This window comes from Anopheles cruzii, chromosome 2, assembly GCF_943734635.1.
Source record: "Anopheles cruzii chromosome 2, idAnoCruzAS_RS32_06, whole genome shotgun sequence".
Lineage (NCBI taxonomy): Eukaryota > Metazoa > Arthropoda > Insecta > Diptera > Culicidae > Anopheles > Anopheles cruzii.
The window spans coordinates 12,854,098-12,926,186 of NC_069144.1; the positions used below are offsets into that span (position 1 = coordinate 12,854,098).

Consider the following 72,089-nt stretch of genomic DNA (forward strand, 5'->3'; position numbering starts at 1 on the left):
ATTATACTCACATTTGTGGCTTTTGCGGGGGCCAGCCCCGTGGCAACCAGTTCAGGAAACCACGCCAACGGACACGATGTTTTAAGCGGATTGCAAACGACTGTCCGATGCGGCGGCGGTTCCCGGCATCCGGAGTGACCCCGTGGCCATGCTGCATAAAATCTTGCTAAGTGCTAATGGCCGATGGCCGAGTATGGCCACGCGCTCCGAGCGAGTGCACTCCGAGTAGGTGGTGGTCAGTGTTAGGGTTGGCCGGCCACAAACATGCATATCTGCATAAAAGAACTTCGGTTGCGGTTCCTCGGGTGAAGATGCTCGGGTTTCGGTTGGTGGTTACGAATATTTGGATGTTGCCACATATTTGTGTTTGAGTGCGTGCATCTCGGAACACGCGGTGCGGTGTTTAACGGATTGATTGATGGCTACCAGCAGCTGTCGGGTGCAACCATAATTGGACTGTGGTTGGGTCTGCCGAATCGGGTTGGGAGCCCTTACTAATTGGAAAATTTAATCTCTTTTGTCGGAATTAATCTATTATACTTTTATATTGTTTCATTTCGAATGCCATTAAGTGTTTAAGCCCGATGATACTCAAACATGCTCAACTTGCCCAGATTCAAACGTATTCTTTAACTTCCGGTGGCTGGTTTGCATTCGACAGCCGGCCCATATCGAATACGGGTTTCCTAAACGAAAAACGCTGAGATGATGCATATACCTTTCGATCCCTGTAAGATTCATCATTTCCCTTTTCCACGCAGCCAAACCCGACACCTGGACTCCTCATATGGCATCTAGCGGCAGTGTCGGTGTATTTCCGCAGCCCACGGAATGATGGGTTTCACTTCATGGGTTGTAATGCTAGATACGTTTGAGGTGCGTTTTGAAGATAGAGCCACTCACAAGAGGCTCGAACGGTGAGCGCTATTTCAAATCTTCTAGGAGCCACGCAACGGGATCGTTTGGTAAGTGGATTAAAATTGTTCCCAATTCTGCCTATGCCTTCTTCCCGTACACTTTTCGTCTCGCGTACGCGGGTTTTCTATCCGGCCCACAAAGGTCGGATCTTATTTCAGACGCGACATGTGACACGGTGCCACAAAAGATGAATGTTTGCTTTGAGCATGATGGCCGATAGCAACCGCCGTGAAAACGCCATGAAACATATATATCGAGTGCTCAAGCAAGCCACAGGGATGGTATCGGGGGCTGTCGAAAATTAGCGGGATCTAGAGAGATATATTGTAATTTTGAATGAAGAGTCAACAAATCGACAATTCTGCCACTAATGGATGGTAGGAGTCCCTTTTGCAGGCCATCACCGTTCGGCGATTATAGTTGGCGGACAATATTAACGTAGTGCTGGTACAATATTCGATTTATTTTGTAGCGGCAAACCCTACATCTTCTAGGTTTGATCTAGTTTTGTGGATTCAAGTCAAAAAATAGTTTTATCACTTGGAAACGGATCCTATCATCCGATCTCCCGGTGTAGCCCGGAATCAAATTCCACCCGGCTTAGCTCGCTCTATTTGCGGTTTGTCCTAATCGCCCGGCCAATTTCGATCACATTCCACCCTCTCAATCTCCCGCGTTTCCGTGGGGCTCTCCGGTTCCAGGTCTGCCGGAATGTCTTTGTATTAAACCATTTTAATTACCAGACTTGTGTCGATTACCGGTTCCGTTTTGGTCGCGAATCGCCCCCGGACCCTCCTTACAAACCAGGATGGCAACATAATGAACTGAGACAGAAAGAAGGAAAAATCCCAATCACAAACGTAGAACAATCCCCACAATGAGTTTTCGGTGCGGTTAGGTTTCCCGGTCTACTTTTTTGCTAATCTGTACCCGTGGTCCGAGAAGAAAACGATATCTTAAGCGCAGATAAACAGTTTTCTATAACGTCGCGTTTTCCGGAATGACAAAGAACGAAAGTCCTGGGTGAAGAAATTCCAGCGAATTGACCCAGGTAATGAGTTCTGGTGTTTTTTGGATTTTTTCCGCCCCGATTCGCTACCAATCGCACACTGGAGATCGTTTTCCATTATAATGAAACGATTTATGTGCGACGATGGCCCAGTGGAAGGTGTTTAACGTCACACGGATCGGTCGGTTCGGAAATAGATTTCAAAGTTCAATTTGAGAAAACAGATGGCGCACTGGGCAGAGGATGGAATCCCAATAATAATGATAGATAAATTGACCGTAAATGGTGGGAACTGTTAGTCGCTGTCGGGAGCTGGGTTTGAAGGACGGCGAATTATCGCTACCACACATGATTGTGGGCTTTTATTTTATCAAACACTTTTTGGGGTCAGCGTTTAATTACAACCGCACCGATCCGAACCGATCCGACGAACCGCACTGTCACCAAAAACATTTGAACTTGTGCAACGAACTGTAGCCTACTAATGATGGAAAGCAATTTTTTCTAACACTTGTTTGTGACATTCTAGATGATTTTTGGTACAACGGTGCAGCAGTCATTTGTGAGCAACAGTAGGCTACGCCTCCTTCCCGTTGTATGAAATAGTGTAAAATTTAACATTGAAGTGATTACCAAAATTGAGAAATGTTCGAAATCAGTTGAGAGAGACATTCTTCTGTTAGTTGTGGAAATCAAGGCACGTAATTATGCGCTAACGCTGTGAAGCTTAAACTCTACGAGCTGGATCCAGAAGGGCTTCTTCAGACCCATTACTTCCGCCCTGGTTGCAATCCAGCTTCCGCTACTTTTCTTTTTCGACTCAAACGGTTGCTATCGTCTGAAACATCCGAGTGGAGTCCTCCTGTAAGTAGAATGGCTCAGCAGGTGCCGCATCGCGTCACTTGTGGCTTATGTTGACTCTGTGTCTATTTTTCGTTTTCGACTCATAATACGGCGCTAATTATAAAACTTACCGCATCACAGCTAAAGAACGCTAGCACCCGGTGCACCTTGGAAGGAAGCTTCCATGTAACGAAACAATAAAACACAGCGCAACACATCACCACACAGTCGCGCGTCGCACGGAAGCATTTCGTACGAACTAACTACCATTTTCAGCCTCATTTTCTGCTTATCATCATCACCACCATCAACCGTCTGGCCCATATCGTGCAGGCAGGCCACACAAAAAAGGCGGAAGATAACAGAAAGAAAAAGGGGAAACCCGTCCGTGTGAGTGGGTTGACGCTTTTCAGCTCATTTTCTTTCTGCTCGGAGGTCCTTTTATGTCACACAGCTGCGGTATTGAAAGGAATGCAACAAAATAAGTTCGCGCCGCCAGAGCCAGAGTAGCTGCACGCCGGAAGTCGGCAAAGTTCATCCACACACAGGGGACATCGTGCCTGGGAGTACTTCATCGCGCTTCTCGGAGCTGTAAAGCTAATATGTGTGGCGTGCAGCGCGTGCACGTTCTTGCACCCCTAAACCACCCATGCTGCGGTAGGTCTTCTGAAGGATCTTTTCAGTACACCAATAACACAGGGTTCCACAGGGAGGGTTTATGTTCAGGTTCAAATGCGCAAAAAAAATGAAGAAGCGACCCATGCGCCTGCCAGATCAAATGGCAGCACGGACGGCACTAGCGGCCGCACGTTTCGCCAGTGGTAAGATCCTTTTCACGCTCTTTTTTTTTCCAACAGACACCAGAACCCTTTTTGGAACTTTCTTTTGCGGCTTCCACCAGATCGTGTGTCGCTAAAAGGGAGACGGTATCCGTTAAAATGCAATATAAAACATCACTTCCCACGATGACTCGGATTGGACGGGTTTAGTGTCTGTCTGCAGTAACTAAGAAAGGGCTGACTTTACGCGGGCCCGTGGGACGTGTCACGCAGGGTGACCGTCAGAAGGGCATCCTTTAAAGGGGGCACTTTTGCCATTTTTACCAAAACGGTAGTAGAGTTACCTGGCAACGTATCGCGGGATGCAACAGGCGTTGAACATAGTGTAACCCTTGTTTTTTTCTTCCCATAATTTTTTGTTCACCCTGTTGCACCGTAGAGGACAGCAAGAGATTAAAACTCCACCAAGAGTTCATCTCAAGTTCCCGTCTTCGTCCGTGATCCAGTTGGGTCCGCCTGGAGAGTGCTCTACATTTCGTGGCTAACACCTCGTTTCTCGAGTGTGTGATGAACACCGACCAGCGACACCAAGCTTCGTTTCTTACCAGCACCCCCCACTTTCGGGGGTTGGACTCTGACACGTCCTGCCGGAGGACGATATTAGCCCCAGCGCTCGACCCGACGATGGCGAGCATTCCACAGACTCGTAAGGCGCGCGTTCGTGCAAGATATATTAAATTCCTTCCGTTTCCAGATGACATCAGTATTTTACGGGCTTGTTTGCGCCGGGCGCTGGGAGTGTCATTCGTGTGCTTTAAAGCACGTAAAGTGTGCAAAATGTGCGCGAAGCCGTTTAGTTTTTGCTTCGCGAGAACATGGCCAGTGTCGAAACCTCCCGCTAATGGCCGACTCTGGAGCGAGGGGCCAAATTACCCCAAAAAAGGCCCGGAGTAAGTGGTGCTTCTGCAATCAAGCTTGAAGAAGAGCGCGCCTTCGTGTCGCGCCGTTAAAGCGAGCAGGCTAAATATCTTACGTATATTAAAATACTTCCAAGGAACCCACGAAAAACGGGGGCAGCGTTTATCCGTGGGAGCTTATAAAACACGCTTCGTCTCGTGGGCTACCAGGCGCCTCCATCAATCGGGAAAATGTGGGAACCAGGATTCGTAATTTGAAAATTTGTTTCACTTTGTTTCGGCAGCGCCTCTATAAATAGCGCCAGCTTGGTGAGAGCTGTCCACCGGGGTCCATCGTGGAGCAGTTATTTTTGGTCGGAATAATCATGTCTTAGCACCTTCCTCGGAGAGGAACGACGTGCGCCAAACTTGTGCAATCGGCTCCCGCTGCAGGTCGGTAACTTTGTTCGTCAAAAGCGAGGCGCTCGAAAGGGATTACATAAACTTGCCCGTCCGCCGGAGGGCGTCGGGTTCGGCGGTGCGTGGTGGTGAGCTGTTTACAACGAAATTTATCGTACGTACAACTTTAAGCGGATTATTATAATTTTGCTGCACAATTTCGGAGCGGATTAATAATTTTGCACTCACTCAGCAGTGCGGGAGCAGTGCCGCGCGCGTGGTTCTAATGCTGCGATGCGTCCGTCCATCCATGAAGGGGTTTTGCGGTCGCTGGGAAATGTGGCAGTTTTTCCGTGTCTGTCGATCGCGTTGCCGGCAACCACCGGCCAAATTAATAATCCGATTTCGGTGCCACCGTAGCGCCGGGGAATATTGACCACCAACCATGACGGGGGTTGGATGGCGTCAAACGTATTTTACTCGTTTCGTTTGTGGTGCAGATTTTGGCAATGAAATGTTGTCAGTATTTTGGTGGGTGTTTTGTTAGACAAAAAAGACTCAGCAAGAAATACGATTTTTGGTACGTCCATTTGCCAATCACCCATCGAGTTAGTTTATTTAACCGTGCAATGAAACCGATGCTGGAAGTTATTGTTTCGACATCCTTTCTGCATTAATTTGAGTAAAGTCGTTGATGCATCCGATCTAAACCACCGACCAGCGCTTCACTAATCGAAATTGATTGACGGAGTTTCGCTCCGCCGTGGAAACTAGTGCTCCGGCCTGACTTAGGTTGAAGAAAACTTTCTGTTCGCCTTGCGAATGATTGAATTCCTCGCAATCGGCTTGCGGCTAAAGTAATTTCATCCCCGATCCGATCCGCAGCGAAACGCGTGTGGACTCGGAAGTTCGGAATTGCTTTCGACAAGCTGCGTCATGAGCGACGAACGAGATCTAATTCGATTTGTGTGTCCGGACGCGTGTTCACCGGTGCCGAAGCTGAAGCCGTTGCGATATTGCAAAAGTTTTTCGACTTCGAACCGAATGACTGTTTAGGATACGCGAGGTTGCGGATGTAAGTTGCGCTCATACTGTATTCGTATTCGCTGATTTGTGATTCGTTTACGTTTGATAAAGCTAAACAGGCGCCAAATAGTTTTCGACGTGCCAGTGGAAATGTTGATTACGTGACGAGTTAATTGGTTTACCTTATAACTTCAGCCCTAGCCAAAGCTATGTGTTTATGAGAGGGGAATATTGCTTTCTTCGTTCTCCATATCGTGCTAGGAATTTGTCTCAAAATTTAGAAAACAACAAAAGGAAGGCTCGCCTTTGCCGTGAAATTTGTCATTCCTTTTCCATGATCATGCCATCCAAACTTATAATTCTGGTTTTATTTCGATCTTGTGCACTCATTAATACGCACAACTTACACCACTGTTTATCTCTGAACTGTTCTATAGTGTGAAAATGGAATGGACTATTCCATCATAATAGATAGGCCTCGGTGCCACCGAAGCGTGGAACTGTCTATCTTCTGGCCCTCCGGTCTGTACCCCGTGGGAAGGACCAGAAAGCTTCGATCATAAATTCACACACACAGTGTGCCACAATAAATCACCACACCGAGCCCAAACCGCCCGACGCTAGCCCGGCACTGAATCAGCGCAAATTTTAATTGGGAAATATGAAACAGCATCCCGGGCCGGCATCACCATCATCAGCATCGCCCAGAAGTTAACGAAGGCCGTGGCGCCCATTTCGCTGCCGGCCGTTGGAGGGATTACGGGCGGAAATGGCGATACAAAGTGGTGGCGGGTGCCTTCGGAGGCTGCACATAGAAACATAACGAACCATGGTGGCGCCGGTGCCGGCGGCCACTATCGAATGCTAATGAATGCGTTGGCTGGCTGGCTGGCAGGCTGAAAGAGGCCGCCGGCGACGGAGGCTTTAGCAAATGAGTCAATCCCAAGGCAGAAGGTCCCCACCGTTGGGGCAATAATGGTGAAATAATGTCCGATCGCCTCCACCACCGGTATGCAAATGTATCGATGTGTAAGCTCTATAATTGAATTTTACGACGCACTGACTGATAATGATTACAGCCTGGGGGCGGCGAATAAAACGGTCCGAAAAAACAAAACGACAGAGAATCGAATATGTGTGCCCATCCATCGATGCTCCGCTGCGCCGTTTCACAATTGTTTTCCGATTTCCAATTGATTGAAGCGGGAACGCTTTAAAAGAGTGGTTTCCTGGGTTAAGCCCACATCGGCTTTTTAACCGCAGGCACCCGTCGGGCTTAGTCGGGTAGTGACAATTTATTCAAACCGCTTTTGTGTGAGTTCTTAATTGAAAGGTGGCTTTCAGAAGCGCATAACTAATCGGCAAGGGAGTGGAGGATAGAGGATGGCTGTATTTTAGTCGAATTTCTCGTTTCGGGCCAGAGCTTTGATCCAGCCCGGTACACTTGTAACACTAATTGCGGTTTTATGTGGTTTGTCCTTCGTGTTCACCTTTCACCGGTGTCGGTCGTAAAGCTTAATCTCGCCCCGCAATGGATGTTTAATTTTCTTCAACAGTTTCTTGAACCGCTCGGTGCTCGGTTGGTGGTTCTGCCCTGGACACCGGAGATAAAACGGCCTCACCGTTTAAAGGTCGCATTCGGCTACGCAGGACGCGTCCGCAGCCTGGTGAATACAGTTGTAAAAATTAAAGTAACTACCTGAAACAGATTTTATGGCACCGTTTCGGGAAATTTATGTGTCTTGTTAATATAAACAACTTTATCATAAAGTGAAAACAACCCAATGTCCCCGTGCGGCGTCCCGTTACGTGAGGGCTCTCCTAGTCGTGCGTGCGGCAGCATCTTCGTCTTCGGGTCACGGGCCAAGGGTAGAGCAGAGTTTTATAACGGTGATCTCGGTGCGTGAACCCGAGAAGGGCTGACCTTTGGGAGTATGGAGGACGGATTTGGAGCAGCGAAACTTCATTCACAAGATTCACCCGCCTAGGCCCCAACCTGGAGAGCTGCCGTATACTGCTTTAAGGATGGTTGGCTGATGGCCGTGGATCACTCAAAGTCCTCAAGGTTCCCGGGATGGGTCAGTGTCTGATGGTCGTCTGTGTTACACAACTTTTAGGTAGGATAATGTGGGCGGTTATTTATTGCTACCTTGATGGCTTCCTTTTTTCTGGCTATTCCGGGTTTCCTTCGTGACCCAAGCGCCACCCAACGCCCATCCTTGGATGGACTTCTAGTGGTTTCTAGCTGCTAATACTACCTAAAACAATATTTCCCATGTCGTTTCTGTTTATTTTGAATAGAAAACCGAATTACTCTGTTATTAAGGTACGCCAACGTCCCACTTCATTGAAACACCGCCAGGTGCCCGGTGGCTCGTTACCGGTAACCCCCAAAATTACCCTCCAATTGATTGTTTCGGGCGATGTGTTTTCGTCCCCAAAACCGGCAAACAGTGGAAGAACACGTAATTTGCGTGCCAATCACCGACGTGTGAAATGGTTTTCCCCTTTTTGAAGAAGCTGCCTGCTCAAGACACTTCCAATGCTGCTTTCCAGCTGGTCCGCCGGCGCCCGAAGACCCTGAGCGTCGCGGTGCACGTGACGCGAATACGAGTTTCGCGCTCGAAATTGTCTCGGAAGCCCTCCGGAACCGACCGAAACAGGCACACTATGCAGCGCACCACAAGTGCTTAAAGCTCGGAGCAGCGCCCCGGCGAGGCCAGATAGTTGCGTCGGTGCCAGAAAAGCATATTCTTCTTGATCAAAGCACTTCCCGTTGATTGCTCTGGGAGGTGCTGGGGTGGATCGCTCGTTCGGGTAAGTCCCCGCAGGGGAGGACCCCAAACTGCTGCCCGGGGCCAAAGGGTGGGTGTTTGGTTTTTATTTCCCGCCATTCATCAACCGTGCTGGGCCGCCAATGGCCGGCGAGCCTTTGCTGTTGCTGCTGCTGCTGATTGCTTTCGAAGCGGCGGCTCGAAGACGAAGGCCCCCAATAAACGCATAACGTTCCTATCAACGCGGGGTGGGGCTGGAGGCTGCAAGGGCGAGTCCATATGTGTGTGCGTGTGTTCGGGGAGTGATGTTCTATCATCCCGTTTCGGTTTCGAAAGCCAACCCCGGCCATGGCATTATTTGCACGCCCGCCATCGGTAATGGGGCATCGTAATTCTTCGTTGATGTTGTTTGCATAATTTGATGCGTCGTTATTTTGGGGAGTAATTTTTCTCGGCCCGAACCCTTGGTGCCCACGGCCCCTCCGTTTCGTTCGCCTTTCTTCACGTGTCGGACTCCGTGTCGGTATTAATGGCACACTTCTAGTTTTATTGGGTGCTAATGATGCAGGCGAAGAAGACGATGTAACATTATTGCCGCACCGATGGCCGCGCCATGTCTTCTGGACCAGCGGCTTCTTACGTGACGGATGAGGAAACTGTACCATTTTTAGAACCAATATGGCCTTAAAAGTGATAAAGAAGTTCTATATAGTATGATTATTTTGTTAGAGAACTACATCAATATTTACAATTTCAAAGGTCAACAATATCTTACGGTCTTCGTTTGAGACGTTTTGGCTGTTTCTTGAATGGTTAACTTATTTTAACTTCAATACTGAACTCATCTGGGAGATTGTATCTTTTGCTAAACATTGATCCGGTATCCAAAAACCGATGAGCCAGTTTGAAGCAAAATTTACTGCCGTGAAAGCTGCCAGCTGGATGTGAAAATTCGAGCCAAACTGCAACCTGTCCTCGGACGAAACAGAATTAATGCCACGTTTCTCACGTTTCCTGGGGCGAGATGCCCGTCCCCATCGGGCACGCCTGATGGCCATGCGGCCAGTGCTGCCAATCACAATGGTTGCAAGCTTCGGTAGAAACGAGCAGCGCATTAGCAGTTTATCAGCCATTCACATCATGTCGCATTACATTCAACAACATTTCACTTCTGGCACTGCACCGCCATTAGTCCCGGGGAAGCGCAGAAGTATCATTTCAATTGGATAATTTGTATAATCACCCCAATCAGGGCAGGCAGCCGGGCGATGGCGGTTGCGGGCGGCCCGGGGGGTCGAAGACGGCCGCTGCTGTTTTTGTCACTTCTGAATGTAGGACCCTTAATGAACTGACAGCACAGCCCCTGACAGAGCACCGAGGTGGTGGTGATGCACCGGGGATGGCCTTTCCGGCGAAGTGCCAGACCAGATTTGCATGCTGCAGTGGAGTGGAGTGCACTTCCCGGGGGTTCCTCATTTTCTCCAAACCGCTACCAGAAGAGCGATTGCCCCCGGGAGCGTCTGCTGGTGTAATCTGAGAGGCGCCCGCCGAGAAGACGAGGTCCTCGGCACGGGCACGGATGACAGTTTTGCATTCGTTATCCATAATGATAACTTGCACAACTAATTAGGCCTTAGCATACGGGAACGATGACGAGGCCACCCGGCAGCCGACAGTCACCCCGTTCGATGGGCCCTTCGGATCGTCGGACCGACACTCTGTCAAGGTACGTGAAGTTGATGTTGACAGCGATAGGTATCAGCGATGGTCTTGTCGTGTGATAAGTAGATTTTGGCGTATCATTGATGATTTATGCGTCTTAGGCATGTAGCCTCGCGAACCGGTGATATAGGGTGATTGGCACATTCTTGAAATGAAGTGGGGCATTTGAAAATAGATTATGCCCAAGAAGATTTTAAGGTCAAGAAGAGCCATAAGGTCTTTTTAGCACTTGGAAGCTTACATTCGTGAAGAGTAGTAAACTTACAGTTTCTGATTTTACAGAAAATACACTTCTTTTGTGACACAAAGAACGACCATTCGGACCACTTCTGACACCGCAAGGAGGTTACACACCGAAGCATTTTGTTTTCAAGTTTTCTCTCTCTTTATTTATACCTATCATTTACACCTGTTTGTCGGTTCAATTCCTCAGTCTGCGGAGACGGGCCGCCACATGCTCGAGGGCCTGCTTCTTGATGGCCTCCTTGTGTGCCGCGTCCATTTTCGAGCTGTCGATCTTGGTGTTGAACGCTGCCATGGCTTTGTTGTACTCGGCTAGCCGTTCCTTGGTGAGCCCGGGGCCACTTTCCTTCCTCTCCGAGTCCACCGCTACCCTTGGAGATGCCACTGCGGCCACCGGGGCCACCGGGGCTGCTACGGGTGGTTGCTTTGGTACCAGGTCCGCCGAACGCCCCTGGCAGTGGCAAACCATGGCGGCCACGAGCAGTGTCAGCAGGGCGAGAGTCTTCATGGCTTCGGTTGTTTCACGTTACACGAGTTACGAACAGTTGGAGTTGAATGTTTGCGCTTCCCTTCTGTTTACCGTGGATGCCCCATGAGTATGGGGCTTTTTATATCTAAACCTACCATTTGGCAGGTTTAGCTCGGCCAGACGCGTCTTATCTTATCGTCTGCATATGCGTAAGCAATAAATCCACCAAAACCGAACGCTGGTCATCGGACACAATTTTTGGGGAAGTAAGATACGGTGCGATAACGTAGCGATTATTGCGCTACATACGCCACGTCATGCGTTTATTTGCTTCCGGCTTTCAAAGCGCCTTATCCGGAACCGTTTTGGGTAGAGTTTATTGGTCAAATACTGCAGAGGAAGTGAATTGCGAAACTAAACTTAAACTTGCAGCGATAATAGGTTCAATAGCAGATAGCTTTACAATCGAAAGACTTTTTCCCAAGCATCGGGTGTCCATCGGCATGGACCATTGAAATCTACAGGTGAGGTCATAGGTCTTATCGTGTGACCGGAATCTGTTCCCAAACGATGAATCCAACCCACGTGCTCGGTTGGACACCGCACACACGACCACGACAATAATAGGGGTGGCAATTTCGAACGGTTGGTGTTACAATTTGAGGACAATCATAAAACATGGATTACACATGTTACGACAACCTTGTGCTCGCCGCCCCGATAACGGTTTCTATCCCGGGGCAGTGGTCGAACATTCTGCCGTCCGGTGGTGTGTAACAGTTTAGAACCGGGAACCGATTCTCTCTGGTGCTCGTGCACGGGGCCGATTTTGGGCCGAATGCAGATGCCAAGTAGGTGGCACCATAGCAGGCAAAAAGTCACCTTGGAACCTTGGCTTCATTTCAGGTATCTTTCGAGGAGCTTCCCAAACTGTTGGATAAATGACAGAAAAATTGAATCGCTCTTGAAGGACCCTGGTTGAGTCAGGATGACCCGTGTCTTGTTGGTTAATCCTGTCGTCACACCGTCATACATATCCGGTTCGGTCAGCCTTAAGTCAACGTTTGACAAGTTCATTCTGAGTTGGACACCGGTTCCAAAGCTGTCAGAGCCTGCCATTCAGCCACAATACCTGACCGAGTCCTGGGCGTTCTACGGCTGGCTTCGGGCGTAATTCGGACGAGTTCAGACAACCGCCATGACAGCGAGATAGAACGACTGCGGTCGCCGAATCCTTTAAACTCACGCAAACCTCAAAATGCTAATTGGCGGGTGTTTTTTGTTGGCAGCTTTCGGAGTTGCTGCTCGTTTTTTCTAGTTGTGTGACTCAACTTCGCTTCATCCAACCCTTTTCGGTGAGCCTTGGGCCTCTCGATTGGACTCGTTTCTCGGGTACGGATTAAATTTGGTCAACTCATGGCACCAGCATTCGGCTGACGGATGTACGACCTTAGCCGGCGGAAGTCGGGTTGTGCGTTTTTTGCTCCACTTTTTGATGGGCAGACAGTTGAAGGTTCGTTCTTTTGGCTGTCATGCAGATGATACTCACCGAGCTGACTTGGTAAGGGGCCCGTGCGTGGCATGGAGATTGGCCACAGAATTTCGACTGCAATCTTTAAAGTTTGTTCAATCAATCAGCGACTAGAGGGCCGTGGACTTCGTATCCTGTGTGGAAAAGAATTGGCCTTTAAATTTAAGAATGGGTTTTTTTTAACAAGCCACCTTCTGACCTTTATGGCTTTGGTTACTTAGAGGACCTAAAGCGCAAACTCAAACACTCAAACAAGAACGAAGGTCAAGGACTCAAACAAGAACGAAACCAACGCTAATGCCGTTGCCTCAAGAGCATCCTTAGTAGTTGTGGATTTTGCGGCACAATAATTCAAGCTGAAGTACTCTCGTGGGGCTAGTTTTTGGTTCTGGATTGGCACCGGTACCGCCCCAAAAACGGATCGCTTTAAACGCGTTTTATACAAGTGGTTTGATGTGTATCGGGCAAACCTCCCAATCAAGCTCCCATTTGGCCCATTTGCATCAATTTCAATTGCCGGAAATACGCACACACACACACAGTGGGGAACCCATCGGCAATCATTTTAGCATAATTAGTATCGAGGGTCTATTGATCTGTGAATGATTTCTGGGAATTTTTTTCCACGCCAATTGTCATCGATAGCTCTGGTGATTACTGATTCAATTATTGTGTTCACGATTGATTCCGAAGTGGGATTTATCGAATCGAAAAGGCAATCCATTCCCACAAGTGGACACTGGATTTACTTTTCAAGTTTGCTCCGTTTTGTGCTCGAGCTTCGCTTGTTTATTCGCAGCCGGAATGTTACCCCGTGTAAGTTTTGTAATTAAACATCTTTTATTTATTTCTCCCGCTGTTCTGGTGTGCTTCAAGTGTAACTTTTCGACTTCCTGCTTTCCTGTCAAAATCGGATAAACTTTTCATCCCAAGGTTAGTTCCTGGGTTCGCCTGGAACCGGGGCCTCCAGCCCATCAGCAGACGGGTTGACGGGGGATTCTGGGTCATGGCAAAGTTTCGCAGTGACGAAAGTGTAGAAACACTAAATCTTACCGTTTGTGCCGGGCGACAGATGGCATGCAGACGGTCGGAATCACACGCGGGCAACAAATTACAGCTCAAGTTTTTCCGGGACCCCAAGAGCGTCCTCCGAAAGGTGTGCCGCCTTGCGGGTAATCCGTTCGGTCGTCGTCGAACTTTCTGTGACAAGGACCGGTGGCGAGGATGCTCTCGGGAAGAAGTTGTTTACCCCTTCGTTTTGGTGAAGTCGGTGAAGATAACGAGAGCGTTTCATGGGAAGAAACAGTGACAGGACGTGTTAAAAGTTGGCAACACGGCAAGTAGGTGGCCCCCGGTCGATGGTCGACTGAATACCGGTCGCCGGGGAAGGCTCAACTAAAATTTAAAATGAAATAAAACTTCTCCGGAAAACTGTTGAGCAAATCAATCAGCTTGAGTGACACTTACTAGCGGCAGCTCGTAAACCCGAGTTTATAGACCCTCAATCCCGGAGGAGAACCATTTTGTTTTTGAGTTTGTTGGGTTTTGTGTAAAGTTTGCGTTTGGTTCGCGTACCTTCACACTAAAGCAAGTTGAACCATAAACTCTGGCGATTATATCAAAATGGTCACGTTTTGCACTCCGAAACATCGTCTATTTTATTCCCGGGAACCCCAAGAAAGTAAACGACTTATCGCATCGAAGCGACTTTACCCTATCTCGTGAAGCCCTGAGGGCCTTCTCTAGGACCTGGCGCCTCTAGGACCATTCAACCGGAGGCGTCACGTACGCTATCGTGTTTTAATTGAGCACGTTTTTTCGAGCCGGAACTGCAACTTCTCGGAACGTGCAGCAGTTTCTTCGCCAACGGTCCTCGGACCACAAGGATGCTCGAGGGCTGCGAGTCTGTGATTAACGATCCGCACAGAAAGGCATCTTACGCAAATTAGGTGGCTGTACAGGACCGGAGGGATGAGGTTTATGAGCCCCGGGCCACCAGGCAATTACCTCTCGATTAATATTATTATTATGTGGACATTTTAAAATCTGCAGCACAATGCAAAAAGAGTTGTGTGAAGTGATCCATCCCAGAGGACCCACTTGGGTGTAATGGTGGCAAATCCAAAGCTTGATACATTTTTATGACACTACCCAACCGCCTCTAACCGTTATTTAGCTTTAACTTTGGAGGCATTATATTCAGCAGTGCCCGGTGCCCAGTGGCACTTTCTGCAAATGCAGAGCGCAGTAGATTACGATGGCCAAATGGGATCGGGCCGGAACCGAATTTTGCGTCGCTTCGTAAAATAAACACAGCAATAAAGATAATGGTGGGCTTAATCCGATTAAATTCTATTTACTTCCTTACAAGATAAACCCAATGTTCCGCGGATGTGCGCCCAGGTGCGTCCCAACTAACCTATTCGGTCTTTCCATCCCCCGGGGGTGGGCGGCAAACACAAAGATCCTATTCGACGGGGTCCTATTCGGCTAAAGAGGAAGACAGTCGCTTCGCTTCGGACAATGGCACCATAATTTGGAAACGAAATGGCAACCGTAAATATTCATTCCTCTGGCATGTGGGGCCCAGTTTAATCGTAGATTAATGCAATTTATAGCACCTGCACCGAGCGAGCCAGCCGCCAGGGGAAAGCTATTCTGTTTTCCCTTCGCCACGGAGAAGTGTGGTACGAACGGATAAGATTGGAGTGGAGAACTCGAGTTTTCAATTCCGCCGGCATTCGAGTCGAGTGGCATCGATTGATTTTTCTCAGAAGCTCTCAATTTGTAGCCCGATTGTTTGCACTCGTGGGGCAGGTTCTGTGGGGCCTCTGGGTTGCCAAAAAACATAATAAGTTCACTGACAAATTGCTTTAAATTACTAATGAAGGCGCGCCAGAACATAATTCATCCACGGAAATCCATCTCTCCGAGGTTGACCTTCCACTTTTTACGGCGCCTATCTCAATTACTCAATCGGTGGCCGGCCTCCAATCATGGCTGCATAAAGATGTGCCTACTGCCCACAGACTTTCCGTTCCGCGTTGGCAAAAACGTGACCGAACCGGCCACGAAATGAAAAAAAAAACATTGTTCGGTGAGCTAACCATAACGGCTCGTAAGATGCTCCTAATTTCGGTATGATAAATTATGGTAATATTTCACTGCAGGGGCGATCCGTCGGCGATACTCGCCTCGGGGCATAATGAGGCATCTTCGCGGTGAGGTCTTGAGTTATTATGGTTTCTCGGAAACCTGGCGGAAAGCGCGAAGCACTTGAAGCACTACCGACCGTGGGCAATGTCAGGCTCCCCCGAGAGTTGTTTGGCAGGTAATTGATTTTCGAAACAACTTAAGGATTCGTGATTTTGATTACTTTTTCGATTTGTCATTCCTCGGAAAGCCTCGGAAAAGGTGTGCTTCGCTTCTAATAGGTGTATAATTAATTTGTTAACGTAAGATAGTTAAAATCTGTTCAAACGACGACTGTTTGTAACGACGTTCAGCGATTTGGTAAACAAAAACAACTCCTTCAAAAATGCTTAAAAGTTCTTAACCGAACCAGAAAACAGTGAAACAAACCGGTAAGAGGATCGACACACTCAGCACACAAATCTCCAGAGGAAAGGCCTTACTTCACACATTTTCCTATCGCTTGTTGTCGTAGCAACTCCTGGCCTACCTTTTCGGTGGCCCTGATCTCAATTGCCGTTCTACACACACACACGCATAGCACGGCACATTCTGTTGAGCGTCGGCACTTGTAGGATTTGCGGTTGTAACCGCATCCACTTGCGATGCTTGCCCTGGCAGTTCTGAGGATTCTTTCCTTGAAGCGTTCTTGCAGTGCTTGCTGTTGAAGTGTTTTTTTGGTTTCGACTCCCATCACGACTAGATGGGAGGATCGACTGCATTCGTGAGCAAATGGAGAATGGAGTTTTGGCATTGGTATTGTTTTGAAAATAATACCAGAAGGCTGAAAGCTAGCCTTTTGCGTGCTTTCCATTCGATATTTACTGAGTGGAAAACAAAAATGGCAATTTTGTGAAAGTCAACAGGAGAGCATAGTCAACAAGTACCTGCCGACAGATGTTGACGAATGATTTGAAATTTCAAATTGTTCGTTGCGTATATTTGTCAGAGCCAAAAGTTTTCATAAAGTTTTAAACATTAAATTGGAAATCATGTAATGATTTCAGTTTTTTTTGGTTTATTTGGTTAACTCGTTTGTAATCGCTAAATCATAGCATTAAGATACCGTCGAGTATCCGTTCCGAAAGTTCGATCCTTTGGCCGCAAACCGCGGCCTTTGTAGCTGTTTCGGGGGAGGTGTTTGGTTAGCTAAAACCTAGCTACGGGCACCGGTGCAATTATTTGCTGATCAACGTTCGGTCCCGAGTGGAAGAATTTCTACGGAAAAGATCAAACGACTAAGCCAGACGTCTCCTATCGAGACTCGTCTCGTGCGGCAATGTGTGTCTTTCACCGATACCTAGCCGAAGTGTAATTTGTTACTACACGGTCGTTGAATGCAATCGAGATGGGTAGGAATTTCAACGGAAAACCGGTGAAGAACCAAAACGAAATCTGAATGCCGCTGCCAATGATTAAGTAAACATCCAGCGTCGGTATCAATGATTGCATAAACCGTTGCCAGGGTGGAGCGAGCTTTTCGATGAGGCCTTCTTCCTGTCAAGATGAGGGCTATAGTCAAGATAAGCAATGGCACTTTTGGTATCTAAAGCAGGAAAATATGGATTATGTTCGTTACATTGTGCCACATTGTCATATGGCAATTTGTTTCTCCAAAAAACTCGATCTCATCGAACCCATCAGTTTCATCGGTCCTGGACGTGTGGTCCAGCTTTAGCGTGTTCCTGTGTCGGCGGACTCCCCGAGATCCCCCGATACCCCCGGCCGGCGAAGAATTGTTATTTATTCCTGTGCCAGAAGTGTCAGATATCATTGAGACAAAGCTTCCGACACGACGACCGACCGAGCGCAGTGGGCCGTGGATGGACCAGGACCTCTTGGTGCCGGTGCCGGTGTGTCTCTGCATTGTCTCAAGTCTCCCGGAGGCGAATCCCGGGCAATGGCGTTTCGTCGTTGAAAAGGAGTAATTTAGAACGGTGACCGACCCGGGGCGGCCGGACCATGTCTGCGCCGTTGCAGAGTGTTCCACTCGAAGGCACACTGTGTGTTTGACTATCATTTATTTATTTAACCATTTTAGCTTTCAAGCTACAAGCGCAACGGAGTTCACACGAGAACCACCGACTTTAACTCTCATGCATAGGCTTACAGGACACACGGAGGTAGCTTTCGCCTAACACACCTCGTCTTCCTATTGTTTGCTGTTTGCTGGCTCATGTCGAGGGTCGGTGTTTCGCAGTGTGCGTGTGCACTTTCGGTCCATTGTGTGCACCGTGGCGGCGATGCTCAATTGCACCAGTGCATCGCGTGCCAAGTCACAGTGCAGCCTGCCGTCGCTAATGCGAACTGAATGATGCAAGCTGCGAGCCACTACGGCGCGGGTCTGTCGCGTCAAGCTGTTGCAACAAAGCGGAAATGGGACACATTTCTTGTTTGGGCTTTACATGGTACAAAAAAAGATAAATAAAAACCCGTGGCGGCCGGATTTTTTCCCTCGGCGCGCCCCAAAGTCGAAACCAAATGGTGCCGTGCTATTGAGCAGTGACAACGGCTGTTAGTTTCCCCGTGGACCGATGGTTTGTTTTGCCAACCGAAGCAAAATGTTGACATTGCAACATAAAAAAGGGACCAATTTTTTTATAATATTCTAACCATGTTACCATAAAACATGTTCCACATCGATCAATTTCAAAACTGAAGCTCCTTTATTGTAACCGACCGAAAAGGGACGGTGACCCACAGAACTAACCCCAGCGAATTGGTGAGCCCCCGATTGTGCCCAAATTTATGCATTCTACCGTCTGTGAGGTTTCGGTCTAATGTGAGAACTTTTCGGTTCGATCATTAACGCTCGTTCGGGTTCGCCCTCAAGTGTTGTGCTGCTCTTGCTGTTGGTTTGCCGATAACGGTTCGACGGATTAATTTCGGGGTTTCGCCAACTTTTAGCCGTCCCACGGGTCCCTGGGTGGGATCGGGTCGGATCGGTTTGATTCCCACCCCACCCTGCTCAGTAATTAGGAAGAAAACTTTCCGGTTCTAAGCGCTTCAGATAAATGTATACTTGCCGGGTTCCAAATTATCAGTCGAAGCAGATGTCGCATGCATGAAATTAAATTACCATACTTACCGGGAAGCATCCCCACGGTGCACGGGGTTCGAAGGTTTGCGTGTTGAAAAAAAGGATCAATACTTAAACCCGGTCTGTGTGGTCTATGATCTTGTATTAGTTTTAGTGTTGAAGACGGTGCCACGATTTAACCTCTATTTACATTCAATACAGCCTCAAACAAACCCGTCAGTCTCGGGTCGCTGCGGGTTGCGACGAGAATAGCAATTCACTTTTGGCGCTGCAGTTACACGATACATACTTGATGCGATTCAGCGCAGCACTTTCGAACCCAGCCGGGCCCCAAGCCTCGGACAGATCTAGGGGCCAACGTTAAATCAACCACACACACACACACACACAGTTCAGTGGGACGTGTCAGGAATGAAATACGGACCTTTTACTACCGGATCCGAAGGATCTTTCGACGCACAAAGCGTACTTTCTTCAGTTTTCGGTCTTTCCGGCAGCCGGAATTGTTTTGCCGCAATGTTCTCGCCTGTTACGATAATTGAATGCTAACGAATAGTAAGTGCTTGGAAGGCAGCTTCTTCCGCAGTGCATCGAAAATCGATCGGAGAGTGGAAATGGAAAGAAAACTATGCACGGGGAAACTGTGCCTTCAAATAGCTTCTTCCTGAAGTGATTAAATATAAACATTTGTGAACGAAACTTTAACGGAAACTTCAACAATAACGATTCAGTGGACGTGCTGTATCAAACGCCACGCCGCTATGGGTTCCGTTCACGCGAAGATCCTGTTTAATATTTGATTAATTTGCACTTTCGCCCTACAAAACGCCACTGATCTTTCGGGAACGCAATTCTTCGGAATTTTAATATTGCATTAGCATCACAACCGAAGAAGATGAAACCGTGGCGTGGCCAATCTAATTTACGCTCCCGCCCCGCATTACCCGGCGATAATCAGATTCAATTCATCTTTTGTCACCCGATTTTGTTCCCTTATTTCCCCGCTCCGCTTCACACGGCAGGTCGCAATTACCATTTTGCGTGTTGGTGACGGCCGTGGCCATTTGGGACAACACAACGGCGAAAAAGAAAATTAAACAAGAAAAGCACCAGCAACAGTTCTCATTAAGGGGCGAATTCCATCAATTTTCGACGACGATAACGAAATCCTCTGGCGGTCGGGAAGAATAATTTCCTACCTTTCGGTACGCTCCACCCACCCGGAAGCGGTCCCGGTCGTCGGCGAAAAGTTCGTTTAATTGGATATTTCAATGTGACTTGACGCTGAGCTGAGCTTATTAATTTGTTTAGCAACATTTCGTCGAACGCACCCCGAGGCTTTTTTCCGGTCACCGTGCCGAAGGTAAGCAACGGCAGCAACTTTCCTGCGGGTCCCTCCTCGATGGACTAGAGTTTTCCTTGGCGACAATCCCGACCAACCCGGACGGGCTCAGCCCGCTGGCGTTTTCGGTGTTGTGGAAAATTCGGAAACGAAATTAGCAGGATGGGAAAGTTTTTCGGGGCCGGACTCGTTGCCCTAAGTAGCGCTCTCTCTTTGGTACGAAAGTTTGTGAAAATATCGTTAAATATTGGTCCGAAACTATACGGAACGGTGTCATTTGAAAGATTTCTTCACTTCTTCGGCATGAAAGCATGGCAGCCGTCCAGCTTTTCCATCACACAAGCACCGTCATCAGAGGATGAGCTGTTTTCTCCGGTTTAAACTTGTCATTCTCTTTTTTGTTGGTCCGGTTCACGGTTGAGGCTAGGTGAAAACGCAAAACGGGGCATCTGGCACGTATGAAAAATCCTCTTCACACCAAATAAGCGGATTAAACGCTACTTAGTGCATGTCTCGGCCATGGGAACATATGAAAGGGGCACTAGACAAAAAAAGTCGAAGTCGACAGACCTCTGGCTGCAGTGGGTTAGCTGAAAAGTAATCAAGATGACACGCAGTTGGTCCTGTTCCTCCTGATGCTTGTCCCCCAAGATAATTCATGACCCGCCAGAGAAGGTTAAAAACTTGCTGGACTTTCGGTTTGGGCCCCACGGAACAATCCGCCAGATTCGTCGGATTAGTGTACTCAAGCTTAACCGTAACCGTTCCTGTCGCGTGACCTTTCAGGAACCCTTTTTTGAATGGTAGGTAGGCCAGCCACACTTGCATGGGGCGGGTTTCATCCCACTTGTTGCATTCATCTTAAAGTTATAAGAGATTCATTTTTTGAAGGTGTATCTTTCACTTGCAGTTCGTGTAGATCTTAACCATGGATTGGAGGAACTCTTTTTTATCTTGTTGGATTCTTGATCCGTCTCTTGTGCATAAAATTAGAAACATTCTCAAATTGGAAATTCACTAGACGCAAGGGGTTAAGTAAATATCAATTAACATCCACCCGATATCCTTCGGGTGCTATGGGAGCCATTTATTCAAACCGATCACGTTCCGGTAGTTAAAAACACCAATTGTCTAGACGATTATTATCGCTGGGAATCAGTTGCCCTCACGTGCTGCATTTGTGCTAAAATCATTTTCAGGAGATAGTTTGGGTGCGGCTCGAAGGGGAATTCGTAATCAAACTTTTGACTCTACGTGCCCCGAAAGAAAGTTTGGCTCGCGTCCGATGCAAACCGAACCAAAAGCAGAGTTGGTACCTGTCGTCCGTTAAATAAATTTTGCTGTAGAAACGTCCCTGGTTTTTCTGTTACAAAACCATGCAAAAGTTTCCCCGTGGACACGGAATATGAAGTACACAGGCCAATCCGTCTAATTTGGTGAACTAACGCTCTTCGCCGAAGGACCCTCATTTGGCTGGACCACGTTCGTGTAAAGCTGATTAATTTAAAATGCGGGGAATTCCGAAATAAAAGCAACGCTCTCAACTAAACAGCGACGTGTTGGAAACTTGTTCAACTGAATTTTCCACAATTTTGGGAACACTCGCACCAGGGCCCAAACCCATATTAAGCTACGGCGAACATACGGCTTCGGAGCTGCATTTCGCAAAACTGTGCGCCCAAAAGTTTATTAGTTCTTCGGTGGAAACGGCATGTGCAATTAGTGCTGCTCAGAGACCCACAGAGTGTGCGAGACAGAGACCAAATGAACCGTGCGCTTCGTGTGGCGGGACACACTATTTATTTCCAATTTGTTTTCAGCAAACAATAGTCGCTCGTCGTCGTCGTCGTCGTCGTTGCGGATCGTTTGCCACGTTTCAAACGATCGTATCGCAGGGCTGCCCGAGATTCCCTCCGGGGATTAATACAATTCTATCATTATGTTGTAAAATTGCCCCGGCAACCATCAGGCACCGAAAGCCCCACGCCGAGCCGCCGCCGAGAACTGGAGATCCGCCACGAAATACCGGTCTTTCGCTCGCCTTGCACCGTATTTGTTTCTCATTTCAGTGGTTTTGCCAAATGGGACGGGATTGCAGGATTGCGGGCCCGGGCTTACAAGTTATTTCGAAAAGTTCCCCATCCCGACCCGGCCACTAGGTGTCGTTGAGTTTGCTGAGCCCTTTGAGCGAGCGAGCGGCAGATTCGAGGAATATTGTCATAATCGTAAATTTGGTGCAGTGCATTGCTGCACACGCTGAAGGGATCACGAAACCGGTCCGGTTCCCAGCGGCCCAATCTTGCCGAGGGACCCAGAAGAAACATTTTAACGACGCTTAACGGTTGGGTAAATTATTTCAACATTATTTGAGCTCTGTTTGCCTTGACGACCGGTTTGTTTGCCGAGCTTTCGAGCTACCGAAGTTCCGGATCCACATACTGTTGGTGGCAATTTTTTGCCAGCAGATTGTTTGAAGATTGTTAAACTAGCACGGGTTGGGTTGAATTTTTATAAGATAAATAATTAAATATCAAATGTAGTGAAACGATTTAGTGACCATTTTATTCAGAACCTAATGCGAAGCGATCTTGAGCTGGAAATCTTTATGGATGCTACCAGGTTCAGCATCGGCACAAAATCCAACGGTGAAGGCTCCCTTCATTCGTGAGCATGCATAATTTATTCGAATCATCTCATTCCGTTCCGAAGACGAAGCCGTCGTCACCGTGACTGAGTCGAAATCAACATTCAGAAGTGTCACTCGACGCAGAAGATGGTACGTCAACGTCAATCGAACGTGTCGCGAACGAAAGGAAACTTCATGCGTAATCCAGCTTTTTTGAGGGAATGTTGGAAAACTCTTGCTTGGTGTTTAGAAGTGTGACCTTTCTGCAACGCCTTGGGATGCGACGGGATTGAAACGGATTTGATGAAACTTATTCGATTCTAAGTTGATTGTAAGTCAAATTGCCGTGAAGCGGAGGGTTTATGGCACCAAAATACCTAACACATTAGATGATTTCAATTGAAAATGGACTGCATTTAAATAACTTACCATCTATTAAGTTACTAACTGTTGAGTTATTTTTCATTCCCCGAAGTATCGCATCTAAAACTAAAGCACCACCAGCCCCAAGCTGTAGGTCATAACAAACAAGGCACCACAAAGCTTTTTACCATCCCAAACGTAATTGAATTATCCAATTCCGCGCTACGATCGCGCAACGGTGATGATTTGTTGGTTTTGTTGCCCACAAAACGCAGCACAGATGCAACACAAAAAGTGTAATTTCCGATCAAGATAGGGCAGGAAGTGTCTTAATTAAATTTCATCCCGCTTGTTGGCCAACCGGCGAAAAACACATAATATAATTCCCCCACACCGGACGATATGAGTGGGACCCCATAATGATCGGGGTCTGCATGCGGAGTGTTGCGCGGGTTCGGTTCCTCGCGCAGATGGCGCGCACAATGGCGGCAGATTGCAGCACTTCGATTCCGCCGGCCGGGACCGTGGTTACAAGCGAAGGAGCACTTCATGAAGCCAGTCAGTTATCGCCGTCCCCAGTGTCCGGCTCCGGCGGTGCTATCAAGGGGCCCCAGCATGGGCTGGAGAAGCAACGAATAATTTAGCGCACAAGAGTGCGCTAAACACGCTGTCGGTAGAATTTAATTAAACGTACGTTGCGGTGCACTTTTATCATGTCCTTGTTTGTGGAAAATTGCACGCGAGGATCATTTTTGAAATTATCTTTTTTGTATATTTTATTCCAATATAAAAGCGGTGGACTTTTATTTTGGTCCCCACGTCGGTTTTATTCGAGATCACCGCTGAACTGTTAGCACAAACAAACGAGAGGCGGAAACCGGTCGATTGGCGCAATTTGTCTAAACTCAGCCCATCATGGAGGCGCCAGGTGCTCCACGGCAAATTCCGGGAACCGTTTCTTGTTACACACTTTACATTTTCATTTCGCACGCTTCATGACGATTTGCGTGGTCCCATTTTTCGCCGTGGCGGCTTTATCGCTGGCAATCTGTCAAAAGAACGCATGATTTTTTCCTTTCTACTTTATGATTACTGTTTGGGTGGTTTTTCCTTTCAAAGTGCCCCCTCAAAGTGCCAACAAAGTCTGCTAAGCCCCTCGCCGCAGTCTTACACTTTGCCCAATGTTCCTTCCGTCCCGTGGAAAGCATTTCCTTGCGTTGTAGCGTAACGTTTCCGGGCATTGTTCGCGCGTCTCGACGTTTGCCTTTTATCAACCTCATTATTATTCATTTGCGTGACACTAGGAAAAGAAATAATTTGATAAGATGGTATGAAAAATTGTGGCCCGGCACCTTTCCGCCTGGCTGATGGCTCTGTTTGGGCGTCTGCATCGTCCACAAATTTGTTGTTCGCCTTTTGCGTAAACCTTACGCATTAGCTGGAGTTGAAAATTTGCAGGACTTTGGGACTTAAAGTACACTTTTAAAGACACAACAGGCGCCCCTTTGGGACCCCCGTTATTTTGTGCAAATTAGAAACACTATTGAGGCACTAAAAATCCGGTTTTGCGTTGTGGGGGAAGTACCGGAAGGAAAGTAAACGGAAGGGGGCAAAAAAACTAAAGTAACACCTGCTGGCGGACACCCACTGGACCACTGTTCCCAGACTGGACATTTATGAATAATTCAACAGACCGAAAGACAGACATTTTGCTAGCCATTCGGGCATTATAGTCATTGGACAAAGTTGGAACCAGCTCTCGCGCGTCAGGGCCACCATAAGGGCGCCGGGGACATTAAAATTATCACTCCATCGTGCCCACGACCGAATGAACACGACGACAGCCGCGACGTGATGATGATGACAAGAGTTGCACTAAAGTGGACTTTAAAATTTTATCACAACTCCACTGGGGGCCTCAAAAAGTTATGGAGCTCGTGTACCGACCCTTTCGAGCTATTAACTGGAAGTTTTCGGAAGATTTGCTAAACTTTTTGTTGAAGCATGTTTCGAAGCCGAATTGCGGGCGATAAATGCGTAATGCATAATGCGCTGTCACATGCGCCCCTTGGCGGCTCTCGTCAAACCCAATTATCATCCCATAAAGCATATTTATATCGCCGTTTTTTTGCCACGTTTGCCGGCTTCCTGCTTCGCATTCGCGAAATCGATTAAGGATATTCATTGCCCTTCGCCATATTTTGCGACTTATCGACCGGCTGCGGATCGGCTGCGGACACGCCATCGGGGCGCCAGGTCTGTCGTTAATGCGTCCCATCGTTAGGGCCGGTGCCGGTGATGAGGAAGATAATCCTTTTCCGCTCTGGTTCGGCTTTTTTTCGGCGAATTCCATTTCGCGGGGTTAAGGACGCCGGCGCCACCAAAGTAGATTGGGTGACAAACTCGTTGGGAGTGGAAGAAAACGGCGCTGGTGATGACGGCCGTTCCACCGATAGCGGAACGTGATGAGATTATCGTCAAGCAATCAGGCGAAAAATCGTTGCGATGCGTCGTGTTTACTGGCCCTGAAATATCGCATTCGTGGCTCGGAGTTTTCTGGCACACGGTAAAATCGGTAAAATATATTTTTCCTGCAAAACGGAACATATTGCTGTATCTTCGAACCGGCAGAGAGAGAGAAAGAGCGAAAGAGAGCGAGAGAAAATTAGATTTCAGTAAAATAAATAGACTTACGCGGGGTGCGCAGAGAAAACCAAATGAGGTCCGTGTCGGCCGTGCGCCAGGAAACCAAAAACCAGCGAACACACACTCACTCGGGAGCTCGGAATTTGGCATGGCGGTGTCAATATTTGGATGTCGAATGAATAACAATAGTTGTTACTATTTGTTTATCCAACTGTTTCGAGGGGGGCACTCTCCGCAGGGGGACGTTCAGCAATTTCGGGCGACCCGGGATTAGAAATGGAAAATAAGGTAGTTTTTGATATTGTGGCCCCCTGGGACTAGATGTTTGTGTCTCTCTGCACTGTGCCGTGACAAAGTACTATGTTTGGTCAACCATTTTCCGCTCAGTTGTCGTATTTAAATATGATGCATTTGCCATTGTTTGGCCATTGTTTACTCGTTGAGGGAAGTATTGGACTCGTTTCCAAACGGAATCGATGAGTAAAACCTGTTCGAAATCTTTTTCCAGCTGTGGCTTCTGAAAAGGAGCCTTCTCTGGCGGGTCTTTATGATGGTTCGTTAATTGCACGTATTTCATTTAATAGTATTCTTCCACGGTTGCGTAACCTTTTAATCTAATAAATTGAACGCACCAATCACTACTAACGGAATTATGTAAACGATTTGATTTGACAGCATCGTTACGTTGAATAAGTGAGCAGTTTTGAGGCAAAATATCCCCTTTTCACGGCCGCCATTTCGTTTGCGGCTAATCGAGTACCGTTCGACCCGAAACCAGATAGCGAAAGCAGATATGTAAATGAAGCGCTTTCTTATCCACTCCTTAATTTATTCCGAAAACGTGAGTATTCCTGAAAGAAACGAGACCCCAGCAGCAGGCGAGCGATCGCTTCATTTCTTTTTTCACTTGCCCCTGACAGCAGTGGCACCCACGGTCAACAAAAAGCATACTCTATTAAAACGTAGCCGGAAGTATGCCACGCCCGCTCAGGGCACGCCATCGTTCGGCCCACGGCTATGCGGCCCGCAACCTTCCGAAAGCCGCCCAAAGAAAGCCTAAGACGTCATGGGGCAGTTCCATAACAGCAGTGGAGCAGACAGGCTGGCCGGAAGTGGGCTCACTTTACCGGTGAGCTGCCCGCCTAACGACTTCCGGTAGAAAATTAATTTTGCACTTAATTTTTCGACATTGAACGGGCGCACCCCTGTGGGACGGCATACCTGACAGGGGCGCACGGACCTTCTGTTTTCTTTACTGGGAGCTGTTGTGTCGCACGATAGACGCTTTTTGCGGTTTAAAAGGTTGCATCCCTAATTTAGCACCAGTGTTGGTAGCATAAAGTAGGGAGGTTTATTTGGTACATTCGTTCTTTGTTGAACGTGGTCACATATTGATTTAACAAAACAACTACTTAAGTTTGGTTCTTTGTACAATCTGCTTAACAACCAACGTTTTTTATAATATTATTGAAAAAAGTGGAGTTCGTACTACCCTTCACCTGAGTCCTATGTGCTGGCGTTAGGTCCAACTAGCACGTCAGAAACTTTCACGTGCACCGGAAGTGATTCGTGGTATCCTGGTTCGGATCACGCACGGTAGCGGCAGATATGGATTTCCGGTTCTCAACGCCATAGTAGCCGCGCTTTGATTGCGCTTTCGTTTTCTTCTGGCATCTTCTGTCTTTCGCCGGAAAGTTGACACGAGGAAAAGTGCTGACCCCTCCCGAAACGGATGTGGTCGTCGCGGTAGGATATCGAAGAAATGATCACCCCTTTCGTATAGAACTTAGGATTCTCACAACTTGGTCACGTCCCTTTTTCCGGAATGCCAATCATAAAATGGATGACCGAACACAAACTATCGTACACCGGGCAGCAAGGTTAGGCCAAAGGCAAAGTCACAGGCGAGTCACAAGGCCGCGTCCTCAGAGTTCCACGCGATCAGTCACCGGTTACCGGTAATCAGTTTCGAGTCATGCTGATTTGGCACTTTTCGGGTAGTTTCCAGTTGCTTTCAACCAGAGTATTTTTAATCAAACCGTCAGACGAGTGAGGCAGCGTCAGTATCTCTGCTGAAAGACACACCTTGTATGCGCAGTCAGCATTTTAAATTGGTCGGCATAGTTTGAATCAATATCACGCTTCGAGCAGACGACCGCTGCAGACGGACCATCTGCATTCGATTGCAAGTTGTTTTGGGTGTTTCGAACAAAAGTCATTAGATACGGCTGGTTCATTGCTTATCTTTCTTTACTGTCATTTATTTCACAATGATTTCTTAATTTCACTGTCGAAAGTTTGCCGTAATACCACGAAACCCAACAGGAGAGCATAGCTATCAGCATGATGTTCAAATTTTTAGAATGAAACATTTAATGCTCAATGTCCGCGAAATATTTCCAAGTAAAAAATTCAGCCATTGTGAAATGTTCCTTCGTTTAAGAATCTGCCTATAGATAGCGCTGGTGGTGTGGCTCTAAACAACCTTCCATAGGTCATGTTATCCTGTTGCTCATCGGTCACATTCTTGTGGCTTAATTATGTAATGCCATTTTGCTATAAACCTGACTTTGTTTACGAAACTAAGCCCATAATATGATGCAATTAAATGTGAACCTTGTTAGGGAAACGAAACATATTTTTCACCGTAAATGTAACTATCAAATAAGATTATTATTCACCTCACGAAGGGGCTCAATGTAAACAAACACCTCTTCTCTCGCTATCATTACACCACCGGATCGTCACCACAAACCCGTGGATCGGGTGCCCTTGCGGCCGTTGCAAAAGTTAATTAAGTGCTTGTAGCAATAGAGAGCAGTCATCCGATATATTCAAACACGGGCCGTTCCGTCCCGTTGCCTGTCGTTGGCTCCGTGCTATCGGGCCACAAGGATCGTATGAGCATCGACATACACTACAGTGGCATATTAAATTTCGCTGCCCCGAGAACGGCCCGCAGAAAACAGCCGCTGGGAAGCGGGGGGCCAACAAGAGGGCGAGAGCAGTGTACTGAGCCACTACTGTTGGAGGGCTAATTTATGTATGCAAAATATGTTTATGTTTGCGCGAACGGTAAAGTCATTGAAGTCGAACGGAGGGAACCGCGAATGTGCGAGAAAAAAAACTCACACAACAATGACGTTGAGCTAGATTTAAGGAGCAAAACTGTGCCCGTGTAACATACGACCGTATATTGGCTAGGCCATGCTGAACTGTGAAATCGACCCCGTCGATCCACAACGAGGCGCATTGAAGTTACGGAGCGTAATGGTTGTGCGATTGCAAGAAAACAATCATAAAACTCCAACCATCAGCAACGTCACGTTCCGTGGTACGTTTTCATTCCTCCGCATACTAAACTGATGAAACAAACAATCCAGAATGTGCTAAAAAAACGGGCGAACCATTCCCCGGAGCTGAACGGATTCCCCACCGACGCACACGCATCGCATACGGATCGCGGTCGATTTCGATTGGAAAAGGATTGTGCATCCATAATTCAGTCACCACAAAACCGTGTCGCCTCTCGCCAGGCTGCCGACCACGGGCACGTGGAACTGACCTACGCCAGCAGGACGCATAAAAACGCCCCCGCGGGCTAGCACCGGGAGCGCGATGCTGCGGATAATCGGTGCTGATTTATGTATTATGACATCTGTCGTGTGAGCAAAACCGCAAAATGGTCGGCTGGGCCGAGAAGGCTTAGGCATTTATGGCGTGATTCTACTTCCTGCTCGATGTCGAATCCATGTCGCGGACGCGGACAATGCCGATGATGCTGATGGCACAGCAACTGGTGGCGCATCTCGGCCATCATGGCAATGGGGCGACCACTTTTCGGTTCGTTTTTATTCCACAATTTGGCCTCCCTCTGTGCGGCGGTGTGAGAGTACACGGTTTCCGTCCGCATTCGAAATAACTTTAAAATCAATTTGAATAGCAACAAAAGGCCCGAATGACAATTCCTTAACGTAACAGCGTCCCCGAAGCACGCCGGACCGCGAAAACCGTCGGCATCGATTTATTGTGGCAACGTCAATTGATGAATTATTTATTTTTAATTAAACGGATAATTAAATTGTTCCTCTTTAGGCCGATGGACCGATTCGGTCGGTGCGTAGCAACAATTCGCATTCACATGCCACTATTCGCGTGGCCACATTCTGTGGGTAGCGCGACGATCGGATTTCAGGCCGGAAACTGGCCGCGATCGGTCGGATCGATACGCAACCACGTCGAGCTTCCCCGATGCAGCATCATCACTTCATTAAACATTAATCTGTTTCGCTGTTGATCCAGCTGACTCCGTCGGCCTGGCATTGTGCTTGGCTGTGGCGTTCTCTGGGTTGGCTCGGCGGACGGTCCAGGCCTCAGCGGCGGAAGCGCCTGTCACGCATATTAATGTGAATTTAAAATTATTACAACAAAAGCCGACAAATCGTTCGATAAATCGATGTTAATGTTCCGCATTTTTGTTCACTTCGGGGCACACCGCACAATAGGGATTTTATCGGATCGTTTGTAACTCCGACCCAATCCCAGATTGGGTGTGTAGTGTTTAAAAACGCTACTAGTTCCAGAGCACGCACGATATAAATCTAAGTTTAAATCACCATTTTTTCTCGAATCAGAGTTTGTTATTTTTTTGCGCCCCACAGTTCACACTAAATGGCCCGACGCTACGGCAGTATTCGTGCACCGGCTTACCGGGCCCGGGCCGTTGAGGGATTATATGGAACGCGAAAGAAATTTATGGTTGCGCGAACATGAATGGATTATTTTCGCTCCAACATTGTTCGGTCCCCCCGACAGCGCTGCTGGATACACTTACAGAGGGCTTAGTACAGTAGTTGGGCGGGTTGGTCGGACAGCATAATGGAAAACGCGGCACATTAATAAAATCCCATCTTTTTTCGCCTATGATTCAGTCGCTGAATTATACCCAACCACCGGAGCCTCCACGAGGAAACGACCACAATTCACGTGTAATCGTAAGTGCACTTTATGTATTCATTGATATGCTGGCAGGTCCGAGTGGCTTTTTGTATGTGGTTTTCTGCTGCTCCCATGGTTTTGTTGGTTTTAAATTGTCCCCATTTTTTTGCCCCCTTACGCAGATTGAAGCGAAATGAGTCTGAATTTACTTATCTGAAGGAAGTCTTCGGTGGCAGACGAATGCCGCTGCTTTTTTATTCTGCGCCAATTCCGCCAAGAAGTGAAAATATTCCGCAAATGGAACTGTCAACATCGGGGATTTGTGCCACAGCTTGCATTCCCCTGTGGCGCAACTGTTTCGGCCTGGCCGGGAGGAGAAACTGCACATAATTCCGGGCTTATGCTGGGGAATGCGCATGGGAGCCTTACTTTCGTCGCCATCGGGGCCACAAGAAGACAGTTTTCGAATGGACTCTGGCAGCTCATTTCTATCGTTTCGCCGCTCGTTGATTTGATTCCGCTCTGTATGTGTCTGGGTGTGTGTGTGTGTCCGAGAAGATGATGGTCCAAGAGGGAAAATATTTGTCCGGACAGAGGGTCTTCCCGAACGGAAAGCGAAAACCCGGCTGTATCGGCGGTTGTCTCGGAGACCGTAAACAATTCATGCATTATTTATTTCCGTTTACATTTATTCCGCCGGCTGACCGTCTATTTATTCTGTTGCTTACATGGTGTGTGCATATTATGAAGCAGAACGACGTATCTACGAGACATTCGATTCGTCTCCAGTGGAGCACACCGGCGCAAAACTAGTTCCCATCATGTTCCTTATTGGCTCACGGGAAGGAAAATCGTTTTGTCGGATACTTTCGGTTTTTCTATCTTCCTTTTTTTTTTTTTTTTTTTCTATGGAATGAATCGTAATTGTTGAGAATATTGCATCCCTATTTACACAACAATTCTACTTAACTATCAAGCACCTGGAATGGAATATTGAGGTATTTTAGCTTCCGTTTTTTTCCTCTTTTTCAGTAACGAAGTCTTATGTCATTTTTTGTGTTAGCTTCAAGACCGGTAAAATTAACCTTTATTTCGATAAAGATTTTTAAATAGAGAACATATAACAATATAAATCGACGGTAGTTTATTATTCAAAGAACTTTGTTTCGCAATAAATACGGCCCAGCCCGTTCTTTAAGAGTAAAAAAAAACTTTGTTTCGCAAACTAAACATCCGCACGGTTTCTTGGGTCATTTTAGCCATCAACTCGAGCATGGCTCCGAAAAGTGTTGGCGCCGTAAAATCGAGAATTTATGTCTTTCGGTCACACACACAACCCTTCCTTATCACTGTTTGGCGATTGTTCTTCATTCTCTCGCTAGAAAAAAAAAACGGAAACCCCAATTCCCGAATTTCCTTCGAAAAACATCAAACATCTCTAACCCTCCACGGGCCACGGTTGGCCACACATGCACGCGGGCTGCGATGTAATTTTTCACCCAAAACGGGGCGAAACCATCCTCAAACTCTCCGGGGCGTTTTGGAAGTCCACCTTGTAGGGTCCTTCCGCAGAAGGAAACGATGTTTGTGTAATCTATATATACGTTCCCATCCATCGGCGCCCCGAAAAGGGATTGCAATCGCGAAGCGATAGGCCTCGGGCGGCCTCGAAAGGTTTTGGGGCCGGTCGGATCTGTTGGCGCCTTCCACGGAACGCACGGCGTAGGAAATGGCGTGCCGCCGTGCTTCACCGTGACGCCAGGATGTGATTTATAACTTCATTGAATTTTCATATCCTCGAAAATTATTCACGAAATTTATTCACCTTCACCAGGGAGCAACGAGCGAACGTTCGCGCACCTTACACGATGGGGGTTTCTTTTCCTTTTTTTCTCTCGTGGGGTTGAAAAGCTCTAGGTCCCAGCGGCCCGAGGTCCTGTGTGGAAAATAAGTTATGCTATGCATCGCAATTTCTCCAATCGACGAGTCTTCGCCTTTCCCGCGGGCCCGCAGGAAGTAATGCGGTTCCCGGCCGGAGATGGATGAAGACCCAGATCAAGTTGTGTGGCTCAGCCTGGGATCGAGATCGTGAACGGTTTCTTCCGCACGGGAACCCCTGGTTACACCGCCAGAGCCACCGAAAGCCAGCCGTTAAGCAGTGGAGCTCGATACCGACCGTCCTGTTTGCTGGAGCTTCGGAGAGTTTTGTAAGCCTTCTGCCAAGGCCCTACGGGTCGATCCGGCCAGACCATTGTGTGGGCCTCCGCGTCAGGCTTACAAAATGTGTGCCTAAAATAAATCAGACTGCCGGTGATTCCTTTGGCCCAGGAGGGATGGCCGCGTTGCTCAGCTGCACCGGCATCGATTTACATTTAATCTTGTTAGAAAGGATCCCGGTTCCCTTCCCGGACGGGAGTCATGTAAGTTGAGAAGAAAGGTGCCGTCGCACGGGGCTTAGACCCCGCATTCGGTGCGCTACTCCGGCCCGATTCCCGCGGTGATGTATTTTTAAACCCGTTACCACTTTCTGCGCTGACAATGCGTGAGCCTGTTACACGATTTCCAATTACGATGCACGATTGAGACGGAAAAGTAAACACATTTGAAATTCATTGGAAGCCGATCGGAAGCCGGTACACGGTGGCCAAGGCGTTGAAGTTGGCGGCGACCCAGACGTTGTGCTGGGCACGGGAAGTTTCATTGAAGATGGAACATTTATTCCGAGTTTTCTGAAGGTCGTTCCTTGGAACAGGGGATCCATTGTACTGTTTGATGCCCTGTAAACTCCCCAACCTTTTTTTCAACCTTTTTTGCGAATATTGTAAATTTCAATTCACGGAGGTCACGGTTCAAACGGAAACTCACAAAGAAACCGGACATTGGAGTGTGAGGTGCACAGGAACTTAATTTAAGTTTAATGAGACTTGCACAGACTGAATGCGAAAGCGCGGTGGCCCCCCGGGAGACCAGGATTTGCGGGCCACCGAACGATGGATGCTGCTAATGCTTATTTCCATTGTGCCCGGGCAACTTCGTAACGATGGCTTTGGCCACCGGGAACAATGGTGCATCGGTTGGCTCGCGAACGTTCGAATTTGTCTTCCATTTGTTGCTCTCGAGGGCAATTAGGCCGCCCGAAGACGGACTTTGTGCTTCGCGATGCTCCCGCGCGCGAAAGCGCAAGACAAGGCCCGAGCAAACTGCACTCTATCTGCTGCGTTTTGCTAAGGAAGATTAATCTGCGATCCGGCTTCCCGGGATCCTGTTACGGCCCTCCTTGGACGGAGGAGCGGCGATAGCGATACTCCCGTAATTGATCAGCGGTAGCGATAGTGTTGGCCAACAGCATTTAAAACCGACGACTAATTGCTGCTCGTTAGCCGAAGAGATGGTTATAATGTCCCACGCCAAAGACTGACAAACGAATTGCTTTGAAACTAGCGTTGGAATCTCGTTTCATAAATATCTCGTAATTCTTTGGCCAATTTCACGAACTCACCCAATGATCTCTTCATCTTCCGACGTCTTCTGTTAACGTGGCTTCTTACGTGTGCGCTCTGCGCCATAGATTAAGGAATTTCGAAACAGCTTGAAAGGATTAAATTTATTTCGCTTCGCTCGGTTGAGCAAACACAGTCGATCCCTTTCGAGGTTTCGGAAGGTACTCCGCCGTTTATGTCGTCATTCCGGGCAAATGTTTGCGAACGCTTCCGCTTTCGTTCCGATTGTTTGGTGACCTGCGTCCCATTTGTTGGGATCCGAAAGCGGAGCTCGTTATCGGGGAATTGGATAATCCTTCCCGCTCGGTCAGAGCTGCGAGGGATTTTCAGGGCACCAGGGTTTCAAAATTTTGACCATCGAAATTTTCTTCCACACAAATCAAGCAGCTACTGAAGTAAAAACAGCGCTTTGTATTGATGAATTGTACGGTGATGAACAGAGTGAAAACAATACGATAAAGTGTCAGAAACATAATTTAATAAGCTATTGAAAATCTTATAAAACTAGCAAACAGATGTCGGTACCTTCGGGAAACTTTGTAAATATTTGCGGATTAAACTGGGATGTACTATTTTGAAAACATTGTGTGTCTCCAATCATTTGAAAAGTTAGTTGAAAAGTCAACAAAAACAACAGGAGAACATGACCCAACCCATCTGGAAAAGATAGTGCAATGTGGCATAAATACTCTCATTTATACCAGTTTCGTACCGGGCCGTATTTGAAATTGAAATATGTTCACTTATTTTTGGAAATATTTCATACAGGAAATATCCTTTCGGAAACCTTCCAAAACTAAACGAGTTTGTTTTTCACTAAGTTTGAAATATTTGTACTAAAAGAAAACGCTCGTAAGCGCAGCTCTCTGTGCATGGTGTCCTGTTACTTTTCGGGCGCTATTTGGCCGATTTCATACAAAGATTTTGGAAGTTTTCTATCGAATGTTATCAGCACCTTTGGTTAGGGGAACAGGGTGACCACAGTTTTCCTTTTCTGCTACCCACGAAAATAAAAGTCACTCCAGGGAATTCGAAAGAAAACAAAATTTGGTGTTGCCAAAAATAATTCCCTTCTTACGAGCAATTTAATCATCCGGCAAAGTTTTCGCCAGCTCGTCGCCTCGTCAACCGAGACCGGCCCAGGATGGCCCCAACAACCATTTATCTTCGTCCAGCTGGGGACGCACGTCGGGTGCACTTAGAGGTCGAGCCCGTTGTTGTAATCGATGAATTATCGAAGACGAACGAGAAGATTCATTTGTTCTCGCCCGAAAAAGACACTAAACCAGGGACACAGGGACGGGTCGAGGGCCACAGGGCAAAGATTAATCGACCATGAAAGCGATAAAGATAAAAACCGGAAGCGCGCGCGTCCGTCAAAGGGGGCTCGGGGCGGGGAAGTTGGTCACCCCGAAACGGTGTTGACACCGAAAAAGTAAATGAACCGAAGGGATTTACGCCACCAAAATTTGGCAAACTCGACCTAATGGCCGCCGGGGGTGGGATTAGCTGACTGCTTCACTTTCTTTCTTGCTTCGGACGGATGTTGATGTCTTCCTTCACGGAAAAGGAAAGTATTTTTAAACTTCAACAAGCCGACCGAAAACGCCCATCAATCATTGCTAATCGTGCTGTAGTTGCCGAACAACCGCGTCAAAGCCACCGATTGTGCGTTCGTCAAATAGTGCTTTTGGGGCCACCTAAGCGCATTGATTAACAACCCGGACCCGTGTCTTAATTAAACAAACGCACCACCGGCCACGGGGTAAACCCTGCTAATTAACAAGCCTTCCGCAACGCTGCACGTTAGTTTTCGGAGGATGCCCTCACTGGGCCCTTCTAATTGACCCACTAACGAACTAACGAACGGGCCGGAAGTGTTGGCAGTTCGGTGACGATAATGCGTTTAATTAACCTCAACAAAGGGACCCCATCGGATCGGATCGGATCGAATACACACCGAACCAGTCGGGCATCGGGACAAATAGGAATCGAATGAAATGGCTACCCAAGAAGAGGACCCAAGAAGCTTACGTAGCAGAGACGGGTGGCTCACGTTTTTCCATCGGTAGGCCCTGACATCGCCCCGAGAAAAAGGTCGCGTCAAAGAACTTCCACTGATTAGAAGCATCGGAGCAATCCGGGGCAGTGGCTTAGGCAGCATGGGACGTGCCATTGTCATCGTGGCGGATTGATGACAGTTTTTGTTGGCTTTCTTCGGAGGCAGACAAATGGTGTTTTCCCAGAGATACGCCTTGAATGGAACCGCCGTTCGGGATGCCGTTCGGTAACCCGATACCTGGCAGAGGCTGCAATAAAATCAAACACCTAAACGCGATAGATCGAAATTATAACAACATTTATTTCTTCTCTCTTTCGGCCACCGAGTCCTTGTCGAGCTTTTACAATTGTATTTCTTTACTCACAAAACCACCATCGTGCCTTCGTGTCTTACTCTGGTACATAATTACACTTACATGCGACGACTAGCGACGAGTTATGGTTTGGAATGTTTGACTTCAAACTTCTGACTTCGTTCGTGGCTCACATTGCGTGGCCCTAGTAGTAAGACTGGCACCAGTCTTGGCGTCGGGGGGCAAGGACACACAGGTTAAACACTAAATGTTTTGCTTCATAAGCTGCGGATGGGTTCTCTGCACCGGATCCACTGCACTTTGCACTACGACTCGGTTAATAAGCCTGTCTTTCACCGGTCGTTCGATTTGCTCCGGCCAACCCGGATCGATGGGTTCTCTTGTATAAATTCCTTTAGAAAAAATATGCTTTCCTCTACTTTACATGCGACACCTATGCTACGACGCGCCTTCTTAAGCGCTCCCTTGCCGTGACCGTGTGTGCGACACAGGACACGTGCGCGCGCGCGCGCGAATCGCTCCGAACCGTTTCCAGCCGTGAACTAGGAACTGTGGCTCGAACCATTGCCTTCCGGCTAACTTACAGTGAATGACGCTTGGAAACAACTGGAAGCTATTTCAGGCAATTGGGGCTTAACAAAAATCAAAATGTGCTGATTCGTCACTGATTTAGCGAAAAAGTGTATAGAAAAAAGGTATGCCTATGGACACTGAAAGGGTGCAGAAAAAGGTTGCAAACAAAACCAAAAAAAAACAGGAACTAAGAAGCAAGAACCGCCTTTGGAACTAATCGGAGTAACCGGGAACAGAAATGGGCTGCGTAGCGTAGGTTTTCCTTACAAATTCCTTCGTTCCGTCACCATCCCTCCTGTTCACCTCGTTCGTTCCCGGGAGCGCCGCACTAGACAACTATCAGTTATGGACGTTAAATACTGGCAGGACGTTAATGTTCATTCGTGTTACGTGTTGCCGCCAGTCGAAAGGACTCGGCGCGTTCGGTTGTGGTTGTGAGTGTTTGTGTGTGTTTTTGAGTTCCTTACGTTCTCTATGTTTGGTGTCGATCGCTTCGACACCCCCCTTCCGCGTTCCGGCGTTACTGAAGGATGAATCAAAACTGTGAACCGAGTTCAATCGAAACGCAGAAATCGTTGTGTTTAAGAAGCGGAGCAAAACCATATCCTTCTTGGATCAAAGCGCCAAGTGCCCAAGAAATCAAATGTTAGACGAAATTAGAGATATACAGAGAAAGTATCAATCCAAACACGTCAACTAGTGAGACGCACAAGAAACACACTCTCTATTCTAGTAGTCAGAAACAAGCGTACGGAAAAGTGGGTTCAATCGGTTTTATTCAATAGTCTCAGCCTCCAGAAGCAGCAGTTTTCACGAACAACAAACTGTACATGCGATGCTGCCAAAGAGAGAAGAGCGCCGGCTCAGACCCGGTTGCCGCCGCCCAAGCGAACTGTGTTGTTTTATGTACAAAATGCGATCTCGGTACAAAAATATTTCCGCTCCCAATTTTACGGCGGTTCTGATGGACCGCCATTTTCCGCGTGAACAGAACGTGAAGAGCGGTGACAGAGCGGATTCCGATCCGATCCCCGAAGCGACCGATTTCCATCGGGGGTGGGGAACCCGCTTGCTTTGCGGTGAGAATGAACCAAAATAAAGAGGTTTTTGTTGCCAAACCGCCGGGGTGTGTGCGCCTTCTGCAAAATGTCGCTTCAACACGTCCGTTTCTTCGTTTTGTTTCGCGCTTTTCGGTCTTTCTCTGTTTGGTTTTAGTTATTACGTTTCGATTCCCCTCATTCGCTTATGTGTGTGCGCGTCACAATATTTGTTGGCGCTTTTGATTTACATATTTGATTTGGAATGTCTGCAGTTTTTGGTTTACTTTTTTCGTTCTCTCTCTCTCTCTCTCTGTCTCTCTCTCTCTTTCTGTCTCTGTGTTTCGTACGTATTTTGTATTCTCATCAAAAAGCGTTCCATTTCTTTTATGCTTTAGTGCTACCTCTTTTATGCTAGCTAGTGCTGGGTTTTGCAAGTTTTGTGTTGGACGCTGCGCCGTTCACCAGTGGTTGCTTTGTTAGTGGATTGCTCTATGTTTTAACGCTCTATTTCCTGTGTATATATAGCAAGCTTGGCTGGTTAATTGATTTGTTTTGTTTGCTGTGTTTTTGTTTGTCCGTTTATTATTTTAGGGGTTTCTGTTATCAATTTCAGTGCGTGATTCTTCCTTTTCCATTTTGCTTTTTCCACTACGTTGCGAGTTCTGGCTGCATTATAATTCAATGATAACGCGTTTGTTTGGTTTTATCGACTATTTACGTTTCCCTGGCAACGGCACAATTTCAGCAGGGACTTTTTCCCTCTCTTTCTCTCTCTAGAACGGCTCTAGTAGGCCAAGCTCAGCGTTTCAGCGGGAGATCTGTCAATGTTTTTGAGGGGAGGTTGAAGGTTGCGTCTCTTTGGCGGCCAAAAAAGAGGATCGATAGTGATTACAACGAGTTACGCGGCTGGCTAAAAAAATACCCCTCGCGGGGAAGCGCGCAGTTTGTGTGTGTATACGTTACCGCTTCCATATCTAAATATATTATCATCGAGTCCCTATCCTACCAGCGGAGCTACTCCGCGGCTTATCAGCGTTTACTCTAATCGCGGCCTACTCTACGCGCAGTGCCTACGATGCTTCAGCGCCTTGGCCTTTCGGGCCACCCGACGCTGGGTTGATTGTGTGTTCCGGATTCTGGCCTGCGGGAGGGGGGCACGGTTTTGCACAGGTCTACAGCTCGTTTTGGGCGAATTGTTCAACGTAGAACCATAATCGTGGAACAGAAACGGGCAGAAAAAGCTACTCTATGCAGTCTCTCTCACGGCGCCGGCGGTCTCATCATCATCATCGGTTGAAGAGGAAATCGATGTAGGTGTGTTGTGTTTTGTTGTTATTTTTGTTTGCACCCCCGCCGCCCACTCCGAAGCCACCGCCGCCTACACCGCCTCCGCCGCCGCCATGCTCGTGGTCGTTCGATGGCCAGCAGCGACGGATGACGGCAAAGTGGGTCGTTTGGAACTGGTTCGTCCGCTGGCAGCCTCGCTCCAGCGTGCCCGTCAGACAGTAGCCCATGTTGTAGTCCGCCAGGCTGATGTTGGATGACAGATACAGCTACAGCGGGCGAGCGGCCGGAAACGAAACGGAAGCGGATGTTAGACATAATTTTGATGTGCCCCCGTACCGGACGATGGCCGAACGACGGCCGGGCGCTAAAGGTTCACCCCGGGAAACCCGGAAAAAGTGATTCCGATAATGGAAAAAATAAACCGTACCGACACGACGACGATATCCATGGCTGGGCCGCGGTAGGTCAGCGCGTGTGGCGGTTATGGGCCACAGGGTCACTGTTTAGGTTTCTAATTCCGGTCGAACTCACCTTAAAGTCGGGGTCCGGCGTACGGCGCTTGAAGGTGCCCACGATTAGGAGCGCTCCGTCACCAACAACGATCATGCGGCCCTGCGTCGTTTGTCTACAAGGAGCGAAATGGGAGAATAAATATTGAAGTTGCTAGTAAATTCGTAACACAAATCGGTAAATAATTTCTGTTCGAGAGCCCCTCATTTGAATCCTCAAACAAGTCGCAGAATACCCATAAAACATTGTTACAAAGGCCAGGGGAATATTTTAAGATCAGCGTCATCTATGCAAATATTTATATATCTATTTAATAATTAAAGAATTAAGAGAGCTTATTGTTGGTTAATGTCGTTGCGTTGCTTAGTGAAATGCCATTTTATGGCTGCTTTTGTGTGAAAGCTTCATCCAAAGAATGTAGCATTAAGATTGGCAATTGTTGAGAATCCTTCTAAAAACAGTTATAGTTCCGTTTTTGATTTACCAAAGATCAACTCATTATTTTTTAGCACAAATATTGGATACGCACTGCCTTTCCAAGGACACGCACAGCATTCTGAGTGCGATACCTCGTGCAATCCTTTACGTTTGGGGGCCGTCGCAATCATAAATCGCAAACGCGGTTACAAAACATTTCCCGTGAATCCACGCTCCACTGCCGGCGGGTGTGCTGGGCCGGCTTCCTGGCACCAGCAGCCCGGCAGCGCACAAATCGGGTCACGAGCGGGAACGTGACCCCAATATCCGGCGGTTAGTATCCGGCCTTCCGTTCTCTCCGTGATTATACTGCTTCGGGGGGCCGGCGCAGCGGCTGGGCAAACAACTTCCTTGCTACCGACCAGGAAACGGCCAAATGAGTGGGCCCTCGGTGTATTCAGGCCGCCTTCTTGATACAAAAGAGACCGACTGGCTCGCTGGCCTGCCACCGTCGCCGCAAGGATTCGACCCGACTCGCCCGCTCGCTTTAATTTGTGAATGTTTTTCGGCGAATTATGACATAATTTCACAAGTCGTCGCAAGAGACGTCCCTCGGTCCACGGAGGCCACCGGCGGCGGCTAAAAGAAACCAAAGCCAAAAGAAAAGCAAAGCCCCCGAGAGCCCCACATCCTTTTAACGAGTGCGGCACACACACAGACCAAGGGCGCAGCGAAAGAAAAACAGAGCCGGTGGCGGCAGCTTTCGGTCTGTGGTTTTGTGTTTTCTCGGCCACCCTCGGGGGAAAGCGGGAAGGTGAGCTTTCGGGTGGCCCGTCGGTGGCCGTCGGGATTTAAATTAGTCGGTTCGCCACTCCCGGCCTTTCCAGCGCTGCCCGGACGAACCGAGAAGCCGGGTGCGGTCCCAACGAGTTCCGTGGCTAATGAGATGCCGTATTAAATTACTTGGTAAATTTAGTCTTAGTCTTAAGACGGCCTTCCGGCCTTCTGCAGTCGCCGTCTTTGGGTGGGACTTAGGCGCGGCGCCCCGGCCCGGTCCGGAGTGTTGGCAAGCATGTCGGACGGATTCTGGTTCTGCCGTCTGCTAATAGCTCGGTACCTCGGGGACGAGCAACAGTCGCCCGGAGGAGAATTAAAAAGGCAGACTTCATGAGGGTTTTCCGCGAACGAAAGCTCCGATTAGCAAGCTCTTTACGCGATAGTGAGCAAGATGTTTCTTTCTTTGGTCGTTTTATTTGACCCAACCCCTAACGGTGTCCGATGATAAATGATGCGATCGCGGGCAAAAAAGTTTGCGTAAGTAAACGAATTGTGGAAAATGTAGTCAGCAAAACAGTCGAATATAAGCCTTCAGGGACCTGCAGCCCTCGAAGACGACGAAGAGTAATGGGTATCAATAAATGAATGGGCCTTGGCTGGGATTTGGTGCCTCGCGATTTTGGACGACTCAGCGAACCCGGCGGCGTACGCCCTAATCGGCTCCCGAACCCGAAAGAGCCCCTTGAGCTCGATTACCGGTGACGGGCGCCGAAGATTGAGAGGCTAATCACTTTGATATTAGCTTAGAGCCGCACCGGAACGGGGCTCGAAGGGACGGACGGGGAAAGATTTATCGTAAGACCTCTGCCGCTAAACTTTAGGCCCCGTGCGGCGGACGAGATTGATTAGTTTTTCTTTCGATTTTTCAACGCCTCCAGCGAACGGGCCTCCGGGTTGTGCAAAAGGGAACAGAATGTATGCCAAGGATTTTAAATATACGCGACCGGTTGGCGGTGGTGGAACCAGCCGGTGTACCGAATCAAATTGACGCAGCAATAAACACGCGTTTTATGCTTCGTGGGTTGCGTCAATAAATCAGAACCACATAAAGTGGCTCAATTAAGGCGAACGAAACACGTTGGCGATATGGTTATGACGGAGGGTAATGTTTCCGCGGGCACGGAAAGCTATAGAACGTAACAATTTCGCTTAAATCTTTCCGTTACCTTTATTCAGAGTACTTTCCTTGTTATGCAAAATAACGCCACACCTTTTATCGTCCGATCTGCTACGTCCTTGGCTTGGGTCGATCGAACGGATTCGAACGGATTAATTAATTATTAACAATCAAAAACAGAAGATCGTGTGCTTGATTTCAAGCAAAATTCATCTGATTGGACTGCATTAGGAGCTGTTTTCTGCTCGACAAGCGCAATAATCTACTGCACGTTTTCGCACAAAAAATGTCGTTTTTCGATCATTTTCGGCTGGCGCAGAAAATTAGAACGAGGCGTCGAAGTCACACGAAGCCCCGATAAAGATGTCAGAGAGCTCGAGTGAATTGAAAACCGTCCAAAAACGCCGGCATGACGCTTTCGGCGCTACCATTTGTAGAAAAGGACGAAGCCAAACCGAGGGTGATGTCCGACCTCTCCGACTCCAACAAAATGGTCCGGGCCACGGCGAGCGAAAGAGTCAGGCCCCCCCGGGGGAATAATTTTCATCGGTCACACGCAGCAGCGCAGAGGCCACGCAAAGGCAGCACGAAAAACTTCGTCATAAAACTCATGCCCGGGAGCGATTGTGGGCCAAGTGGGAGTCCCAATATAATGCCCGGTCCCAAAAAGAAAACCGGACTGCCCCGGACCTGGACCCGGCCCCGGACAGTGAATAGAGAAAAACGGTCCAGATCGTTTTGGTTGATCGGCAGGAAGCACGTTTTTCTTTCGCCACCACCACACTCGGGCAGGGAATCGTTCCAATAACGTTTTATTTGTTCGGAAGCTGCCTTTTTTTTGGGGGGGCGCTGCGTCACGTCGTCACGATCCGCTGGAAGGAACGCCACCAGACAGCAGTTGCCGGGCAGCTCCACGGAACTCGAAGTGGGAAGAAAACAAATATGCCGCCCTGGGCAAACGAACGAACGCCCTTCTGGCGCGCGAGACTGAAGCCCCCGAAGGTGACGATGAGGTGCAGGATTTGGCTAGGGCCATATCCTGGCTCCCGTATGGTTGGCGTCCTCGTCGTCGTCGTCAACGCACATCTTCGTAGCGGGACGTGATGAAGGAGTTATGCTGGGCGCCGGCGGCGTTCTTTTTCAATTATTGTTATTGTCTTGTTTATGAGCCGTTCATCAGTCGTCCGAGAGCGAAATGCTGCTGCTTTCGGCAGGTTTTACAACCATGTCGAAAGTTTATTATGCAAACGGCGTATCCGGGGTTTGCCCACATCCGGGCGGACCTTTCGAATCGTGGCCCGAGCCCAAGTTTATCACCATCACGATTGGTAGAGTAAAACACATTATAGCTTTCGGTGGACTTTAAGGCCCACGGAACCGTTCCGAGGGTGACGTGATGAGTCGAAACACATGTCACCGGCCACACACACACACACACAGGTCCTTACAACTCGTGGCAAACCTCATCGGTACACCTTCGGTGGGTCGAAATTCATTAAATCTTTCTCCAGACGGTTTCGGTTCCATGGCCACGGTTCCAAAGGTAGGAAAGCGACATTTTAATTAAACGAATTGACACTTTCGTAATTAATTTCTGTTTTTCTGCACTTCTCCCAGCAAGGGCCACAAGCTGGTCGTCTTTCAACCGTTTATTTTTGTTCGTTAAACTTTGCCAAGTTGGCTTGCGTTCGAAGATCAACGAACAACGAAAGGGCACGCGCAGACAACAACTTTCTGCGGGCCGAACTTACCTGGGGCGTTTTTCCGATATTTTACATAGTGTTATTCTACCTTCGCGTTCGACATTTGTGGAATGGTTTCGAACCGCCGGGATATAATCAAGAAAATGTAAATTTCATTTCGCACGGGCGCACGTCGACATGAGGATTGGGAACGAACGCTGGCCCTCCCTGATTAATGATTAATTCCAACGTCAATTTCAACGTCAACAAGCGACTGTTTTCGAAGATTTGTTGTTGAACAGCAAAGTCATAAGAAAATTGAGCTTAAATTATACAATCACTGAATGGGATGTTTTGGCAACTCGCCGTTCAATTCCACAAAATTTCTTGGCGCAACTCCTTGGCTAGTATTGCAAAGGTTGGACGACGAGCTCTAGCACAGGGTGATCTATTTATAGCAGAGTTCTATTAGTTCCGTCTTACCAAAAACATATAATTAAAGCTATAGCTTAAATTAATATGGCTTCGTTTCAACTGGTATCTGTCCCCGAAGACTACCCTTAAGGGATTTGGCGTAGCACGCCCTTTTCGAAGTTTCCATCAAATCCTGATTGCTTCCGTTACTGAAAGTCATCGAACCCCATGGCGAATGCGATGACACGTGAGATTTAGTAGTTTTATCCTTTCAACCCAACCTGTTCTGCAGTTCCAATACCTTCTTATTCTACCGACTTCGGATCACCTGACGGGGTTCAGTTTAAATTTGTTTATCTATCTCATTTATTTATTTATCACATTTATTTGTTAACCTTTCAACCGAGTCAGAGGGGGAAAATATAATGTTTGATGGTGTTTGGCATTCAAGAGGCTCCGATTTCGACGACTGCAAAGTACATTTTAATCAAATTTTCACTTCACTCGAGGTTCACTTCACTTCACCGGTTTCGCCGGGGATCGAGAACCGTGTCCCGTGTCACGGTGGGCTAGATTCAAATGAAAAGATTACGTTCGCAATTAATTTGAAAACAACAATTAAAACTTTCACCGCAACCGTGCTTGCTGCTTGTGAACGCTTCTTGGAAAACCCTGTCCCACCGGGCTGTCGATAGTTGCTGCTGCTGCTGCTGCAGCCAGAAACGGGCACCAGACCCAAGGCACTAATTAGCCTCAGAACTGTTCTCCGAAAAGTCGATCCCGGAGATCTTAATGATAGGAAAAAGAGGTTTTCCTCGAATGCGGCCACCCCCGAGAGGCTAATGCATTTTAATGTCACCCCTCGTTGGGCGTTCTGTTTCACTTCCGGGGTTTCTTTCGCGTGACCAGCGGCCCAAGAACACTGTCTTTGTTTCCACCGGGAAACATTCGAAAAAAAGCGTTCGCTCTTGACCGAAGGGAGCAAGAAAAATCTTTCTGACCTTTCGGACCCAAAACGCCCGGGGGCCACCCGGACGTTGTGATTTTCACCCGCAATTCGTCGGACAATTCGCGTTCGGAAGCCAACCTGACCCACCCAGCGTAACACGAAGTAACTTTGAAGGTTCGCCGGGGACCTCCGGCGTCCCGGGTACCAGGAAAACCCCGTACACCGCCGCAGCAAAGCATAATTATCTCCATTACATAAACAATGGAGCCGAAAGAGGAGGCTTTAACTTTGCGAAAGCTAACAGGCTGGAAAAATTGACATTCCGCCCGCGGGTTGGCGGGGCCCACGTTACATTAAAATGAACGACAGGCACGAGCCCATGGCCCCATCTAGTCGGCCCCATGGAAAGCGCGGGTCCAATGAACTGCGGGCGCCGAGTCTATACGGTTGGGCGCGATGAACAAATTTAACTTTCCCTCAGGATGCTTGGCGTGGCGAAAGTTGTTCCTTCCTTCCGGTACCGCCGGCGGGTTCCGGAACGGGTTGCCGACGGGGTGCCCGGTGATGCGTCGCGACGAAAGACAAATTTTCCGACGCCCAAATAAACCCAATCACTGCGTAGGCCGTCGGCCTCCCTCCGGGGGGGTCTTCAATAATCCGCTTCCCGTGGATTTCCCGGGACCGAAACCACGCAGATGGATGGGTTTTGCTCTGTTGATAGTACGCGGTATTGGGGCGAAAAAATATGGAAATCTGAAACGATTTGTCACTGGGATTGGTTGCCTATATGCGCGGGGAGCCCGGGACGGACGGGGACCGGAGCCCTCGAGTTGAGGCGTTGTGATGTATATTTTGCGCTTCCCGGACGCCGGAGCCGATATTGAATATGGTAGGAAAATATTAATCATCTCCTTCAAACACACACACAGTGTCCGCGTCGTCCAGCAGACACGGGCCACGGGCGGATACGACCGGGCAGTAAATCTTGTACGAAATTGAAGAAAATGTTTCCGAGGCCCCCCTATCCTACGGCGGCCCTCATATTGATTTTCTGATTTTTCATCCCTTTTCGAAGCCCGAAGATAACGGGGAAAGATTTATTTCGACGCAAAGGATTTTCCAGGGGGGCCACACATGGCCCTTTGGCGGACGTGTGTGTGTGTGCGATAAAGTGGCATCATGTTGTAAACAAGCGCGCACTGGGCGAAACTTTTGAACAGTGAATTCGTTTAGGAAAAGTTTGTGAGCCCATGTTAGGTCAGCTTTAATTCTAATGTCTAACGTTGTGCCGTGACTTAATACCATCAGAAGAGCAACAACGATGCTTATCACACAATTTTGTGACAGTTACGGAAGCCAAACGGTTCCGTGTCAGCGTTCCCGGCCTCTCGTAAACACCTCTACAAACATACCCGACCCGAGCGCATCGATACCGGGTGTCGTTTAAAGCCCAACGCCACTCCTGGCACTGTGGAGAGTGAAAAACCAGGACTTGACGTCTTGCTTCGCTGCAGTGGCAAGGATTCACTTTCGTCCGGGGCGTTATTTTTATCTGCACTTTGCGTTGGTCGTTTCAAGAGTGGCACAACATTGTGGGTATCGTGGGGCTTGGGCCAGGAAGTTCGTTGGGAACTCGTGAAACAATTTTCACAGCATTATGATCTTTCTATTTACAACTCAACTATTTACACTTCAAAAGGAACTACAACAATCAGATATTTTTCTGAAAATCTAAGTTTTATCTCAATTCCATGCGATTACCGAACACACCAGAGAGCAACCCGAACGGTACGGATTATAACGGCAAACGGTACGGACGCAGATGTTTGTTGAGTGTTGCGAAGGCCGAAGGATGCGTTAATAATTCATCGACATTTATTTGCGCGGCCATTTATCGATGTGTGTTCTCGATTGATTTCAACATCGCCACTGCCTGGTGACCTATTAATCGGCCGCCAGTATACAACCCAACACAGTCGTAAAAAGCTCCACAGAATCTATAGGACAAAGCTACTCACTTTCTGGATCCGGCCACCTCTTCCACGATGCAACGATTCCTTCGCCACCGGCACGGAGCTATCGTCCAGTAGCTCGAGGCCGCACTTCGAGCCCATCCTTCCTCCGGGTACAGTAGCACCTGTTTGATCGTGTGCGGGAACACACAGAGAGACGTTATGTTTCAATCGATATCGAAACCCTGGGGAATTCATGACGGACTTCATGAATTCCCTAAAGTGTGTCAGTCAAATAATAGAAAAAAGAAGCGTGTGATTTAAGTAAACGAAATTGAACAAATTTAATTATTGAAAAAGAGAAAACATATAAAAAGTATAACGACTTCGTGTGACATTTAGCGTCGCTTACCTTGTTAGGGTAGCCGTTGTATCGTAGCAACTTTTTGCAGCACTTGCCCCGGCTTTCGAAGTAGATCTCCGACGGTGGCCGGACCGGGGCTCTGTTCAGCATGCAGCACCCTACGTGGGCCGGCGATGCTGGCGGGTGGAAGAAGGCCGACGCAAACGTCCGATCGCTGCCCTTGTCGATGGTGGCGATGGTGGCCGTCGTTGAGGCCTTGAAGTCCATCATCAGTTTCGGTTGGGCGCTACAATTAGAGCAGGTGACGAGTAATGTTTAGAGATTGACTTCAAACTCTCCACGTGGATTTGGTGACATAACTCTATACGGTTGTCAAATGTTGATAGGATGAAAGATTTTCGCACAAAATTGAGGACAACGAATTTCTACCACCCAACCTCCTGGACCATAGTTTAGTTGTTTAAGTAATGCATACGCTACGCTTTCGGGGAACAGCAAGCGAATCCTGAAGAATAGCACTGGATGCCTGTTCAACTGAACTGAAATGTTAATCCTTCAAAGGATGCCATGAGCTCCATTCTTACTCTGCCCTTTGCTCGCACACAAAGAAGTACTCTGCTTCGTATTCCGCTTGACGTTTAATGATTTAAAATACGTCCTGTCCGGAGGCTTTCTATGCGATGCGAAGCATGTTGCGATGTGTTCAGGGGGAAAAATGGATCAAGCTCTTGCGTCATCCATTGTCAAATGGAGAGCCCATATTCTACGAGAACTTTGCCGGCTTTTGCAATACTGTCGCGATGGTTGCTAAGCTCCCGGGCTCGATGATGCAACAGTGCAACGGAAACAGAGTCAGCACAAGTTTTACGTTGCATTCATCGCTGTAGGTCGTGCTGAGGACAACACATCCGTAGCTCCCGCGCCCTGGTGGAATTGGGTTTTAATACTCAATCCCACAACAGAATGCAGAACGTCAACGGCGGGTAACGTCGCTTGTGGGTAAGTCCGTCTCAGTCCGACTCTACAACAACGCTGTTTCGCCGCCGATTGTTCCGTCATCGTGCCGTGGGAACGTACCGCTCTCTTCATTAGCGGTAATTAGTTGTGTAAGCTATCATTATGAATAATGAACGCGCGCTTCTCGGTCTCTGGTCCCATATTTTCTGACCAAAAACGCAGCATCCATCAAAGGCAGTCGTCTGGCGGCGTCGGCGGCGTCGTCGCCGTCGACGCTTGTCGCCAGTCGTAAGAATCGCGATGACGCCATTAGAATGATATCGTGATTTAATTAGTGTAATTATACTAATTACCCGAGCGCCCGGGCAACCAACCGCCGTGCTGGCTGGCTGGCTGGCCACAAAAAGAGAAATTCTCCTGACAGAACCCAGCAAATGAAGTGATAATGATGAATGCATTAGAACATGCTCCAACCGGCGGCGCCATCGCAACCGGGCGGCCGTGGAGGGCAAATAATTATCAGTCATTTGTCAGAAGTAATACAGTGTGCCGATCAGTGTTGCTGCAGGGAAATTGTCTAACTACAAAAGAATTGTTGTGGCGCTCCGTTGGCGCTGCGAAGTTCATAAATGCCGACCGTGTCCTTGCGATAATTAATTTCCGCTCTATGGTGGCCGGGAATGTTCTCGGTCGGCGATGGAAGTGAATTTTAAAAATTGCAAACACGGCACAAAATCGTTTTCACGTTTTTAATAAAATTCCACCCCACTCCCGCTCCAGGCTGGGCGTCTTCTGTTCAATACATATTGGCGTACCCTTGGCCCGGTGAGCTCGCTCTTCATCAAGATGAAGATGATAGAAAAATATTAGCAATTCCACCCGGCCCGTTAATTGGAAATGAAGAGCCAAAGTTATGGGAATGATGAAGCGGCACCGGACGGGCGTTCTAAAAAGTAGGACACTTTCGCTGCCTGCAACCGCCGGCAGAACGCAAACCAACCAGCGCCCCGGATATCGTTCGGAGCGCGGTCGCGGAGCATAAACCCCGGCGGGCTACGCCGGAAGTGCAAAAGTTGTGCACTTTTTCTCGCACCCGATCTCCCGAAGCGAAACGGTTCGTTTGGTTTTGCGAAAGATTTTTAATTAAAATTTTCTTATTTCAAAACGACCCGACGCGCGGCGGCCATCGTCGCCGTGATTCCCGTTCCGTTTTCACTACTTTCTCTGATGGAATGGGGTTCCTCTCCGTGTTGACCGGAATGAAGCATTTCTGGGTGAAATAAACGAAAGTGTCAACAGGAAACATTACGCTTTGGTGGTTGAAAAAACTCCCGGGGACCCGGAGGTCGCAACAAAATGCAAAATAAAATTATGCGATTTTGTTCGGCCATCCGTCCCGTCCGGCAATCAGAGCGCCGCTTGGCTCCTTATTCCTTTCGTTCTGTTGTCGCTAAAGTTGACGTTTTCGACGGGGCGACGGGTTAGTAAAAAATGTCACCGGGCTGGAAATAAACAGTTGAAACAGTTGCTGCTGCAAGTGAGCCTCGAATTCGCCCGCCCTTGGCAGCTTTAATCGGTTCCCGTCGGCTGCACTCGGGCTGCGAAAATGGGCTGCCGACAAACTACTGTAATCGAAAAACTTTTTCCCCGGAAACGCCAACGCCTGCGATCGACGGCCGCTGAGAGCAGACAGATTGCGGAATTCGGGAGTGCTTTTGGCCGACCCAAAGAGTTGGTCTGCTCGGGAAGACGAGACCAACTCCTTATGTAAATGTCTGCAACCGTTTGGCTGGGACGGGAGCAAACTTTTGAAGCCTATGAAGTTTCGGTCGGTCTTCGCCTTTAAGTGCTGCTCAAAATTGGCCCAAAATGAAGTAACTGAGCCCAGGCGGGGAATGTCCTTGTTCCGGCGGCGTTTCCCTCTATGAAACCCTCCAACGACCGACTTTGTATTCGTTTGACTTTCCCCCGGGAGGAGCTCTCCAGATGCTGTTCAAATCGCTGGAGCGGTAGAATCGTCGACGACGGGGGTTGAATTTACTTCTCGGCTTTTGTTACACGGTTCGAGAGAAGATGGAAATAGTTTAGATGGTTGATATCAACTTCGGTATCAAGATGCAAGTTTAATGTTAATAGACCTTTAAAGCCGGGATGTCGTTTATCGCTCGAACATCTCTCACACGTTCGGCAGTTTTCCACAATAATGATGCCAAAGGATCGGAGCCAATTTCAGTGGGCGATGATTAATAACTTGACTCTCGGCCGGCCAGTGGGCCGGTCAGTTTGATCGGCAAATATCACGCCCTGTGTTCGGTCCACCTATCGGTTCGGTTGACCCTCTTCGTACCGAAAAAGGTAAAAAAAGAAAGGTTTTTAATAAATGTAATACGTTCAACGGAACCAAATCGCAACAACCCGGTGATGAGGGTTTCGACAGCATTCTCGAAGCCATCGAAATGAATTGCGCGCTATCTCTTGCGGCCGGGACACGGAGAGCCCTTCCGTCGTTCTGGTTCCCTGGTGCCCTTGGGAAACTTTGAAACTCAGACCCACCCAAGACGTCATCATTAATTTTGTTTAATGTGATGTTTCGCTCCACTCGTGCCGGCCCACAGTCCAGTATGAGTTATGGCCATCGGATAGCTATTATTTTCCATCACATGTCTTCATCGTGACATCCACGCGGTCCCGGGCCCGGAGGGTTTTCGATACGCGCGCTCCGGCAGAAGATATCTCCCGCAAAGGGCCAGATAATTTATAAGGTGAAAACCCGGTCCCAAGTCACGGGCCGCAATTCGGGCGATTGCCGCGTTGCGAGGCAGTTAACTGGCTACCAAGGCGATAAATTTTCCCTCACCCTGTGTTTGGCCTGTAATTCGGCCCATAAATGCGCTGCCGTTGTTTGCGGCCAACCAACGCCACCGGTGCGCCACCGTCAACCGTCAACTACACGGTGCCTGGACGCCTCATTACAGCTCTATCTCAAGGGATTTGAGTAGAACCCATCGTCAGGCGCTTAAAATGGAGAAGCTTTGAAAGGACTCGGCCAATAAAATGCTTCACCAACGGAGGAAATTGATTTTACATTATATATAGGCTAGCAACGGGAAAGGTTACTAAAGTTGAGTTAAGCCCGATTGATGGAGCGCTTTCAGCTAAAGTGCACCAAGAACTCAATTTACCATGCCTAATTGGGCGCTGCTGGGCACCCGCTTTCGATCGAGCCGATCGTACCGTAATAATTGACTTACGTCGAGAAGAAACAGGTTTAACCGCTCCGGCGCTATAGGCCATCTCGGGCTAGGAACTCAGTCAAAGTCCGATCAGCCAAGTTTAGCGCCAAACACTGTGTGTGTGTGTGTGTGTGTGGGTTATAATTTTCCAAGTGGCCTTCCAAACTTTATCCACCCCGGCACCCTGGCCATCATCGGTCAACACGTTCCGCCTTCGATAATGGCAGATAATCTCGGGTTTCTGACCCATCTGGCCCCGCACTTTGACGAGGGGTTCTCCCATCGGCTCGGGGTTCGGGAAAGTTTTGCGACATAATCTCGGCTTCGGAGGTTGGAGCTTGAGAGTTACTTAAGGAAACCTTCGTCCTTGCGATGTGAAGATGATCTGTCCGGGCGGGACCAGGGCTAGCCCGTCGGTTGACAGGTTGCCTTGCCGGGTGGATTTCATGGTGGACGATAGTTACCGTGAGGATGGCGATACGTGCCCTCTGCTTGAGGCGCCAAAATATTGATTGATTGGAAAATGCGGCAGAACGTAATTACACGGCCCGCTGCACATCCTTCTTCATCAGATAAGTTTGCTAATGGCTCAAAGGTAACTTCTCTGTGTTTTTGTTCCAACTCTATACGAGTAAAGCCACTCCGAAATCACTTTCGGGTCTCGATTCATATCAGAAGTAATCCGTCGCTTGGCGGAACACTTGAGGCACCACTACTCCGGCCGCGATTTTTATCGATGATTGGCCAATTTTATGGGCCTTAACCCGCACATTAATCTGCCCGGTGGCCAATTTATGGCAAGTGAAGTGAGTAAATCCTAAAGATCGAGAATTTTCACCATCTTCTTTGCACAGCGTCAAGAATCGACCAAATGGTTCTGAACCTTTGGCCTCTTTGGCGCGGACAAGTCGACATCGAATTCTCTAGCTTCTAAACTGCCACACGACACTGGCCGGATCCCGGTTTCCGGGTCCGCAAAAACCCATCGTTGAACGAGAAAATGGACACCGAAACGATAACGCTACAAATAATCGCCTCGCTCCACGGGAATGGGCACTACGGCGCTCGACTTCCGACGTCCCGGATACGTTCTCGGTGCGCAAAAAGAAGTCACCAGATTTAAAAATAATATATTACACGCCGGGTCGCGCTGTGTGGGTTTTCCTTGCCTCGACCCAGTGGGAGGACAGATCAAAAGTAATCTGCTAAAGAATATTGACTTTACGCTTCAATACGTTCGTTCGACGGTGGAGGGCCGCGGCCAGGTTCACTTTCTTTCTGGTCTTCCAGGAAGCGAGATTGGGGTCACCAGTGCCGTCCGGCGACCGGCGAGCGGAAGTAGCCAACCGTATCTTAAACGGTTTATTGGTTTTGTGTCCATTTTTCACGGTGACTTTTATTCTTACGGTCACGTACCGTATGTCCTTCGTGCGCCGATGATTGTACCACTTCCTGGAAGGCCCGAACTGTATCCGCGTTTGATTCCCACCAAAAAAAGGGCATATTCTGGCGGAAAAAGAAATGCTTCAACCCAAATTTGGCGTACCGGAATCAAACAGAATTGTCAAACAACGTTCATAATTAATGTTTGGGACCACAATCTTCGAGAACTACGAGAAGGAGGTAAATAAATTAGGTTCCTTTTAAAACGATCCGTCCTTTTAGATACTGTATGATGTTAAAAGCTCCCAAATATGGGTCGTTGCCAGAATGCGTTCAGCCGCCGGTACTTGCCGGTGTAATCCGCACAAATTGGTCCACTCGCTCGGCTCCAGATAGGTTTCTGGAAGGACAAAAAAAGCATGCCACATCAACACTCTATGCTCAGGATCCGTACATGTGCACGTTTTGCCGCACGAGAACGGGCTTGGAGCTGTTGCACCCGGCTGTCAGTCCTTTGTCCTTTGGCAGTGTCCTGGTTTTATCTCGCACATACCAAGCGCGCACAAAACCGTTCTGTTTGCCTGGGGGGCTGGGCGAGTGCCACCGACCGTCGAAAAGCTAATGTTCTCGACACGAAACCACCGCCGGAAGCGACAGCATCCATCGAGCGGAGTTTTCTCACGAAACCATTCGCCAGCTTCCATGGCCAGCGCTCCCCGAACGAACGGGCGAACGACAGGACGGACCATCCTTAATCAAATTATTCATTATCATTTGCTCAGCTTTCATTTCATCTCTTGCCCGGTCGCGGTCACGCGGACCACACTCTGCCCGGGGCCCCGTGCGCCCCTAGTTTCCGCGCACGATGAAAGCCTCCATTGGCCACACCGGACAGGTATGACAGGTTCTAATTGCTGGCAAAATACACATCCTGACTCGAAAGCCAGCACGGTACCTCGGGGCTCGAAGCGAGCCCAGGATGGGGCCGGTTCTCCCGGTGGTGTTGTTAAAATATCGTCAGTTGACGGGACAATTTGATTTGTGGAGCGTTCCTGCGGCAAAGGAACAAAACGGTGTCCACGGTGCCCTAGTGCGCTAGTAAGGGATCGCAGCGCCAGGACCGAGGACACCCGTCGTCATTGTAATCATCCTTGTCCAGGCTCGTGTCAGAGAAATCTGTGGGCCTTATGGAAGTTGGGGTTGGGTTGGTGAATGTTGGGGCTACAGTGCCGGAGCTTAATGCACTTATGCTCTGGCACTCCATTGAGCTTGTTCTAGCTGCTGCTAGCTGATAATATTTGATAAGAATACTAGTAAAACAAGGATTACAGCTTTCACAAAGTCACCTCGGACATGTGAAAAACAGCGCGCAAACTTTACACATGAGATATCCTATGGGCAAGTATTGGATGACAAATCAAAGTAATCCTGGAACTACATTTACATTTTTCGGAATCGATTTCGAACGTCCATTTAATAATAAATCACTCACCCGTGAAGGGAGCGCATAGAATATTCATGTTACATTTAATTTAAAGTAATACAAACACTAAGCATCAAACAACGTATTATCCAACGGCTGATGGTCTGATTGTAATCCGATTTCCGATTCGAACGGTACATTTGACGCACAATTTCGAAAAAGAAACGAAAGAACCCCATTCCGCGGACACACCGAGCACATCAAACAGACACAGGGACAACGACACCGCCACGGTGGTGTGTGGCTGTCAAAGAACAGGAAATTTAATTTTGTCACCGTTTCGATTGGGCTGCAATGTAACATTCCATTCCATCACCGAACCCCTGACGTTTCCAATTTCAATCAAATACCTGAGCCGAGTAACGTCCGTTTTTCTGGTTCCTTGTGGTCTTCGGCTGCCGAAACCATACCATTTGGCCCCCCCTTTGGATACATCCCCTTTAAGGAAAGTTGCTGCCGTTGCCGTCTGCGACCGTTCGAAACAACAAAACCTCTAATAGCGAATTGTTTGGCGTTTGGACGGGAAAAAATGGAGCGCCGAAACGCAATGATACGAAATGGCACTGGAGGAGACAGCAATGCGATACAACCCACGCACACACACAGTACACGGCCCAAAACGAGTCCCTTAAGGCCGAGCCAGCCGATCCGTGAGCCAGTGGCATCGTACCATCCGGGCCAGGCCTTTCCGGGCCAACCCACAACTACAGAGCATATTCCGGTGGCGCCACACGTTGACAGGACGAGCGACATCGCAACGGTCCGTGGTGTGCCCTCATCGGAAAACTAATTTTAAATTTTGTCTCCTGGCGACCAGCAAAGTGAAACAGGGACGAGCCACCCCCACCTGTTTGGCCGGTGTAGTGTGGGTGTGTGTGTGTGCTTTTTTCTGCTCCTCCCTATCATCATTATCAGTGACGGTTGTCCTCGATTCACAGTTTATAAATAGCGAAAGCGAAGACTCTGCCGCCCCGATGATGTTTTCGATTACATTCTTTTGTTTTTTTTTTGGGCTCTGTTTGTTCGTGGTCCTTCGAAAGGTACGGCATATCCGGTTGTCTGTAAATAAAAGTCTTGCCTTCTTGCCTTGCCTTCCGTCGAGTTCGGGTCGCGTCGCGTCGGGTGGCCCATGTAATAGCCCCTTCGACGGTAGCACCCCGGAGTTGGGTTAAACAAAATAAGCTGACATTTTCTTTCTCTCTTTATCATTCTGTCCCGCTCCGGCCCTCACAAGGGGCCTAAATAAACCAGGTTTTCGGTGGAAAAAAATGGCAATAAAAAACGATTGAGATTGAGGCTAGAATTTCACTAATCTAAATTCCTGCCTGGAATTACATTTGACCACGGGCGGGAAGCCGAAGAAAAAAAAACAATAGAAGGAAACTTGGTGGATCAACCGTGTAGTCTTGGCCGGGGATAAAAGAAAACTTTTCCCCGTCATTACCCACTGGCACGGCGGGGTGGAGGGCCTTGGTTTTTGTTGGTGCCAATGGCTCCGGAGAGGCCAAAGGTGTGACCAAAGTCTTGGAGTTTCGGTTAAATTCACTGAACTCGCTGAGCGCCAGGCAGAGGTCCCTGGTTCCCTGAAGGACGTACGGTCCTTCGCCACGGCGGATGGCCACCGACAGGTCGGTTGGGTCGGGTGGGTTCAAGAAATATGACCTTCGGTTCCCGGTTCGCTGGGCGCCAGCCAAAGAAAAGAGTCGAACCCTGAGGGGCCGGCGAAAGTTGGTCTCCCCAGCGCGACCTACTGTCGGTGGAACTGTCAAAACAAAAAGTTAACGAACAAAATGACCGTGGCCGCTCAAACGGAGCGTATGCGTATTCAACGCGGACGAAACGCAAAAACCCTGTTCCGTATAAGATATTGATGACAAGATGTCCAGGTAAAAGAATGGTTCTACTTCATTAAAAAACACTCCTGGAGAGCTGAGAGCGTTCCAGATATCCGAAGTAATAATAAGGTACTAATAAATCTTTGGAGAAAGCGTCTTCCTGTCTTGAGGGCTTGATGCTTGATCATTATTTCTTACCTTTCATTAAACGCAACACTTTGATGATGATCGTTAATTAGGTTTTAAAAATTCACTCAACTTTTAATCGAAAACTATTCAGTATCGTTGCTTTCACCATCTTCAGATAGACATTCCTTTGTTTTCTTTCATTTGGTTACACTTTTCGGTTGACTTTTCAGAACTCTCTAGAACGGAAAGAAAACGGAGTTGTAGAAATAGAAATCCCCCGCGGAAAGCCCCTATCACATGCTAATCACCCTCTAGATCCTTCTATTTTCGTGGGGTTTAATTTATGCATGATTTTAATGCACATTTTCTAATGCCACAAAACACCGAACGCAAGACACACACACACAGACACGCACTGCGGACCGGTTTTCGGTCATCGGAATACGGCAAAGAAAATGCCTCGAAACTCGCAAGGGAAACTTAACTCCGCACCTCGCCATTAGAGGCCGCAGAACCTAAACAAGGATATCAAATGTTGCCGGCGTCATAAGGACGGGGCGCACAGTGCCTCGTTGCACAACTAGCGGCGTTCATACTCGCGCACACACACACACACCCTACGATACACACCCCTTTTTGGTAAATAAAAACACAAACACAGGCAAGCGCGCAAACACACACACACACACGGACGGGCGGGTGGTTTTATCGTTCGATCCGCCACCCTCCGCGGGATGCCGGAAAATCCTTTTCCTTGCCGATGGAAAAATCGTCCGAGATGAAAACAAATACTCCCGCAGCGCGTGGCCGCCTGCGAAGGGGGAAAATAGCTGCCGGTTGGACGGGGCCGATGTTGGAAATTCGAGGCAACCAAGAGGGCGAGATAACGGCCACAAGGGAATTCTCGGAACACAGGATGGTGCCACCTTTATCGACGGATGCCTTGAGTCCTTATTAGAGATCCTTGATGATTTATCGTCTGCCGGCCACCGCATCCCCCCGCACTACGGTCTGTGATTTTGAAAATCAAAATTCATCCTGGGGTTTCGGGAAGCCGGAGACGCAGCATCCCCGGTAAGTGTTTCGAGGCAAGGACCTCTTCTTTGTTGAACCGGCGCCAGACGCCGTTGTTGGCGGGTCACTGTCGGCTACGGCACTAATCAACTTCGACCCGATGGCAGCCACTTTTGTAGCGCATCCTTTCTTCCCTCCACCCCTGCCCCGTCCCGGGCTGCCGGAAGCCAGCACCAAGCAACGGGACGAGACGCGTCCAGTCGGCGTCACTTTAATATCCTTCGAAGCACTCGCTTACACCGCCACCACCAACGTCCTGACTACCCACCAACACACCATTACAGTGAGACAGTGTAACACACACACGCGCACGTGCGCGGCCAAACATCGCAGTCCACGGTGGACCCAAAAGGACACGATTGCCCCCCGGACTGCTCGAGCGCACTTGTGGACTCCCTTCGTTTGCGCGCTGGGCCGTGTAGTAGCTGTCTATTTTTGGCACCGATCCTGACGCCTCACCTTTCCACCTCAGGCCGTGGCCTTCTCCGGTCTGGTCCGGCCGTGGAGAGTCCAGCCGTAGAGTACGCAACGAGTCCTGCGCGACCGACACGCGACCGGCCGACCCGAACCCAGCACCCGGACGGACGGAACCGATTCGCTTTCGTGCCACCGGACGACTGACTCGTTGGCTGACGGGATTACCGGATACCGGATGGGTCGTTGCTGATGGATCCCGACTCGCCACCCCGAACGAAGGAAGCTCCTCCGAAAGGAACATGTCGTCGCCGCCGGGAGTCGCTCTGAATGAACGAGGAGCCGGGCGCGTGCGCCGTGTGTCCTGCCGACCGTAAAATTCCCCTACGGCGCTCGTAGGGACGACGATGCCGAACCCCTCGGATTCTGTAGTTTTGGGTGTTTTACGCGCTCTCTCTGTGTTCGCCAGTGTTTGTAATACTCACGCGCTTTTGTTGCGATAAGCGGTTGTGAAGGCCAAAGGACACTCGTCTGTCCTTTTTTTTGGAAGGAGCTACAAGCAAAACCTCGCAGCAGGCCAGCGTAGTTCGTGGTGAATCGTTTCCGTCCGGTTGGTTAGGCAATGCGAGATATTTTACATGCCGGTCCGTGATTCAATGGATGAGAGATTGATTTTAGGAATGGAAAATCTTAATAATATCAAACACGAATCTTTTCTTGTTTTTCATACCTTTTTTAAGTTTCACACTTGATTTAGCTGCTCCTTCTGATTGTTTCCTTTCTACTGTTTCAAAGCAATGGCTTCTGCGATAGTTTCACCAATGGTTCATGTATGACGATATCAATTTTGATTAACGCCTTCTCAGTGACAGTCGTTTAATGAAATAATGATTTTTGGGGGTTTATAGGGATTGGCGTACATGTCGTAAGCATCGTTAAATGCTTATCTACGTATCTTGAACATATTTCTAAACACAGCATCTGGCAACATTTAAAAGTGTTTTCAAAACGAGAGGACTTGTCACAGTTGTCTTATCTTATTTATTCTTCTAAATTCATCTAATCCTTCTCAAAATAGAAGCACCATTTGCAACATTTAGTCATTTCACTTTTTCCTAAGGCCCCAACGTTCAATCGAAATGGTTTTCACTGATCTTTTCCATATTCCAACAAGGCCATCAAGGTCTGGAAGTTGATGGATCGTTGATCGTTGATTGATAATATTGGGCCACTTATTCTTTGATATTTTTGACGAGTTGATATTGATGGTCGTCGTTCTTGGCAGCCTAAATTTTATGCGTTATGCGAAAGTACGTTGTTGAACAGTTTCTGAAATTATGAAAAATGAAGAATTCACTTTTAACTGTTTGCAAAAGAACCCGTGTTGCAAAAACTTATTAGCATTTTGACGCATAATTTGTCACAAACGTTAGTGACAGTTATGCCAACTTATAACAAAAATGTATCCCTATCGGAATCAAGTTCCAAATCCAAATTCTTCTTACTGTTTGGCCACAGTGTTAATTCTCCCAAGTGCCACCGTTTGACGTAGAAAAACACCCCAACCGCGGCGAGAAAATTAAGCCACGTGTTTCTGCCCAACAATCAACCACGTGCCGTGACTTGCACGGCAAACCAAAACCGAAAACAAGAATTTGCCACGCAACAGCTTGGGCACACGAATGCCAAAAAGTTATCCCTCCTCCCAAGAATGGCCACTCCATGCTGCTCTCCCACGGCTTTCGGGTTATGCTGCCATACCGGGCGGTTGATCGGAGGGCTTTCGTTTGAATAAACAATTAGCAGCCTCCTATCGGGATGCTAATCAGCAGCGGGGCAGCACTGCTTGGCGGTCTTTTTGCGAGGGCTGACAGCGAGCTTGGTTCCAAGAATACTTTCAGAATCTTCGTCTCGTCTAAATAACGGCGGCTTTTTATGACCAAAACCACCAAGTCTCTGACGCAAGTGCTCCAAATAACCCCTTCTGTGTTTCGCACGCACGCAAAGGTCGATAATCGGCGCTTCTAATATAATCCCGTGGTCACGTGGTACCGAGCTGACGGGCTGAGTGACAACATGTTAGCGCCCACGACAGCGAAAGGTGCTTCAGGATGTCATAAACCCCGGCCTAAAGCATCATAAAGCTCGCGCGACCACAAATCCCACCTACCGCCACAGTAATCCTCACGTGGATCGCACGGCAGGGAGCCCTAAAGGCTCCCGCCAGGTCCATCATAACGAATTTCAACGCGGTTTCAGTGGGCTCGAGCACTCCCGGGAAGTGCCGCCGGAAGTGACGCACTTCCGTGCGATCTAAGTGCGTCCAACGAGCGAGCGGCGGAGCCAGAACCAATACGCCCCCGGAAAGGCCACCGGAAGTTGGCGTTGCTTTACCCGCGGGTCGCTTCCCTTTTTGCGGCCGGTTCGAATCCCTTGCCTGCCCGCCGATGATCGAGGCTTGGGGCTTGATGTGGTTTGATGTTATAATAATAAACCGCAATCAACATAAATCTTGTAACGTCACGCAGCATGATGGAGAAAAGTGTTCCGATCCGCCCGCATCCAACCATTCAACAATTTTCCCGCAACGGAAAGCGAAAATGGACTCGCGAAAAGCAATCACCAGTCTCCGGAGGCTCCGGAGTCCGCCGGGTTCGGTGGCCGAAAACTCGCAACCCAAAGAATAAATAAATATTAATCCAGTAATCTAATCAACCTCCGGCCGGGCCGGCCAATAAGCTGACCACCGATGGTTGATCGATGCTGTCAGGAGTTGTTCGCGCCCGCTGTTCGCTGATAGGATTGCGGATTATGAGTTGCTGGAAGGGGCAGTTAGCTACGCTGGCCGTCCGTCTTTGCTTTGCGTTCGGTCTCCAGCTAACCAAGTTATTCCCGAAAAAAACACGGGAAAAGAAAAAAAAAGTTCAACGCAGGGCACAATCCAATCCCTATTGCTTATTATGGAGGACGAAATGTAATTTAGGCTGTACCGATTACATGAAAAGATTTTCCGTAGAAATTATTAGCCTTACGAAACAAACAGAGTTTCAGGAGTCCCGTCCGTCGCAACATAACAACTAGCGGAAAAAAGGCATGATAATCTAATACTCTTTTCACAAAATCATAAGCGATGCTAGTTAAAGTTACGTTTATGTTTTCCGCTCATAAAATAGCAACACAATTTGAGATCTTAGCAACCCTGCTGTTTGCAGCCGTTTTCCCCTAGAAATGAGGTCAACGATGAGCTCAGGTTTTTTTTGCGGCCCTCACGCTACATCATTGTCTGGTCCATAGTCGACAAACAGAGGCGGGTTTGCTACTTTCGGTGGCAAACTATTTGCCCAGCGCCAGTTCCGGCAAAACGCCCGCCTCAGAACCCAGGCGAGGTCTTAGATAAATTTACATTTGAATAAGTTATGCTGTATGCTCGCTACGCAAACACACGAGCGAGCCACTGTCGAGCCACAGGCCGGGCCCGGTAAAACAACGGCGAACCACTTGAGATCGGTGTGTGTCTGGCCACTGTTCCGTCTTTTCGCCATTGCACTGCACTGGAGGTTCTGCTGTATTCCATTTTGTTTTTATTTAAGTTCTGTGTGTCGTCCTCGATAAGACGAAAGCAAAACACACGAGTTGGTCACATCCGCGCCGCCGGTCGTGGTCATGTCCCCTAGAGCAGGACACTCGGCCGGGGAAACGTCGGCCAACAAATCGAGACCAGCTTCTTCGGGTCACCGGTCCCGGCCATGGCCGGCATTTTGTGCCAGAAGTGTGTTGCATTATTTGCGGTCCACCATTTTTATTCGTCTTTCTAGGACCGTTGCAGATAAATCATTTTCACCTACTTTCGCCCTACTTGGCCGTAGAATCCGGGTTGCATCTTCGTCCTGGCTGGCCCGGAGTCCGTGTGCCATTTTCACGCTCTGCGACTATCTGACTTTCTGGCGGGGTTTCTCCGGTCTTATCCGGTCGTTAATGTCATGCCGTGCCAAAGAATTCAAAAGACAGGTTCGACATGGCTTCGCCCTCCCCCCGGGCGAAGGATGTTTTGAAGGTGATCAATATTTCATCGTGAACGGAGCAGAGACAGGTGCAGACAACATTATTCAAATGTATGCCAATTTCTGACGAAGATAACGTGACAAACGTGACGCAAGCCGGCGCAAATTATTAATCATTTCTCGGCGCCATAAATTCTTTTCTTACGCGTTTCCGTTCGTACATATGTTGAGCTGTGCTGGCGCCGGTTTTAACAACCACTTTCCCCGAAAAGGTCACACAGTCACTTTCTGCTTAAAGCCAAAATGGTTGTCATGGAAAATTTCGGTCGTCTGGTAGGACCGCAGTCCGCAGTCCCACATATTCCTTCCGGGCGACGGGCAACATATTTCTGGCCTGCGAAGCTTCGGGGCGCCCACATAAAAATAGATCCTGCCCCCAGGACACACACGTCTGCTCGATCCATCTGTTTCGGGTGGAGGCTACCGTCGAGCTCGTCACAGGAAATGCTCGTCATCATCATCATCATCGAGAGCCTGCCGTTACCGGCCAAATATTTGCAACATACGCATAGCCGAGCTGCCGCCGAGGCCTGGGGACCATTAAAATGACATTACAAATAATTTAATACTCCCACCGGCAATAAAATCCGGCCACACAACCGGCTGACCCACTCGCTGTTGCTGTCGTCGGGCAGGGCCTCCTAGTGCTACCTACCACCTGTCTGCCAGCCTCCTTCTTGAATGGACCTAATTCGATATGTTACCGTCGAGAGTTGTAGGAACACAATTTTCATCAGGCTAATGTTGTGCGGCCGGCCCGGTTTGAAGTGGGACGCATCATGGTGGGCTGGATGTTGTTTCGCTTCTTTTTATTTTCTCGTCTTTTGGATACTTTGAATAAGCCACCGGAAGCCGGCCTGGCACCGGCGGGGCCTTTCGAGGGCAGAAGAGGGCAGGGCTTTTATCGAAATTAGCTCGTAATCCATCATCATCGTTCAGGCCGTTCAGGCTCTGGGGGCCTCGCGAAGAACGCACAAAGTGCGTTCGACATTGAACTTGACGAAACGGTGGGTTCTTTTTCCCACGCACCGGTTCGGTGGGCGTTCAAGCGCAGATAAATTGTTCAAACTGGTCACAGCTTGGCACGGGAGAGGCGAAGTGAAAAATGGCGTCCGCTTCATCCTAAAACTTTCTGAACGCTCGCCCATTGGTTCCGCAAGAAATTTCGTATATATTTCAGCGCGCAAAGTTTGCTCTACTGCAGCTGCAGATTAATGGAAGCGCGAGACCTGCCCGTCCGCCGAGTAATGAGGCCACAATACAGGAAACACCGCTATCGCTCTCGGGTGGAAGCTCGGGTGAATCGATTGCAATCAAACTTTTCCCGCTTCGGACCCGCAATTCACGTGAGGTCGAAGTTTTCGCTTCGGCAGCATAACTTTCCCGCTTTTGCCACCTGCAAGGTTGTCGGGGCACGGAGCCTGTCATGTCTGCAAATGTGGCGAGCAAATGAGAGGGAAACAAATAGTTGAAGCCCGCAAAAGTTCGCCCCCTCAAGTGCCCAAGTTCGCCAGTGGGTCGCTCGCAGCTCGCAATTCTCAGGACGTTATTTAAATCGAAACGACCAACATTAAACTTTGGCCCCGATGCGTAACCGCCGGTGGCTTTTGGCGTTCGAACCGGATGATCTTACGTTGGACATTACTGCAGCAGCCGGCAGCGAGAGGACGACGTGACTCGACTTGACGAACAACAATCGACTTGACGAACAGCCCGGAGCTGCTCGGGGCCCGGAGGCGGTGACAATTTCCCCGTGGCACCCCAGGAGTGGACGAGAAACTTTGCTCATAAGAAACTCGCATAATGTTTTCGGAATTAATCCCCCCCGAAAGCCTGTCACTCAGCGAAACGGGCCGCGCAGGGCAATGTCGTTCCATAAATTAGTGCTCATTGAATGCTGCGGCGACGGTTACAAGAGCATACGACACGTTGCCTGCTGCGATCGTGGTGTGCTGAGACACCACTTCACTTCGAATCAGTGCAACGTCGATAAGGATTGTGCCACGAATGGGGTTTTCATTTGGAAGGTTTCTTTGGCCGGGAAAATGCTGCGGCTCGACTTTTCACCAAATGTTTAATCGAAAAAGTTTACGACAACGAAACGAATATGCTAACGCGTCACGCGTTACGTTTGGCCGCCCTTCCACCCGCTCTCCCGCGCGGGGCCAAAAGAATCGCCGAAAGGGCGAAGAAGATGACGATAAAAATTTGTTCCGAATTTATAAATGTGTTCGAAGGGAGATAAACGAACGGGCGGGGGGGGGGGGGGCCGGGAAAACTCATTCACTGTCTTATGTAAATGTGGCAAAGCTTCTTTTCAAATCGTTCACCGCTCTTCGGCGGGCCGAGCGGGCCCCTGCTGTGCTTCAGTCGGTTCGGTTCGTGACAGGAGTTCTCTGCAGAGCCGCAGAGTTCTTGCTTCACTTTCGCAATCCTTTCGATCTTCGTCCCGGAAACTTCTTTTGCAGTGCGGTACGAATGTGGTCCACTTTTTGCAAGCAATTTTACACTACCCTTAAGCTGCTGCCGTGGCGTGACTGTGGCGGGGCTGTCGAGGAGAAAATTATGAATCGGAATGCGGAACACTATTCTGCGCTCCATCTCGCCGTCCCGCCGGCGAAGCAGTCGAAACTTTTACTGAAACGGAGAACGGAAAGAGAAGAAAACACCGGGCGCGAGGGTTTGAAAAATTTGCTTCCTTCGCTCGGCGCAACTTTATGCTGATGAAGTTGATGAAGTTCGACGAGATGCTGATTAGTGGTTTAGCCGGGTGGAAGCCGGATAGTTTTCACCCGTCACACCCAGGTGGGCGGTGTCTTCGGTTGAAAGAATGGCGTTTTGTGCGATGCGAGATTATGCTAAGCGAGTTCGCGGAATAAGTCGCACGGATCTAACATCGCGAGGCATTTGGTAAATGTTCTGTCTTTTCAACAGTAACGTTTTCCACCAACCAACTCTATGCTTCTAATTTCAACGAAAGACTCAACAACACGAAAGTGATACGCAAATGCCGCAATGGAGTGCCTAATTTGGTAGCCGTCCCCAGAAAAGGACTGCGTCGTTGATTTACGCGTGTTCGGTTTGGATTACGGTTTTGGAAATGTGAGTAACGTTACCAACGCGGGACACATTCATCATAGGCCTCGGTATGGCATTGATCCAAAAATTCCTACGCATACTGCAGCATCGCCTCGAATCTCCTGCATGGCCCCTCCTCGTTGGAGTGGACCATTATCGATTGAAACTACTCAGGAATGCCTGAGAACGGACAACTCGTTCAATGTCTGTAAGCATCGAGAGTTAAAGCTGTCCCCGGATCATTTTCTTACCACTTCGCCACATTTCAAACATTACCAAAAACACAGAGCAAACAAATCACGGATCTCTGTCGAAGGCAACTGTCCGGGCACTCGAAATCATCGAATCGAATTAGTTTGCTTTTATCGGATTTGTCTAATGTTGGTGCATTCATCGACAAACCCCCCGGTAACCGACCGCTGATTCCGCTGAGTCTGCATCACATTTACTACGTGAAGCCAAACCTCCCGCCACGCCCAGCCCAGTGGTCAACCTGACTCGGGAGGTTCCTTAAAAAAAGCAGTCCCGTTCCATGCATCGGAGGAAACCGAAGAACCGGAAACCTCAAACGAACAAATTACACCTCACCGGGAGAGATGTGCCGCGATCGATGGACTCCTCCTCGGTGGCGCCGCAAGGATGCCTCAAGGATGCCGGATGGTAGGGAAAATAGAGCACCAACACACACACACACACAGGGACAGCGTGCATACCAGAGCGGGTCCAGCGGGTAAATCCAATAACCAAAGCGCACTAAAATTGGATTCCTGCAGTGTTGCGGTGCAAAAGGAAATGAAATGTTTTCAATATCCTTTCAAGTCCGGGGCATCCGGTTTTCGCACCCCATTCCCGAAGGTGCTCTACCATCGTCGTCACCGTCGCCGTCGTCGAAGCGGTTCCGGCGTCTGGCGGACTATTGCCGGATTGTCGTTTCCGTTTGGCGTCCTGCGGAGGGAACGAAAGGGAATCTAGCACACATTCCGGTCGCTCCGTCTGGTCCTGTTCAGCACGGAACGAAGGTGGCGGCCGACTCCGACTGGTGGCTGACTCACTGACTGGCTGACGATGGTTGCCGCACTGCGGTGGATCCACCGGACGGATTTGAAGTGTCTCTACACCTGCAGTGCACAGCCACCTCGAGCGGCGCAAGGATGATTCTCAGCCTGCCCCGGGGGCAAGGGCTTTTCGTTGCGATTTTTCTACTTCGAACCTCGGAGCCGGGGAAGGCTGAGAAGTCACCAACCTCGGGCCGGTCTGGATCTGATTTTTATCGAAGTGCTCAACAACGTGACTGATTGAATTAAAACCGTAATGTTCCGACCTTAAGTCTCGTTTAATGATCCGCTTCCGGTAGCGCCCCCCCGACCCGTCGGAGCAATGGTAGCGTGGGACGTGAAAACAAATGACATATGTAGGAGGGTCCTCGTCGTCTTTGCTCTCTTCATCCGTTTTCCAAACGATTGGCGAAGCCCGCACGAGTGGCGGACGCGATAAAACACCATTGCAGGAACGATGGCTGATGGATGTTGAGCAACAGATGGATCGGCTTGCTTTGATGTTCCGTGCTCGTGACGTTATGCTCGCCTTTAATTAAAATAATGGTTTCTGTGTAAAATAAAAATCAAAGTTAATTAAAGAACAATATTTAATTGATTAAAAACGTGGCGCAAGGCATTGTAATATCACTTTCGTTCAAACAACGTTCAACCAGATGTTAATTTGCGATGAAAAATCGTCTGGTCCAACCGACCAACGGTGGAATCCAGATGCGCCACAAGGGCTCAAATCAAAACCACCGGATGAATGCTCACCGCAACAACTCGGCAACCGATTGCCGAATTGCGAAATCTGTTGAATTAATTTGTGACCGGTTTTCCGGCGAATTTAATCATAATTTCTTTCGAACACGACCGGCTGCTTCGGTGCTTTTGGGGTTTTAAGCGCAAGTCACTACCGGCCGGGTAGCCTGTAAGCGGAGGGCGAAGGTGACCCCCTGGGCTTCTAGGACCCGCCACCGGAGCCTTTTCTCGAAATTGGGCGGTTTCCTGCGCACACGGTGAAGAAACAATTTCGTCCGACGTGCCAGCTAATGAGATGCAAAATTAAATTATTCTGTAAATTTTCACCCCCTTAAGCCGGCTTTTACGGTTGCTTACGGTTACATATTTTCCAGTCGGATAGGAAGCGGAAACAAAGAGATTGCTGTCATGTGCCCGGAACTGTCCGGAGCTGACAAGGGACTGGGCGCACACTGTTCAAGAATGGTTTGAAAATATCTTTATTCATCTTCGAAATTTCTTTTGCCATGTAAAATTAAATACTTTCGTGGAACATTTTTACCCAAAACTCCGAGCAAAGCGCCCGTCGAACGGAGACTTCGATTTGGATAATGATCGGTTGAACTCAATTTTTTCATTTTTCTTAACCCAACCAGCAACCGGCATGGCAACGACTCCCGGATCCGGCTCCGCCTCAATCGGGCCATGTAATTATATAATTTTGCCGTAACGCAACCTCTCCAACGGTCGGTAGAGCAGACTTTCGAATTTCCGAACCGAAACTGGAAACCGAACGAGGATCACATCTTCAATCCTACCCTTCAGGCACGGCCTGTAATCTCAGGACCTCAGGAGTGATGATGATGAAACCGTGGCACAATCGAGCCGTTCGGGCCCTAATCAGGCTTTAAGAAAGCTTTCCGACTTTTCCAGAAAACCCAGCCCCCGATACGACACGCTACGGCAGTCGAACAAATTCTCCGACCACCGAAGGGACGTGTTCCCGGGCGACAGATTTATTCCACGATACGGGTGTGGTGTCCGGGTTTGAAGAACAATTTGCCAACTTTCGAAAAACAATATCATTTATTTGCACACCGATTTGCCGTGCCCGATACGCACCGAACTTCGGGTTTAGGGAAATTATTCGAAACGGAACGCCGCTGCTACCGGGACGGTTCCGTCGGAATTTACATTTTGATTGGAAGTATAATCTATTTTATCACCGCGCACGACTCGGGAGCTGCTGTCACCTGCTCTGGTGCTACTGCTCCGGTGGCGGTGTAATCCTTCCATTTACGCGCACCTCGCACATTTGCGTTCGCCCGATCCGTAATAGGATCTCAATCGAGCACCTGATCCGGTCACGTGCCCAAGCATTTCCGAGTTGTCCCTGCGCCTGTGGATGGTAAAGTCTATTTTTTCCACCAGAATATGCAATCAGAAAAAGGGATTTTCTAAACCAAACCCGGCCTAAGCAAGATTTAAATTGAGGATTCATGAAATTGTACTGTTCATGTTGTTGTTTTTGTGTTCTATTGTTGTTATATATCTCGTTCAGTTCGTACTTCGTTCGGTTAAGGATGAGCAGAAGGCAGATACAGTGACGATATGAGATGATTGAGATATTTAAAAATGTCCAAAAGGTCTGGCGTTGATTAACATTAGCGCGAAAATAAAGCAGCCGACTCTGGGATGTGCTGATTGTTCAAAAAGTTTAGCGGTTCGATAAGAAAAACAAAATTTTATGGTTTAAACTTCGCAGTATCTCACCGAACTATCCGGACTTCGCAGTATCTCGCCCAGCAGATTGTCCGGCGTGAGTGGGCCACTCTCCTCTAACAGTTCCTCCTTCTCTCGCTTGAACCGCGGCTACTGACATGACGTTTTCCGCTGACTCCGCATCCCCAGGACATCAGGTGCAATTAGGGGATCGCTTGGACGAGCGGGTCTCCTCACCGAATGAGTGATGTCACCGTGTTTGCAAGCAGTCTTCGCCTGTCGCTCGATGCCTCGAAGTGGTTGGACATCAACGCCCGCAGAACCCGCGCCTTATTGTTTTTCCTTACGTCGATATTAATCTACGTTTACCTGTTTAACCTATTTAATAATGAAACAAGGAGAAGGTGCGTTCGCGTTAAAACAGAATGAGAAGAAATCATCAACAACAAACCACAACTAACCATCATCATCCAACAAATAGTTCGGATTAAATAGTTACTAAGTCCGTCCTTTCCGGTTCAAAAAATCTTTTAATTGTAAGATACGTTTTGGTACATATTGGTATTCATGAAGGTATTTTGCATAAACCTCTATTTGAAGCAATTCGTGTGCCTTTGCATGCTATAAGCACAAACATTGGTGCAAAAGTGTATAATTACTGGGCTTCATGTGCCTCTTTCATGGTTGAAGGTTACGAAGGTTCTCCCAAATACGTGTCTTAGTTACGTTTGGTGCACTCTCAGATTACTAAGCGCACCGACCGACATTCCGTGTCTTCGCATATGTTCCATGACGGACCCAGCATCAAGCTGAAAATTGAAAAGTTTAGCCCTCATTACCCCGTTTTTTATGCTCAAACCACCACCCACCCCAGCTACACGGCTCGGCGCTACATTATCATTTAGGAACTGATGTAATCCACACCCGCTGGGAGGACCCTGGGCCCTGGACCAGGACCAGGGCGCTATAGTGTGTGCTTCCCAACACCGACCGACCTGAGTACAATGTTTTCGGGATGATATTGTTTCGGTGCACGCTGTCAGCGTGCGGCATGCTGCAACCCCATCGTCCCAGCATAGCATGACGTCTGAAGTGGACGCTTAAAAAGTTTCCCCCGCGGTGCGGACACGCGCCCCGGTTGGTTACGATGGTTCCCTTTAAAAACTTTTTCAATTTCGTCCAAATGAGCGACCCCGTAACGCGGGTGCTTGCTCTCACCAGCAAACCAGCAGTGTTTGGGAATTAGTTTTGGCTCGGCCGCAGTTCTGTGATGGTAACCAACCACCACCGGCAACTACTATGTGGCAAGACTCATGTGAGACTCCGACCATGCAGCGCCTTGTCTAGTGGTTGAGTAAATTCGCGGCCGTCCATCCTCCGGCCTGGCAGAGTCTTTAAATCCATCGCTAGTTGAAACTCCTCTTCAAAATGCAGCATAAAATTCGGCACTAAAAATTTAACCGATCATCCTCTCATAAATCCTATCGGAATTTTGCGGCCAATATATTTGCGGTCCAACTTATACGCTCTCTGCTCACCTGCACCGGGAGCCTTCTTATGGAATCCTCTCACGTGCGCGTACGAGTTGATCTACTCGACTAACCGTCGCACCGGCCAAATAGGGCACCGGGCTCGAAAGAAAAATATCACAAAAATGCAATCTGAATGCAAATGAGCCAGGAAGCTCGCCGGCTGGTCTCAGGCCACCGGCACCGGAAATGACCTGTTGGCAACTGCAGCGTCGGTGTTGCTCCGAGCTCTTGAATCGCCGGCAAGGTCGGCCACGGTCGGTCCGGTCGGAGCTGGGACAAGTTTTACGAAACACGACGGTTTAGCTGCATCGGTTCCAATCAATAAACGAGAGGCGGAACTTACTCTACGAGCGTGGCTGAAATCAATCAACCGATCTGAAGCGGTGGCAATCTTGCTTCCGATAACGGTGCCACTGAAATTACGATTCCAGAAAACCGTATTTGCGGCAGAAGCGCTACGGTTGACGGCTGCGTTGTTTGATGCATGATTTGTGATCAAATTTTGTGCCCAAATTTTAATTACACTCCGAGGTTGATTTATTTTCATCTTCAGCTGCAGCACTCAATCATTGGAGGACATATTTTATGGTGGCGCTGACACGAAAGGGATTTTCACACCAAGCACCGCAAGTCACCATTCTGGTCCATTCTGGTTGTCAATTGGCAGACATTTAGCTTATGGTGCATAATTTAAAAGAGGAGTAAAATTGCGGTCATTCAAAAAGTTCTGTCCCTTTCGATGGCCACACTTTATTATAATCGATATTTTTTTCAATGTACCGCTAGTATCTGTTTCTAAGGAAAGCTTCAATCTTCATTAGAGAATGGTGAGACATTTCTCTTAAAATGAACTTCATAAAGAAGCTGATTTCAAGTAGAGTGATAAGCTTCACAGGACAATTACGGAACAAACGTCCCTTATGGCCAACAAAATTCTAATTGATTTCAAAACGGGACCAATTCTTTGCGGCACACCTAATAAACTCACCCAAAGGCCAAATGTCGTCCGCCTGCATCATGCAACTTATGAACTTAAGCTCCCTTCGCCGCTCTCTGTGACAGACTGTGCATGACACAACATTTTCCGAAAATGTACCGGCGTCTGTCGGAACGTCCCCACTGCAAACCCAAGCTCAGCCGGCCGTGCCACGGAACCGGGCGCAACTTGAAGATGGCGGAGGATCTTGTAACTTTCTTCTTCCGGCACATTTATCTTCGAGCTGACACTTGACCATTCTCGGCTTATGGCTCGACATTTCGGCCGTGGCCACACTACCCAAAACGCGAAATACGGAGGGGTCGTTATGCTGCGCCATTATTCACACCAGGTACTACACCGGAGACTCAATATTGTTCGCCCGGGTAGTAGCGGTTGACGAGTACCGCTCAGCTCAGCGGTAGGACCTCACGACGCGTCGGCTGACGTCGGTTTGCACTCGAGCTGCGGACGCGCGCCACAAGAAAGCGCCACAAAGGATCACAAATCAACCGCGCTGCAACTTTGGCCCGCCGGACGACATCCGCTCGGTAATGCGGATCTGCCGCGTAGGAAGAAGTGTGACTCTTCTGCCACTCTATGCACGGCACGGCCGCCATCGTCCCATCGTCAGCATATCGGGCCGGGCCAACGGCATGGC

The 72,089-nt window shown here is 48.6% G+C and overlaps 1 protein-coding gene across 1 annotated transcript; it reads right to left on the reverse strand.

Annotated features, from left to right (window-relative positions):
• Positions 1-38,583: 38,583 nt before the first annotated feature.
• Positions 38,584-56,955, reverse strand: LOC128267856 (uncharacterized). Its single transcript, XM_053004802.1, has 5 exons — positions 56,863-56,955; positions 47,822-48,059; positions 47,476-47,594; positions 40,063-40,156; positions 38,584-39,797 (listed from the first exon to the last, which is right to left on the reverse strand). The coding sequence occupies exons 2-5, from the start codon at positions 48,041-48,043 to the stop codon at positions 39,531-39,533; spliced, it is 702 nt and encodes a 233-aa protein (XP_052860762.1). The 5' UTR covers positions 48,044-48,059; positions 56,863-56,955; the 3' UTR covers positions 38,584-39,530.
• Positions 56,956-72,089: the final 15,134 nt, after the last annotated feature.

Excerpts from the sequence above, each read along its gene's own strand:
- LOC128267856 (XM_053004802.1), bottom strand. The coding sequence starts at position 48,043 with ATGATGGACTTCAAGGCCTCAACGACGGCCACCATCGCCACCATCGAC. Across the intron at positions 47,595-47,821 it reads ACAACGGCTACCCTAACAAG|GTGCTACTGTACCCGGAGGA; the intron begins GTAAGCGACGCT and ends ACGATCAAACAG. Across the intron at positions 39,798-40,062 it reads CGCCGGACCCCGACTTTAAG|CTGTATCTGTCATCCAACAT; the intron begins GTGAGTTCGACC and ends CGCCCGCTGTAG.